Genomic DNA, 72,089 nt, shown 5'->3' on the forward strand with positions numbered 1-72,089 from the left:
CGCCGCCACCACCTACCTCAGCATTTTGCATGTTGCGACATATCAGTCCACCCTCTCCATAATCTTATCCTCCCGCTCCGCCAACACTAGATCCTCCCACCCTTCATGACTAGATCATCCCCCCATCCACCACCATATCTGCCCCATCCACTAGAATGTATGTAGCCTCACCTCCATCTCTCATTCGCTCACCCCTTCCATTGGTGCCGCCACACCAATTTTTCGCCCTATTGTGGTTGTTGCCGCTGCATCAGCCACCACCGCTATTGTCACTTTTGGTGCCACCTCCATCGACCCTTCACCCTTCCATAATGTTTTCTTAGGCCTCCACTGCTTCCTTCACTACAGGTGTCACTTGGTCGCTTCCATAGCCTTCATTGCCACAACCTCTAACGTTGTTAGGACTCCTCTTCCACATTTTTCGCCGCTTCTACCACTTTTGGTGATGTCTTGTCGCTGCCATAGTGTCTGCCCCATTATTGTTACTGCCACGGCCTCCAATGCTATCATTTAGCCACTTCAACAAACTTTGCCATTGGTGAAAATAAGGGTTGAATTGTGGCTTCTAAAACTTTTTGTAAATGAAGATTAGTTCTTTAAAATATTTTTTCTAAATCACCTTTGTTAAGGTAGTGGATATAAAAGTCTAAATAAGAAGAAGTAAATGAAGAGAAGAAGAGCAGAGAAATTTTTTATTTCGGTTCACCCCAACAAGATTTTCACTATAGTATTTCCAGTGGATTCTCCTTTCACAAATACTCTCAAGTCTCAAGGACTTCTCCATCTCAAGTTTTCAAAATGGCTCATCCTTCTCAAGTATTCTATAGGACTTCCCCTCACAAGTATTTTAAAAGACTTTTCCCTTTTACTTATATTCTAAAGAACTTCTCCTTATCAACCTTTTACAAAGGAAGATTTTTCTCTACTTGATTCTCCTTAAGAAATGATGGTAGAATTTAAGTAAAAGCTTCTCTAGTATGTGAGATAGATTTGACACTTAGGTACAATACTCAGAGGCTCTCAACGGAATCTTTGAATGGATAACCGTTTGGGCTTTTTATACGATCTAGCTTTTGAAATTTGGAATTCTCAAATGGTTTTCTTGGATTCAGAGTTGTTTAAGAGATCCTAATTTTTGAGTTCTGCAGTTTTTGAGTTGTAACCTTTGTTAGAACAGCAACACGAATACAGATCAGAGTAGAGAGAAACACACAAAAGCTTTGTTCACGCAGTTCGGCCAAATTGCCTACCTCTGCGACTATAGAGCAGCTATAGTTCCGTTTATTGATTCGAACCTGAATACAATCACTCAGCAATTGCAATTTCTCTCAATTGCACTAGTGCCTCTTGTGTCTCTTAAGTTTTTAGGGTTACATTGTTATCCTATTTATAGTGGATTCTATTGATCTCTATTTTACAATAAAATCCTAATAAATCCTATAATAATCCCTTAAAACCTTTTACAATCCCCATTAAATCAAATCCTAATAAACTAAATATTTTAGCCCAAAATATAATGAGCCAAATCTCAACAATCTCCAACTTGGCGAATTCCGGACTCCCCCTATGAAGATCTGCTGCTTTAGTTTCCTGATTCTGATTTCCGGGATTGTGAGCCTCCTCTGCTTAACATTGGAGAACATGCAACAAGTTCAAGCAATGCTTAAACTTGTCACTGGTGACTGGCTTGGTCAACATGTCTGCTGCATTCTCTGATGTGTGAACCTTCTGAAGTAATATCTGTATGGACGCCAACAACTCCCTGATCTTGTGGAACCTCACATCAATATGCTTGGTTCTAGCATGATACACCTGATTGTTCGCCAAATAGATAGCACTCTGACTATCACAATGCAACTGAACTCCACCTTGCTCAACACCCAACTCTTTCACTAACCCTGTAAGCCACAATGCTTCCTTGGCAGCTTCAGCTACTGCCATGTATTCTGCCTCAGTTGTAGACATAGCTACTATGGATTGAACTGATGACTTCCAACATATAGGTCCCCCTGCAAGAGTAAAGACATATCCTATTGTAGACCTTCTATCATCTAGATCACCTGCATAATCAGAGTCCACATATCCCACAACTGATGGAACAACACCTTGTTCCCTGCTGAACATGATACTGCGATCCGTTGTACCCTTCAAGTACCTTAGGATCCACTTGACTGCTTCCCAATGCTGCTTCCCTGGCTTGGACATGAACTTGCACACTTGACTAACTGCTTGTGCCAAATCCGGTCTAGTGCAAACCATAGCATACATCAAACAACCAACTGCACTGGCATAAAGAATCTTAGACATACCTTCAATCTCTGAGTCTGTCTTCGGACATTGTTCCAAAGAAAGCTTAAAATGATTCGCCAATGGAGTACTCACAGGATTTGCCTTGCTCATGTCAAATCTGTCAAAACACCTTCAACATAGCTCTTCTGAGACAACCATAATTTCTTAGTGCCTCTGTCCCTGTGAATTTCCATCCCAAGAATCTTCTTTGCAGCACCCAGATCCTTCATGTCAAACTCCTTACCCAACTTGGTCTTCAACTCATTTACATTATGTAAATGGTTGGCAGCAATCAACATATCATCAACATAAAGTAACAGGAAAATAAAAGAGTCATCATCAAGGCTCCTCACATAAACACAACAATCATAGTCACACCTTCTATAGCCAATCCGGAGCATGTATGAATCAAAGCGCTTGTACCACTGCCTTGGAGACTGCTTCAAGCCATACAAAGACCTCTTCAATTTGCAAACAAGTCTGCCATCTCCAGTTTCACTGAATCCCTCTGGCTGCTCCATGTAGATTTGCTCCTCTAGATTACCATGGAGGAAAGCTGTTTTCACATCCATTTGCTCTAATTGCATATCCCTGCTGGCTACCAAAGCTAATACTGCCCTGATAGAAGTGTGTCTAACCACCGGACTGAAAATCTCATCATAATCAATCCCCTTCTGCTGTGAATACCCCTTTGCAACTAGGCGAGCCTTGAACTTTTCCGCATCTTTTTCCGTTACTGCTGGCTTTTTCTTGTACACCCACTTGCAACCAATAGCTCTCTTTCCATGTGGCAACTGAACAAGATCCCATGTCTCATTCTTTTTCAAGGACTCCATCTCCTCCACCATTACACCCATCCACTTATCTTTCTCCTGGCTAGCCATAGCCTCATGATAAGTAGAGGGGTCTCCTGAGCTAGTAAGAAGGGCATATGCTTCTAAGTCTTCAAACCCATATCTCATTGGAGGTGTAATACGACGGGGCTCCCTATCACGCACAAGTGTATAGTCTTGTACTCCACCTGAATCTGAGCCTGGTTCACTCTGCTGTTGGGCTACAATCTGCCTAGGACTCACTGGTGTCTCCTCAATGTCCACCTGAATCTTGCCTGACTGGAATTTTCTACCTCAGTATCTGGCACAACTGTCACATCTGACTGTTTCAACATTGACTGCTCATCAAATACAACATCTCTGCTGACAACCACCTTCTTCTTGACTGGATCCCACAACTTGTACCCCTTCACACCTTTATTATAGCCAATAAAGGTGCCTTGTTTTGACTTTGGGTCAAGTTTAGACCGATCCTCACTGGAAATATGCACATATGCTGGACACCAAAAAATCCTCAAATTACTGAGATCAATGGGGTTACTTGTCCACACCTCTTCTGCAACTTTTCCATCCAAAGAAGCTCGTGGTGACCTGTTGACTAGATAGCACGCCATATTGATTGCTGCTGCCCAGAAACCTTTTGAAAGACCAGCATTCAACCGAAGGCACCTTGCCTTCTCTGTCAGAGTCCTGTTCATCCTTTCTGCAACATCATTCTGCTATGGTGTCTTCCTCACAAAAAAGTGTCTCTGAATTTCATTCTCCTCACAGAAACGCATGAAGTTCTTGTCCGTGTATTCAGTTCCATTATCAGACCACGAATACTTTATTTTTCTCCCTGTCTGATTCTCAACCTCTGCCTTCCACAATTTGAACTTGGCAAAGACTTCAGATTTATATTTCAGAAAATAAACCCAAACCTTACGAGAAAAATCATCAGTAAATGTAACAAAGTACCTTAAACCTCCAACGGAGGACTCTTTTGTAGGCCCCCAGACATCAGAATGGACATAGTCTAAGATTCCCTTGGTCTTGTGCTGCCCGGTCTTGAAACGAACTCTACACTGTTTCCCAAGAACACAATACTTGCACAATCCAATTGTGCAACTGCGAACACCCTTCAACAGATTCCTCTTATGTAGTTCCATCATCCCACGTTCACTGAGATGACCCAAGCGCATGTGCCACAGTTTGGTTGCATCATCATCAGTTTCAACAGATGCCACATCACCCATAACTGTGCCCCCCAACAACTTATAAATGTTGCCTGCAGTCCTCTTTGCTCTCATCACTGTCATTGCACCCTTGCTAACCCTTAAGATGTCTCTATTTTCCTCAGACTTGAATGAATACCCATTATCATGAAGAGTTCCTAGAGAAATCAAAATCTTCGCCACCTCTGGAACATAACGCACCTGACTCAACGCGCGCACGCCACCATCATCCAAAGCAATTTTAACTTGTCTCATTCCCTTGATGATACAAGGTTTATCATCACCTAAATAGACATAACCAAAATCACCTGATTTAAATGAGTTGAACCACTCCCGGTGCGGCGTCATATGATAGGAGCATCCAGAATCAAGAACCCATGCATCAGTGCACTTTACAGACGAAACACAAAGCAGATCCTCCTCACTGCAAGAACCATCAGACTGAACTACATTTGCTGAACTGTTGCTGTTGCCTGACTTGCCTGACCTGTTTGGACAATCCCTCTTCCAATGCCCAATTTGCTTGCAACTATAACATTCTGTTGTTTTTCTGTCCTTGGACTTGGATTTCTTCTTCTTTCCAGAATCCACTGCTTTACCCTTGCCTCTTCCGCGATCTTGACCTCCCTTCACAAACAGACCTTCACCTGAACTTCCTCCACCTTCTTCGACACTCTGGCGACGTTGTGCATGTTGCAAAAGTGTAGAAGAAATAGAATCCAACGTGATTGAGTCCTTCCCGTAGGTGAGAGTGGTCACCAAGTGATCATAAGAGCCTGGTAAAGAGCACAGCAAAATAATAGCCTTATCCTCATCGTCTACCTTCACACCAAGCCGTGTCAGATCGGCGAGGATGTTGTTGAAAGCGTAGACATGAGCCTGCAAATCGCCTCCTTCCTGCATCTTCAGGCTGTAGAGACGTTGCTTCACAAACAACTTGTTCATGAGTGTCTTGGACATGTACAGACTTTCCAATTTATCCCAGACATCCTTCGGAGTTGTGAGATTCAGGATATGATTCATCACGTCATCAGAAACACAAAGTCTTATCAAACCTGCAGCCTTCTCCTTCATCTCGTTCCAATCAACAGTTGCGATGTCCGCCGGTTTCTCATCGCGCAACGCCTTCTGTAAACTTTGCTGAGCCAACAGATCCTTAACCCCCCTCTGCCATAGTCCGAAATTGCTGGTTCCATCGAACCGCGTCACTTCAAACTTCGCACCTCCAGGGTTAGTCGTCATCTGATACCAATTGTTAGAACAGCAACACGAATACAGATCAGAGTAGAGAGAAACACACAAAAGCTTTGTTCACGCAGTTCGGCCAAATTGCCTACCTCTGCGACTATAGAGCAGCTATAGTTCCGTTTATTGATTCGAACCTGAATACAATCACTCAGCAATTGCAATTTCTCTCAATTGCACTAGTGCCTCTTGTGTCTCTTATGTTTTTAGGGTTACATTGTTATCCTATTTATAGTGGATTCTATTAATCTCTATTTTACAATAAAATCCTAATAAATCCTATAACAATCCCTTAAAACCTTTTACAATTCCCATTAAATCAAATCCTAATAAACTAAAGATCTTAGCCCAAAATATAATGAGTCAAATCTCAACAACCTTCTTGTTGTTCTTCGCATCTACAAATTTCAAAGTGTTTCCTTATATAGTCTTCTAGTATGTGAAGTTTGTTAATGAGTGAGAGACTATTCAAGCTTTGCTTCCAAGGAATCCAATGGCTATCAGCTTTACATTTAATGCTCTTCAAGCTTGCCATGCGAGATGATCGTTGTTCCATAGAGGCCTTGGGCACTATATGCTTCTCTATAGAAGATAAAGGTCTTGTGAAGACTAGAGAGGTGGTTGACAATGGCTTCTGATTTCTAGTAGACGATGCAAATTGATTAGGCATAATACAATGCCTTTTACTCTATGATACCTGAGTTTCTAATACATAATACTTTTAGTATATGGTTTGCCCTAAGCTTTTATAACTCTCACTTTGTATTCATCAAAACTAAAATAAGGATTGTAAGGTACTAAGCATTTAATCTGAACAATTGTCACCTTCCCATTTGGCGTCAATAACATGCTCCAAATGATTTTCCTGGAGTTGATAGCTTCGGGTTAGCCTATTGTTAGACATTTTTCTTATAATATTGTGTTAAGATATATAAGTATTTTTTTGAAAGTCCAAATATATTAATAATAATAATAAAGAAGGAAGAGGCTTAAGCTCGGGAATAAGATGGTGAGGATAACAAAAACAAAAACCTCAACCAATCCACTAGAATATACAAACACTTAACCACCCTATAAAGTATAACCAACAAGACCATTCCCTGAACAAAAGAAAAAAGAGAAAAAGTCAAAGGAAGTAAAGTCGAAGACTATAAGTTGAGGGTAAGAGCTAAGGATATAAGGGTGGGGTGGGATGAAGGGTGAAGAGTTCAGGGTTCGAACCCTGAGAAGGATTAATTTACTAACATTACTAACAACTAACATTTATCTATAAAAAAAAAGTTGAGCAACATAGGTTGGGCCGTTGCTATAGATTGAGCTGAATGCTATGATATTTTAAAGATGATGATTATTAATGTATGTTATTGATTGTTATATGATTTATAAATGGTAAGAAACATGAAATAACACAGTGCCTTGTACTGTGAAACAAATGAAATCGAAAAATTTACCGAAGTAATCTAATAGTAATAGAAATAGATCCTCACAAAGGGTTTCAATTATTATCATTGAATGCAAACATTGACGGTGGTTGTCAAGGTTTGTATTTCTTGCTAATTTTAAGTACTCTATTCCTATTTCCACACATTTCAATTAATGTGTATGTAGTCTCAATTTCGTCTGCTTCACCCAAACACCACCGTTATTTCATATTTTGTTTTTACAATTTTTTCCCGAAGCTAATGTGGTAGTTCAAGATTTGGTCCATAAGACTGTCGCTAAAGAGAACGTCGTTAGTGTTGGTCAATGTCTCTAGCTAGTTGCGGTGGAGTTGGTCAAGCCTACGCTAAGATTTAGTGTCAGCCTTCTAGCTAACTCGACAAGTTTGCTTTGACCTATTTAACATTTCTCCTGGATGCAGACACTAAACCAATACTAAATTAGCCATAGTGTGGTTTTTGGCCTATTAGGATCGGTTTTTGACAAATACTATTTCATGTTTATTTTATGCAGTGAATAATTTTTTTATGTGTTATTTTCACACGTAAACACTTATGCATTAAAATCAACTTATAAGAACCTTTAAATTTGTGAACCAGTTTTTTTTTTCTTTTTCATGGTTAACAATTCATGATCTTTTCACATGATGTAAAAAAATACTTCTTTCATTTCAATAATTAATAGTTTCAGACTTAAATATAAAAAAAATTATGGTGGCTAACGTATGACTTTTAATCATTCAACCGCTACTAAAATGGTGGTTATATATACATATATATCCACACACATTTAAATATATAACAAAAACAATTTAGAGGGCCGGGTGAGTTGAAGAAACGTTAAATCACATGAAGAACAAGTGTTTCTCTACAATATTCAATTCAATATCAGCCCTACATGAAGTACAGACAATATCCCTAATCAATATATAAAACCATTTTATATATGACTCTACACATCCAGTCTCCAGATAAAACTTGAGGTGGAGTTCGACTTGAATCTACGTCAAGTGCTAGCTTTTGGACGAATAATGTTACAAACAACATCAATCTTCATTACTGGCTCATAGAGTCATAGTTATCCATCTCACACCACTCATTTAATTCAACACTCAAATCAAAGTAAACGATGGAAATAGAATGTGAAAGCTTTATAAGGTATCCACCACTTTTGGGAGCTCCACGCACGTACATTAATCTACACAATTAACAACATCAAACTTGTGAACCAAGTTGTTGTTATGGTGTGACATGTATCCTCTCACAATAATAGATTGAGAGAGGCATATTCATGGATATCTTTTTTATAATTAACCACGTTAGATTAATGAATCACATTAGTAAATGACTCATATCTTTCACCCAAAACTTTAAAGAAGAGTGCTAGTATTTCCCAACCTTAAAACATTGCGAGTTAATTATGAATTCTTTTTTACTCTGTTTTTTACATCCAATGTCGGACTTATTTATTTCTCACTCACACAGAATTCTCAACACAAACATACTACTTTGTCGATAGGGTCTAGTCATTATCTGCGTGTTTGAATATTAATTTATGGTATATGTATATTGAACTCAATCAATTAAAAGAGTTTTGACTCCTTTTATATCTTGAGATGCATGTAAACTTCCATTTCATTAATGCAAACGAATAATTGGACAAAACTTATATTATTCTATTACCGCTGCAATATATAGGGGGGGTTTTATATGTATGTTTTTAGGATGTCGATAAAAAATGGATGTTGAACTAACATTTTCAATTCGTGTTATATATAACAGAAGCGAATCCAAAACAAGTGAAAAGTATATAAGAAATATGATGTTGACACCATGGAATCATAATAAATTGGTAAATAATTAAATATGATGAGAATAATAATGTTTAAGTTTTATATTTATAATAAATTATATATAAAGCAGAAAGATCTACAAATAATGCAATTCTAAGAGGAAAGGAAGAATCATAAATTTATGAATTATTGAAAAGTTTACACTCCATTAGATAATCCTTCCAAGCACATAAATTCTCACCACCCAATGCCATCAAGGTTTGCAATCTGATCTTTAGTTTGTGGTGCAAAAAATTTCATCATTGGTTTCAGTCCTTGTATAAAAGACTTGTGTTTGAATTGTATAACTGAAAATGATCTGCAACTTCTCTTAACAATTATACTGAGCCAGACATCAATAAGGAGAACGAGTACTCCCATGACATGAACTACTAGTCACGATGAAATAATTAAATAATATTACAACATGGAATAAGAGCCAAACAAAAGAAAAATGAGAAAGGAAAAAATTTGACTAGCTAGGAGTATCTTTTGCAATTCACTTCACTTAGCTCAAAGTTTATCTAATTAAAATTATATGTTTATTTATCAAAATGTTAGTGTGTGTTTGGTTTTCAATTTCGTTAAAAAAAAAAACACATTTATCTAATCTTGACTTCCTTTAACTTTTTTCATTGCAATACGATAAAACGTTGTTAGCCTCCTCTACAATGAGTATCCAAATAATGTTATTATTTTGTATGGTTCTATATTTGGATTAAACTCATTCGGCTTTTAGAATTAAATTCAAAATCAGATTTCATACAATTTTTTTAGGTAAGCCAAAAATAATATAAATTGAGAGTACAATGGGTACTCCAACCAAATACAATGAGAGAGACTAGCAAAAAGCTAGCCAATAACAAGACTTTGTCCAACAACTAGCAATAAGCAGAAAAACAATTTGTCCCTACATTGAATCCTTCTAATGATATAACAGGCTACATCAATACAATGAGATAAAGAGAAAGCTACTACTCAAATTAAAGCAGCCACCGACAGGTCAAGGGAAAAGCCAGAGGAGAGCTGTCCAACATGTTCAGGGCACTTGGGAAAGAAATGAGGGTGGGCGCTGGCAAAGACAGCAAGTTGATCACAAAGAGTTCAGTAGGAGAAGCGGTTGAGCTTGCCATTCATAAAGAGTATAATGAAAGGAATATTTTCTTATCTAAATCATACATCAACACTTTTAGAACCAAAACGCGAGCTCCTCAAATTACGAAGGAGTGTCCCCTCTTAGCGGCCATAATACCATGTCTCTTTTGGTCCAAGTGACTAATTAGTATAAGATCTCTTTTGGGCCAAGTCCTAGGGTTATAAATATGAATCTCTACCAAAAAAGATAAACTCTTTTGGTTCCAACCAGAACTGAACCATATTCACTTTTTTCTAAGCTGGCCATAATGCACCTTATATTTTCATGATTTCTTTAATATACACAAGTAAATATAGTTGCAGAACCTACTTTTTACCCTTTGTAGCATATTAGCGGATTATATTGATAATTTTTGAAATTCAAAAAAATAAATGTATTAGTGAATTAGTTAAAGAAGGATTTAAGTCAATTACATCTGGGTTCATCCTCAACCTTTTGTGCTATGGACCTCTTCTCAACAAACAGGTTACAGTGGCCAACTCCGACCAACCGTCACAGGCGTTGCCGTAGGATTTCGGTCTATCTTCCTTTCTCTTCCTTCGCTCATCTATTCCATTCTCAAATTATTCTCACCAACAACCACGAAAAATCGAGATCTGTAAAACCCCCATCCAACAACACCACCCAAACACACCAAACCCATCAATCATCATTCATCGCAATCGCGCAGTGTTTGTCTCCAAACCCACCACGACATTCTCCTCATCGCCGCGTTGCTTCATGCAAAAATTTAAACAAGGGAACGACTGCGTAGATTAGATCTTGGTGGATGAAGGGGAGTAGGAAAGATGATGTGTTTAATTCGTGGATCAGTGGGAAATCAGGTCTTGATGAAGAAAGATGAATAGGTGTGAAGGAAACTCATGGTTTTTGGGAAGAAGATATGGATTGGGAGAGGAGAACAATGGAGCCTTAGGTGGAGGATGATGAACAAATTTCGCAGGGCATGTCGCAAGGACAACAATCAACAACAACCACATCGAATGGAGAGAACACAGAATCAAGGAGGAAAGGATCTGAGAATTCATGGAGTTCGCAAGGATATGGTTGGGTGGCCTGTTCTGGAATGAACACTCAAGAAGGGTGAAATTCTAGTTCCCTTTTCTACGCGATGCTTAAGCAATTGCTTTGACAGTCGATTAACGGTAAATAATACAAGCGTAAAATAAACAAGCACCACACAAAAGTTGTTAACCTAGTTCGGTGAAACTTCACCTACGTCTGGAGGGTTTTCACCCAAAGAAAGGAAATTTACTTTCTCAAGATATAGGAACTACAAGCACTCATGAACACCATAGCTCATAGTTCTCTTCCTAATCTACCCAATGTATTTCTACTTAGTATATCGACCTAAGTATTAGAGCCCCTCTCATTTTCTCTCAACCACTGCCACAGTGATTGGTAAGAACAACAACAATCAGAGTTTTAACACTCAAGAACACATAACACAACATTGCATTATAGAATCAATGAGCAAGGTTTGTTCACAACAAACACAAGGACTAACCCAAATAACAACCCTAAAACACTTGATCTGTTTCTCTCAAAAGCTTTAGTAGTCTTCACGTTTTAGGTTTTCATAGATATATGCTTCAACAGTCACACTGGGGGGTTTTCAGAGGCTGAAGCAAGTAGTCCATTAGCAGCAAATCAAAACGCAATCTTCCAGAATAATGATTGCGTTTACAAGTTAATCAACCATTAATACAATAGAGACATATCCTCAATCAGATATTGTCTCAACAATTAAACCAGCCCACAATAAATAACCAAGATATAGCTACTTAAACTGTAAGTAACCACGAACAAATCTTCACCAGATTTTCAGGGCACACATAAGCACTCTAAGTAATGGACTAATGTCCGGTGCTACACAAAGGCAGATGTCACAACATCTGCTTCGACATCAGGATGTTTTGGACAAAATGCAAGACAACCAAAAGTAACAACAAAGGGTATAGGTCATAAACCCTAACAGAGTAAAGGTGAGGTAATAACCTAATCCTTTAGATAAAATGCAAAAAGATCTTTTACAATGATGTCAAAGTTCTCTTTTATAGGGAGTATTCATTGAACTCTAAATCCTATGCTAATTGGGCTAGTTGGGCCCTAGCACTCTCGGCCCAACCCATATACATAAAGTGATCGCTCGCGGCGATTATCACTATATGAAGTCCTAATCTCTCTAAGTCTTCGCCTTCGCCACTAGCATGCCATGTTGCTTACGGACTTGATTGTCCTTGGGCAAGCCCCTTTAGGGGATGGGGTCTCGCCTCGTCCAGGACCAAGGTTCCTGGAGGCCGCCACTGTCAGATTTCCCTTTTCCTTTACCTAATTTCAAATTGCTCTGTTTTACTATTCAAGGTTTTTATCTTTGTTATATTTGACTCGTGGGGTTGACATTTTTTGTGTGAATTTATCATTTGAGCTACTCCTGAGTATTTATGTTTCCATTATAGTTTGGTTTTGAAACAATAATGATATATACACACCTCATTTTTTAAACACTTCATTTCTACCTCTTTTTATTTCTTTCTCTCTTCTCTTATCATCTATCACATCCCATACTTTCTCTCTCTTACTTTTTCTTTTCTTCATATCTCTCTCCTCATTCCACCACTCTCCACCTCAAAAAGAGGTATGAAGGGAACATTATTCATTTTGAAACTCTGCTGACACCACTTTTGAAACTTAGCCTCGCTTATGTTGTTTGCTGGATTCAATTGATGGATACGAAGATTGGATGATGCATTTGGTTGGGGCTTTGATGGTGTAGTGGTGGTGCGAGGAGAATATGCAGTAGGGAAGAAAATGAGTCATAATAGAAATTAAATATTGGGATTAAGAAATAAGTTTGTTTGAAAAAAAAATTGGGAAATCTACAAGAACATGTCAAAAGTTTTTTTTTTTTTGAAATGAAGAACATGTCAAAAGTAGCTCGTGTAACTTTGCACAAGTTTTTTCTTGTGTATATTAAAGGGATCCATATTTTGAAGTGCTCTTTTAATAATGGTCATTATAGCACCATAATAACACTAAGGAACCAAAACTTGGCATGTAAGGTTTAGGATCAGTAAATCAATCAACCATAAATTAGTATGGTATGCAACTTGGTTTTTTCATGGTGTTGTTATCTTAAAACACCTTGCTTCATAAATTATCATGTTTATCAAAATGATTCAATCTTCTTCAACCATGAATTTCCACCCATCATTTACTATAAGATTCAATCCATGAGCATAATACATGCCATAAGTAATTAGAAGTAGTGAATTAATCACATCATTGATACTCTACGACAATTTATTAATTATCCTGTGCTTGACTTGCTTGATGCGTCATGAAAGAAAATCAAAGCATTAGCATTCAAAGCAACTTATCAGTTATCATTAAAAGAAACTCAACTTTCATTGAATACAGTTTAGCATTTATTTTCTCACAGATAGGGTTATGAACAACTTGACATCATAACCTCATTTAATCATATCTAGCAATCTTTACAAACTTCAACACTCAGTTCCTCGATCTTGATACATGAATATCATGAAGATTAACCAATTTGTCACTCTATACTTCAGAGTTTTCATAAAATGAAGCTAATGGTGAATCATATAATACTATTGCAAGCAATTTGATATTACAACTTATAACCTACCTATACAAGTATCATTCACTTTCTAAAGGATTTCAAACGATAATCAAGTAAGCTAAACCATCATTTCACATTAAAACCTGTACCAATCAAGATACATTAGTAATACACATCCACAAGCAATTTATCATTGAGGCATTTAGTATGACATTTCATTAAATCAAGATTCAGCAAATAAGATGCAAATCTTATTTTCATGTAGCTTAGTCTTCACTTGACATACTCAACCTTGTGCTAGGCATGTGGAGAATAATGCTAAAATGAAAATAATGAAATAAAATACTTTTAAATGATCTCAAGACAAATAACGTTTTGGAAACAAAAATGATAACACAAGATAAAGAAAATTCTATCCGCTTTCGCCTCATTTATTAAAATCGCCATCCATAACACAGATTTTGGTTTAGACTTTCATAATTCACAAGTTTCAGCATTTCGGTCCAAGGGGGAAGTGTGTGTGTGTGTGAGAGAGAGAGAGAGAGATTGAGAAAGAAGGAAGAAGAAAAAAGCCACAAAAGGAACCTCAAACTAACTTACTTCTGAAGATGTTGCAAAGTCTTCAGAATAACAAGTTACGAAAATCTTCACACGAGCAATACTTACAGTTACAACAGCCATTTCCAAAAGTATATACATCTACTGCCGACGTGAGTAATATCTGCTAGAGCATAAGCATGGAAAAGTACTCCTCAAATTCTTGATCAATTGTTGGTGGCCTCGTGCTTGATTGAACCTCTGTAACAAAAACAAGAGTATATGTCAACCTAGGAATTATGAATCAGTCTCAAATCCAAGTATTCCAGAAACAAATTTCGCATGAATGCTAACATGATTCTATCATGGATAGTAACTGTCGAGATTGATTAATACCTTGGTTTACATTCCATCTTCCAGATGAAAGGACATATGTGGTAGGATTCTCCCCTTTAGAATAAAGAATATCTTCAAATCCCTTATCTCCGGACTCCTCAATGTTTTCATTAGCATATCCTGAGTACACGTGATCTGTGCCACTTCCTATTCCCAGAAAGTGCTCCTCAAGACTCTTCAAAGCATTTAAATCAGCAAAATGATAAGATGGATTATATTCTTTGTCAACAAATGTTTCATCTTCCTCGTAGCATACCTTCTCAGATGCTGATACATCCAAAGAGGAATGACTATCCTTAACATTATTGGAATCTACAGATATGGATGTACTGGAATCTTCAATAAAACTATTGCTGTCTTTGGCAGATTCAGGTTCTGAACAAACGTCAAGTAACTCCGTATCCATTCTACCCTTTACAACGTACATGTGCATGCCCTCTAATACTGGATTTTCATCAGATATTAAATCATGTTCAGAAGAGGAATTCCCTATCCAGCATTTATGCCTTGGTCTAAGCAAATCCAATGGATCACTCTGTGGTTTTCTCTTCTTGTTCCATTCAATGATATCTGTCTTGTGCAATCCATCAACACAGAATCTGAAAGTTTACTTGACAAATGTCATTTGTCAATACAGACGATAATAAAATATTTAAGAGGCAAAAAAGGAAAAAATTAAACGTTCACAAACAACAAAAAAGCAAGACCTCCTTAAATCTTAGACATAAAGAAGCATTATTATTCAACTCACATTTTGCTGAGTTTGATCTGTGTAGGATAATATCCTCTCCTAAAATATTCCTCATGCTAAAATTAATAACTAAGTATGCAGTGCACATTAGGTTTAAGAACCCATTTACTTTGTGATTTTTTTTGGTACACCGGAAAGATAAATTACACCCTCGAGGATTGATCCTTGGACCTCCCCACCCCAACTCATATGTCCCCTAGCTCTTACCACTTGAGCTATCAATCGGGGACATTTACTTAGTGATTTGAAAAAGAATACAGTAATTACAAGTACAACTTGAAAATTACAATTTTCAATAGAAACATATCAAAACAAATCTCCATATATTGGAGATGTATTGATCCCTGATGATATGTCAGATTATACTCACTCCTATACATATGACACTCAAGCTGTGTAGGTGAAGTATAGTATAGGTCAGAATGCTTAGTGTCACCAGACTAATTTGTTTAACAAGAAAAAAGCTCACAGAAATGCAAGCACAATGGTACAGAACTGAGAATATTTCATATGCAAGGCATGAATGTTATCATTTAACAAACAAATCAAATTGAGAAATGCTAGCAACACACTCTTTTGAACAAACTCACACACACTTCATGTGAATGGTTTATTTTTTCAAAAGCAACACAATTTTTAATTAGAGAGAGAAAATAATTGACTATTTTGAAAATGGATCAATCACAAGGAGTGTGTTAGAGAGCGTGTTCAAAATATTGTGTTTGTAGCACTCTTCAATCAAATTTATACAAGGAACTTATATGCAATTGGCCATATTATTATTCCACATAACTTCCATTTACAGGGTTCTAATCGTGCAAACGAGGAGCTCCTTAAACAAACCAACAATCCTTTTATAACGATGTCCATGAAATGGGTTTTAAATTCAAAGACAATCTAGACAACAAAAAATTGCAAGAAATCACAATTGAGAGTGGAGGTAATTAGTGCATCCAATTTCATGTTTTCCATAAAGACAAACACGCAAACTATCTCTAGTTCAGAACTTGACATGTAGCTGTTCCAATTTGGGGAATAAAACATTCTCAACATAAACAAACAATCACACAGAGACAAGTGCCGTTATTTCCCCAAATCACTAACAAAAATTTATTTCATTTCATTGTTTGTACACTACAGGTTACTTTAGTTGAAGTATCCACACATAATAGAAACAAAACAATAAACACCATCCAGTTAGAACCACCAGATTCAAAAAGCAATAAATAAATTCATATGTTATGCCACAAGGTCCAAATAACTATAAATATCACTACTTCATGCTTCACTGGAACACATAATTAAAGAACTCAACCAAGACAAATCTGAAATCCCTATTCATAAGTAAAAATAATATCTTTTTAAGATTTCATCACTGAATAAGCCTCTAGTTGCTAAAAACACAGCAATAGTAAATCACAGGTAGCTTGAAAAGCATAGAACGGTGTTAACAATCAGTGATAAGAAAAGGGTAGCAACAAGAACAAGAAAAAAAAAATTGAGGAAGACCCAGAAATTCAGACCTGTTGATTTGAGATGGGTTCTCGAAATTTGCCTCCATCTTGATCTAGAACATCACAGAGCCTTCACAGCTCAGAAAGTGGGATATATGAGAGAGAGAGAGAGAGAGAGAGAGAGAGAGATGTGATGCCCATGCCAGGTATGTACGAGACTACAGCACCCACACTTTTCATTTTTGTCCTTTTCTCTCTTTTATCCATGAATGATTCTAATCCATGCTTTTCTTTTAGTTTTTTATTAACTAGAATTGATTGATGCTTAATAATCAAGGCTCCTTTAGATTTCTCATCCCACTACTAGATTTCACATTCCCATTTTTAGATTTTAAAGTTCCGAATTATTTCGGAATTTTATATTCCGAAATCAATTCGTGATTTACATATCCGGTAGTGCAAAATACAATGTAACACCCCACTTTTGAGTGGGAAAATACTTTGAATTTTTAAGTTCCAAAATATTTCAGTAATTAAGTTTCTAAAAGTGTTTTAAGTGGGGTGTCATTTTTAGAGTGGGGTGTCAAATCAAATCTCCAAATTTCAAAAGATGCATGTACATGTACTTGTTAAAATGATGAATGTTATAAGGTTTGAAATATTTTATGTAGTTAATTCTTTTGAAAATAGATTAAAAACTAATTTGATTGATATTATTATGACTCGATTTTTTTTAGTATTGAGTTATTCATATATGTGTCGTGTAGTTCAGGAAATTCAACCGCCATGGCACCAAGAAAGGTGGTGCATATCTTCATAGTGAATGAATATCTCATGTATTGAAGAATATTTAAAATAATCTTGAACTATTTTTGTTCAGCTTCTTTAAATAGTGCCCTCTTTTAGATACTTTTTTTTTTCTCAGGCTATAGTGTCCTCTATTGTGGTTCAATGAAATTACTCATGCTAGTTTTTCTTCTAGTTTTAAAAATTATTGCACCTTCACTAGAATTTGTCAGACTATAGAATCTTGTTCTTAAATCTGTCACAATTTGTAGACACTCTACTTGCTGACAGCTTTCCATAACATGTGGGACTTTTCTAATAGGTTTTGATAAATTCACACCTACTTTCTATTTCATCCTCTTTACCCATTTTCTTTTTCTATTTCTCTTTTATTCACATCTCTCTATGAGTGTAAATAAAGTGTCAACCAAACTATTCCCCCATAACATAAGAGCATTGTCTTACACCAGATTGTATTGTAAGACTTAGATACACATAGCACATGTTTGTCCACCCCAAGCAATTCTCTCTTTTAATCAATAATGTTATGTTGACACTCAACTTTTTCTAGCATCTCATTTCCACTTGCATTTTCTTCTTATCTCTCTCCTGCAAGGATTAAAACCAGTTCATTCCCTCATGTGGTGCGAACTAACCGACATAAATTACAAAGACAAATTGCATAGCTATCCATACACCTGAATTGTATAATGCAAAATTGTTATTATTTCATCCAGTTCAAAATACAGAAGAGTTCTAGAATACAAAAATACAACTTTTCACAAAGGTTAAGCAATCCCTTGATGAGCTGGTGCTGGTTCCAGAACTTCCCTTTGTACATTAGGTATATCAGCAGAAATCTACAGCTGTGACCTCACATTATTGGAACCTAACAAGACTGGAAGAAGGGAAAAGCAACAAAAGAAGCCTACTCTGTGTCTAACAAATGGAAGAAAAATTCTATTATCAATATCCACATGAGCACACATTACATAATTCCTTCAAGTATATGCAGCAGCAGCAGCAGCAGCAGCAATCAGGTTTTCAGCAGCTATCCTCAGTGATTGTGGGAGAATGCTATTAAAAAACCTATACTTATATCGGACTTGTGGTAGCATGTAACAGGTCATTTTGTATTGTCATCACTCAGTCATTCGTCTCGAAAAGTGTTAATATGAATGAATACATTACCACCGTGAAAGCAAAGTCAAAACATCATTTTGATGTTGATGCACTTTGTGTGAGTTCATAGATGGTGCGGAACCTAAGTCCAGAACCTATATGGTCTGTTGTAGGCCACAGCCAGCTAAGGATATTTGGTCCCAAAACCTGCACCAAAGTAAAACAGAAGCTCAAATCCATACATTTTGTACACATAGCTTCTAAATTTGATTCAATATAAATGAAAAAAGAAAAAGAGGGAGAGTCGGTGAGAGTGCCATGCATATTCTAATAACTGATAAATTCCCCCATAAAGACATGCATCAATATTTGTTCACAAATAAACACAGTTGTAATATGTACCAGTACTACCCCTTTACCTTGATCAGAGTATTACTAAGTTTAAATATCTTCCATATTATCAGTTGCAGTTAAGTGGTATAAACTTTAAAACAATTGTTAGAAATACAAACCAAATCATGAATATTCACCAAAAAGCTTAAGATTTTGGGAAAGTTGGTCATTGATGTGGTACGAGAGCCTCCACAACCAAGTCTTCAGGGGTCTGATCATTGCAACCCCTAGTTTTTATTAAAAAGTTGAACTGAAGCACATGATAAAAATGGATACGAGCACACAGAAGGCTCACCATTACACTAATCCATTAATACAAGTATCAGATTATGAATAACGACTTATGGACCATTTTGGTCATGTAGGCTTTGATGACATATCAAATAACAATCTAAAGTTGTCAGCAGAGATTAATAAACATAAATTCTTGATGAATAAATAGACCAATGTAAAGAGAAGCAATAGATTCTATATTTCAAAAACCATTATTAGTTTTTTTTTTTTTGATAGGCAAAACCATTATTAGTTAACGGCTATGAGAAAGAAAAACTTTGAAACGAATTCCAGCTGTAGATGCTAAACTTTTAAACAAATTGATAGAAATAAATTGTCTAAGCTTCCTTAACAGTTAAAATCATATAAGGCAATATTTAATGGATACCTTCCTTAGTAACTGTAAAGAAATACAAGGTGATTTCATTACATAGTATTGTATCATGTGTTTCTTTATGCCAACAGAAATAACATACTATACAGAATAATCACAACATATAGTTGCAATTCGGACCTAACTTAACAATGTGAAAGAACAACAACTGTCAATTATCACATCAATCAGATGTACTTCAGTTGAATCAAAGTATAATCAACCCTGCCCCACAATGGCTGGAGTAATCAACGAAAAAAGTAATACCTAAATTTAATCAGCAAGACCATCACATATGATTAAGATGAAGCAAGTGGAGAATTAAAATTGACCAAATGAACAAAGTGCAGAGAAAGAAAAAAGCAGTGTGGGAGAAAAAACAAGAGAAGACACCAAGAAAAAAGGAAGCAGTAATATAGTTTTAGTTCTTACAGATTGCAAATTCTCATATGGACCAAGGTCATATGGATGATTATATAGACTCCCGCCCTTCTCTGCAAGCCACAAAGCTCTCACTCCTTCATGATACTGTCAACACAATTGCTTAATTGAGAAGGTCGAAATCAATCTGGTAAGATAAAATAGCAATTTTAACTGAAAACATCTGATAACCTCTATTGTAGTCTTATTGTGAAGGATGAGATAGATATGCCATCCGAAAAGCACACATAATGCTATAGATAAGGGGACCAGTAAGAGCCCCGAAACAACCTGCAAAATAGTTAATTTTATGAGAAAACAAATTGTTAAGTTTACTTGAACAAAATACATATGTTTTAACTGAACTTACATATACAGTTCTGAAAGAGCCATCGTTTTTCTCATCCGTAATATGATCAGAAGCTAGACTACCAACAAGTAAGACCTACAAAGTTTGACAGTGCCAATAAGGAAAAACATAAAGATTGACAGTGCCAGCAGAACCATCAAATCTAGCACCCCATTATAAGGATGACAAGCAGAAACATTATCCATAAAAATTACCCACAATAAGTAGAGTATTTTCCTGTTAAGGGAGTTTGAATTCAGGTATAGTTTTAATCACCCACAATTTTTGTGGGTATGGGTGTGGGGTAGAGAGGTATTATAGTATTCAACCCTATCTATACCCACATAACATATTTATTATGCTTTAGGCTTAATTGCACTTTTGCTCCCTGATCTTTCACCTTTGTGCGATTTACCTCCCTCATCTTTAAAATGAGCGAATTCCCTCCCTCTTCTATTAATATGTGTGATTTAGGCCCTTCCGTTAGTTAGCCGTCCAATTGCTAACGGTGGTTGCTATTTTCACCCCCCCTTTTACTAACCACACCCCCTTATCAGAAATAAAAATAAAAAAATAAAAAATAAATTAAATAAATTAAATAAAATTAATAGAAAATAAAAAAAACTATAAATTAAAAAATACTGAAAAAATATTTTTATAAAAATCAAAGAAAAAATAATAAAATAAATGAAATAAGTTAAATACAATTAATAGAAAATGAAAAAATATTTTTATAAAATCAAAGAAAAAACTGAATTTTTTTTTATAAAAATCAAAGAAAAAAATGTTTTTATAAAGTCAAAGAAAATAACATATTTTTTTTAATTGAAGATAGAAATTTAAAAATAAAATAAAAGAAGAATTTGTTTCTATTTGCACCACCTACACTAAATTAAAAATAATTATTCTTTTATTTTATTTTTAAATTTCTATCTTCAATTAAAAAAAATATTTTATTTTCTTTGAATTTATAAAAACATTTTTTCTTTGATTTTTATAAAAATATTTTTTTCAGCTTTTTTTTTTATTTTATAAAAATGTTTTTTCATTTTCTATTATTTGTATTTAACTTATTTCATTTATTTTATTATTTTTTCTTTGATTTTTATAAAAATATTTTTTTTCAGTTTTTTTTTATTTTCTATTAATTGTATTTAATTTATTTCATTTATTTTTTTATTTTTTAGCTTAATTGCACTTTTGCCCCCTGATCTTTCACCTTTGTGCAATTTACCTCCTTTTTTTATTTTTATTTTTATTTCTGATATGGGGGTGTGGTCAGTAAAAGGGAGGGTGAAAATAGCAACCGCCGTTAGTAATTGGACGGCTAACTAACGGAAGGGCCTAAATCGCACATATTAATAGAAGAGGGAGGGAATTCGCTCATTTTAAAGATGAGGGAGGTAAATCGCACAAAGGTGAAAGATCAGGGAGCAAAAGTGCAATTAAGCCTATGCTTTATAATTGGGATTTAAAATAATTTAAAATAATTTTGTAATTAAGTTAAATGGTCATATTTGTAGTAATGTTTCTTAGAAGTCAGATGATCTTTTAATATTTTTTTCAATTAAGTTATATATTTAACTTTTAATCAATATTCTATTTCTCTTTCATTTACCACCATTAATGTTAGTATTACTAAGAGTTCAAAAAAAGAAATGTTAGTATTACTATAGCATTTATGTTATACTAATTTGTCATAAAAAACACAATATATGAGACCTAATTAAGTTAACTAAATAGCAAATAATGGATTGGGTATAGGTTGTAGATACCCAACAGGTAAGGGTATTAAAATTGCTAGCACGTGGGTATCAGTCCAGGTATAAGTATTTTTTTCTAAATGAAGGTGCAGAGACAGGTAGACCACACCCAATTTCATCCCTAACCGGTTATGAAAAATACAGAAAGGAAGAAGAAATTAAATCAGACCACAGATTTCATTTATGCAAATACACCCTGATAGGAAACTCATAATCATAATAAAAATCAACTAATGGAGATAAAGAAGTATCCAAACATACCAGGGAGTAGACGCAGGCAATTACAGCATACATGACGAAAATGAAGAAGACCTTATAGTTTCCATGACCAACGCAATTATTTATCCAAATACAATGGTGATCCTTACAACCAAAGACAATACCTTTTGTCATTTATCCAGAAAACTCAAGATAAACCTTGAATGATAATTAGAAATGTGCATACCATTCGTAGAACACATCTTTTACAAACCCGGCAATGATGTGCTCGGGGAGGCTTATAATGAGAACACTTTTGGCAATATCGCAAGTCTCCACCCTGCTCACAGTTCGAAAGAAATGTCACACAAAGCAAATTTTCATGTTGTTCAACATTATAATGCAACTTTCATTGGAAAATATCAGAAATAAATGAGTCCTTTTTCTGCCAAGTGATTTATAATACAACACATTTATCATGAAAACAACCTAACATCTAGGGACTCAAAAATTCCTGCTCACAGTTCCAAAGAAATCTCTTTATAATATTACACAATCATTTCCAGACCATGCAGTGATACAGATCCACCTTAGAGACCAAAAGAACCTAACATCTAGGAATTCACAAATTCCATACAGTATAATTTCATACAATACCTAAGAGTGCATTCATCATAAAAAGGCAAAACGACAGGACAACGCTAGGCTGACAACTGACCAAAGCATCTGCCGCATAAAAACCACTGAAATTAATAGTGATGAATGTAGATTGAAAAAAGGATACAAAACAGTTTTTAATCAGCATAGAATAGTAGCAAAACCTTCAACTTCATATCTACAGAAGAACTTCCAAAAAATATATATATATCTACAGAAGAACCTTGTTCTTATTTGAGAAGTGAAGAAAAAGAAGAGGGGTCCTAAAAGGGCCACTAAGAAACTTATGCATAAGCAGGATGTAAAAGATAGAAGAAAAAAAAAACCAAGAGATTAGATCCCTATTCCCTAAGCAACTCAGGCTGGAGATAAATGGAATCAGAAGATTCAAACTCTAACATTGGTATGTAAAATATATCTTAGATGTAAATGACAGAAAATAAAGATAACAAAAATCACTTCACAACCGAAGGTAAGCTAGCAGAATCCCTTCTTTTTCTTCTCTCAGCCTCTCACCCTTTTGGTTTTGCCAACAGAGAAACAACAAAGAAGAGAAAGCGAAAAATAAGCTAATCTCCAATCAACCAAACTCATAAACACATGCTCAAAACTGAGTTTGCATGAGTTTTTATGCGAGTTTGATTAATTCCACCCAAGTTTATCAAGCCCCAAGTTCTGAGATGTGTTACTGTTAACATGATTGATTATCTTCGGAGCTAAAATAGTAAACTGGTATTAATTAGAGAGTTTGACGGCTATATAAAAGCTTTATGATTAATGGATAAAGACAACCATGTATACTATAGTCTACTTTAAAATCAAAGACAGCATATTTTCTAATGATAACACTATTGTCCTAAAACCACTTGGTTCTCAATTTATATGAAATGAAATAAAAACTTAGCCTATAAAATGAAAAGCAGTTTGAAGGAGAATAACTAACATTTTAATCCCTGTCCAAATCAAACATGGCCCAGTTTGGATTGGCTTCTTATGAAGCTTCTCAACTGAGATAGGTGTTGGATTCCTACCTTACGGTAAAAAGCCCTAAGTTTATAGGTGCTTGTGAAGTAGTTAGTTGAGAGAGCTTCTGAAAAAGCTGAGATACAACAGTCTATTTGAAATTGTGCAGAAAGCTATTCTTTGGAAGTATCATAGTTATTGCAAAATCATTTAACTTCTCTTTTCCTTTAAGTGTTTATCTAGACGTTTATCCAACCTAACTACATGTTGAAATTATTTTCATTCCATCATAATAGATATATAGCTGATTAGGAATATCATTCATTCAGGGCAATAAAGGTCCATACTTATTATCACAATTACATATCACGAATCTCTCGTAGACTACAAACACAACAATAAGGTTAAAATCCATAAAACCTCATGCTTTTGAACCGTATCAACCAAAAACATAATCTTGATCAGAATCAGATAACACATTGCCTTATCAGTGACCTCCATCAAGACCCTCACACAAACATGAAGGCAGTGACGGTTTTACAATGTCACCAAACTATCCAGCCAAAGGCGAAGCACTGCACTAAAAATTCAAAATGCAACCCCTTGAATGTCCAAGAACCTTAGTCTAGCCATAAGTCTAAACTTCATAGTGAAGCTAAAACAGCTACAGCTGCAAAATGTCACTTACTCACCTAGCTGCTGCAGATCATGAAATGACCATTACAATAACCCCATAATGAAATTCAGCTAAATTTTTACCATAACATACTTCAAATTCCCAAAATTCAGCAAAGAAATCAGCAAAAATCAGCATGGAACATAGAATAAAAATAAAAAACAAAAGACACCCAAATTTAAAAAATGTAAAATTTAATTTTGCTATAAGAATACAAAAACCAAAACTGCAAAATGGAGAAAACAGTGTTCAAATGCGTTACCTTACGCTTGATCTCGTGGATGGGGACCTCACCGTCTTCAACGTCAGGAACATAGGTGGAGGGAACCCGACCCGGATCGGCAGAAATGGCGGAGCGGTAGGAGGATACACAGACGGAGGCGACGGCGGTGAAAACGACAGCGTTGACGATCCCCGGGGAAGAGAAGAGGCCGAGCCAGCGGTCAATGAAGACGAAGACGGTGGAGAGGTAAATGTAGGCGATGGCCAAAACGACGACGCACACTGGGAACGAGAGCACGAAGCCACGGTGGTGGTGGTGGTGGTGGTGGTGCTTCGCTTTCTCGGCCATGGTGGCGCCGGCGTTTCACGAAACGACGGCGTCTAAACAAAGGTTGTTGGTGGATGCTGACCTGTTTTCCGAGAATAAATCTAGACGGTGCCGTTGTCTTTAATTTTACTCTTTTAAGAAAGTTCCTTTTTTTCTTTTTGAATTTTGATATATTTTATTTTCTAATTTTGTTATTTAGAGAAAAAAGTGAAAACAGAAAGGTCAGCAAGACTGTTAATAATAATTTTGATTCGATATACTTTTTTTATTGGTTAAAATTTAGATAATATTTATTAAATTATGAACGTCTCATTTCTTTTTTTTAATAAGTTTTACTTCTTATTTAATACAGTCAACACCTGTACTAAAAATACAGTCAACATGAATTTTAACTGATTGGAAATGATTTGTTGCAGAAAGAGTATAAGAGAAAATATTGCTGATCTGCTCCTCTTAAAATTAAAATATATGTACAAAGAAATTGTGAGGAAAGGTGGTTTTATCTTACTTTATGGTGATCTTTTTTTTATGGTTTTATGTTGATTTTTTTTTATACATCGGAAAACTACCAGTAAAATAAAACTAAGGAACTGACAAAGAGCCTTTCAACAGAGGGTACTCCACATCAGATCTGGCTATCTTGAATGGACTATTATTATTATATAAATATTTTTTAATCGACAACTATTATATAAATATTTTTAGGTGAAGATATGTACGAAATATAATCTTTGCAATTATAATTAATAAAAAAATATTAGGATTATTTTAATAAAGCTTATTTGTTGAGCAAATTTGTTACGAGTAGGATTTGAATCCTGGACTTGAGAAATTTTGTTCCATAAAGCTTTAGTAATTTTGTTTTTATTTTTATTTTATGAATGTACATTAGTTGCATCAATGTACATATCTATGGTAGTGGCGGATACTTGTGGATTATGTGCTAACTAGTATTTTTTACCCGTGCGATGCACGGGGATGTTCATTTTTGTTGTTTGTGTGATATCTATATTATTTTTTAAAGATAATTTTTGTATTAAAAAAAAATTTATTTTTTATATAAGAATTATGTGACCCGGGATATTCATTTTTGTTTATTGTATGTATTTTTTTTCTAAAACTTTATTATTTTTATGCTTATTGAAAGAAAATTTAGGAATTAAAAAAAATATATAAAAATATAAATTTGTAAGTTTTTTTTTATGAATGTGTTTGTTTTCTTATTTTGCAGAAGCACAATATTTTATTTGTTTGTGGTTTTTGTCTTTTTTTAATGAGCTTAGATTAAAAATGTTCTCACCACTATGTTGCATGAGAAGTCTTTATTATCTACTCTAAGGTTTTTTTTCAAACAAATTCTGCCCCATTAAGGACAACAAAGTAGTAAAAATACTTTTAAGACTGTTTGCAATACCCTAATGCAAAGATTCTATTACTCCATCAATGTATTCTTGATTGTCTTAGAGTAATCTCATCATATAACACACGTCCTTGAAGATGGCATATGTTACTTCATATATTTTTCTTATGTTTGGAAATGAACGATGCTCTTTGTGAAATTTAACAATAACCTAAGATAATATTCACTTTTTTATGCTATGTAATTTCTCAAAATTTGTGTTATTTTTGTTAGGTCTATTACAAAAATTTATAAATTAAAAGAGTAAAATTTATTATAGATATCATAAATCATAAATTTGGAAGTTTTTTTTTACCGTGAAAAACCCTATTTGTAAACAACAAATTAGGAATATTTAATAATACATGGAAAACGTCCAATATAAAGTGGGATTTAATCAAAGAGAAAATAATTAAGAAATCAAAGAGCAAGTTATATTATGCATTCTAAGGTAGTACATCAATATTAAACCTCTGGGCATATGTACCTGCAAAATGACTAATAGTTTGTGCCTTATCTATTGCAAATACATCAACATAGACTATGTGAAATGTACGTGTTACTAATATATATTTAGTTGTAGGAAAAATGGTTAGGGGAAATTTTATTTTTTGGAGTGATATCATATTTAGTATTAAAACAACCACCTTTAACTTTTACAGATTAATATTAATATTATTTATTAACTAATTATAATTCTCTAGATTAAAACCAATTTATTGTCCTATGGAATCCCCTAACTGATATGAACCAAATAGCGATAGCTAAATAATAATAAACCCATTTACAAAAATTTATAGGTAAATAATTACAATTTTAATAGAATTAAAAATCATTTAATATAATATTTAGAAAGTTGCGGGGGGAAAAGATATAGTGGGAAGGTTATTTTTTGCATTGATATTATATTTAATATTATTTTCATCACCTTTAAATTTTATGAATTAATATTAATATTATTTATTATTTAATTAATAATCTATAAATCCAAACTTATTATGTGTCTTATGTAATTCTATAATTGATATTAACCTCATTATTTGGTGTGTAACCAATATTAACTATGATCTTAAAAATAAAATTTGGTGAAGGTGAAAGGGCTAATAAATATATTTTTTTGTCATGCATATCAAATTTAATGTTTTTTTTAAACCTAATTTAATGTTAAAACTCCTAACTGTAGTTGTTTATTCAATATGGTTCAACACTTTTTGTCTTTTTGTGAGGTGTTCTTTTTTTTTCTTTATCTTGTTAACTGATCATAAATAAACTCTTTTCTTTCCAAAAAAAAATTAATCATGTCTCTACTTAAATTGAGACGGTTGTGTAAGATTTTGTTTCTATCATAAATTTGCTAATTATTAGAAGGAAGAAGAAAAGACATGAACGAAGCAAGAGAAAACATATATAATTTTTCCTCTCTACTAAACTTCTATTATAAAACTTTCTCAAATTCAACATCATAACATTCATATAGTATAACAGCCCACTAATCAATACCTAACATCAATTCCTAATAACTATGCACTAAAGCGTATTTAAATTTTGGTGTAAACCCCATAATTTCCAAAACAATTAATGTCTTGCTTATTTAAATAATTTATTATTAATTAGTAATAATAACTTTTCACTATTATTAAGTGTAATAATAATTATTTTAACACTCACTGCCAAGTTCTAATTTCTTTATCAAAGTCATAAAATCAGTATTTCAAATACTGACATAAATTGAATTAACAGATTTTTTAATTTCAACATGAGTCTGGGATACACACTTGGGATCTAAGATAATCAAAAGTCCCCTTCTAAGCTTCCAGGATACACATTTGGGATACATTGGTATTATATGTACAACAGTATATTGCAGACCTGATTCTGATTTTGTGCTATATTCCCAGTCAAAGAACCCTATGTTTATTCACTGTTATTTTTGGCTATATTCCCAGACCTGTACATTGGTAGTATATGTACCGCAGTACGATTTGAACTTACAAAGCTTCCAAAAGCCTTAATCTTCCAAATGCCTATGTTTTTATCAGCTGAGCTACTGCACAATCCAAATAGAATCACTCGAAGCTTGGCCATGACTCCTAAAAGAAGCTGGCCACAACAACAACTTCTAAATGATCTTTCTTTAACTGAGTTGGATTTGTCAAAGAGCTCAGAGCCTTTGAGGACATTCTTATTTCCATGGGATGGTAAAGATTTATCATCTTCGCAGAGATCATGCCACACAAATCCATTCTTGTAGCTTCTGAATAAGAAAAACAAATATCAAGAGTAACCACACATTTAATAGAATAATAACCCAAAGAATGAACAGTACTGCCAGAGTCAGTTTTCACCCTTCCCTAAGTCAGTTTTCATCCTTCCCTAAGTCAGTTTTCATGACAGTATTGCCTTAAAATTAACATCCAACAAATGCACCTGCAAGTAGTATAATTGTCAAATACTACTCGGGAGGAGTTAATCCAACCTCACCCAAAATTAAAAAAAAAAAGCCAAATCGAGACAAATCAAATCATCAAGCCAAAAACTCCAAATAAGAGAAACAACCATGAAGTTCAATCAACAATGAGACTCAGTTCAAAGATTTTAGAGGTTACACTATTAACTTCCAAACATTAACTGAGAACTTGACCATTTAACCATCATATGGCTGTGAAATCTGAAGAGTGTATGCAGAGGAAAGATTAAAAGAAAAACAGAAAGGAGAAAGTTGTTGATTTGCTCTGATATTTTCTGCAACAGGCAAATAATTAAGAAGTTGAGCTAAATGAGATTATCTATCATTGTAAGCTCCTCAAGTGAGGCTGCTCATAGTCATGAACAATACAGCATCAATGAAATAAGCAAAGCAACTTCAGTTTGGATAATAAAATTAGTCAATATGGATTTGGAGCTGTCTAACATGAGATCAGAATTACTTGTACTTGTCTTCAAATGGGTCTAGTATGCAATCAAATGGGTCTAGATTATGCCATAAATACATAAATGATCACTTCTAAATATTGTCACCTTTCCTCTTCACAAATACTATTTACTAAAGGAGTTCTGAAAGAGAAAATTGTTGTAAATGGTAACCTCAGAATAAAATAAAAAGATTAAGTGAAAAATGGTCAATATGAGCCAAAGAAATATTTCTGCTATGTCAACAGCTGGTCAAAGTGGGGATGTTGTGACCATCAGTTGACTAATTGAATTAAATAGAAACTACTGTAAATCCACAAAATATGTGAAAGAGCCACCAAGTGGAAATAAAACTCACCAAATGAAGTAAGTACTCATCAGTTTTTTCCAGCCTTGTACTTGCATGTAGTGGGAGCATGACAACACATATATCTATTTAAATCAGTTTCTTCAATCACAAACCCAAAGTATGTGCAGTTAGGAAGTAATCATAATCAAAATATTAGGATTTACTCAAAACCTGCAAAGTTAATAATTTTGCATTGTAGTAGTAGAACAAAGACAAATACATAAGAAGAAAAAGAGATAAAGCTTACTTGACTAATGTGAAAACCAACATAATTCTCACTCATTTTAGCATTTATTTGTCCCAGTATTCTCTCTCTGCTCACATAATTCTTATTCATATAATCAGTAAATAGGAAAACCAACATCCTTATAATCATTGTACTTGTGAATAGTCTTGGGAATGCATAGGCTGAAAAACAAAACTCTAAAGAAGGCAAAAAAAAAAACATAACATGGAATGGGAGTGAAAGAGGAAATAAATAGAAAAGGTGAAAAAAAGTAAAAAGAAGTATGATTCATACCTTGGCGGGAGACAACAACACTGCAACTTATAAGTAAGAATTCTCATATCCACTCCCATTTATCTTCTTCGTTGCTCCTACTTTGTTCGTTCCTGAGAACATGTCTTTAGTTTGGATAAGATGATCCACTTGAATCACACTGTTGAAAAATATGGCTGGTTGTGACATCAATTTAAGACTCCAAGATAAGATTCACCACCTTAATTTCCTACTCATTTTACCAAGCATGCAGAATCAGAGAATCCAAAACCTTACAACTGTCAGGTTAGCATTTAGATTTGAGACTTGATCCTTGGAATTGCAAAAATAAAAATAAACAAAACATATTCAATTAAAACCAAGAAGCTACTATCACTATCATGTACTTATTTTAATCTTTCATTCATTAGCTTCATCACTATGTTAGAATTCTAAGGCATCGTGCATATGCTTAATATGAATGTCAAAACCAAAATAAAAATCCAACATGTGTGATTCCTATTTTTCTTCCCTCTAACTTGAAAATAAATAACCATTCTTGGCAGTGATACGACTCATAAATTCATGGTAGCACTTTCCTCCATTCCACTCTCTACTAAGGCCTTATTGTATGCTGTATAGTAACATTTCCTGAAAGCATATTAATGAATATAGGAATCATAACAGAAAGCAAGTCAAGAGCATGTGCAAGCATAATGAGGAAAAAATGATAAAGTATAGCAGTTTCATTTACTCTAATCGCATCACTGTTGAAAAATATGATGGTATCAATTGAAGAAACCAAGATAAGATTCAACACCTTAATTGACTACTTGTTCTTCCAAGCATGTAGAATTAGAGAGAATCCAAAACATTGCAACTGGGATAATCCAGGAGAAGCATTTACAGAATACCAAGCAGCAAACGGATGCGATTACAGACAGACTATCTGCAAAGAAGAAAAGGTAGTGAGAAAAGAACAAACTTTGATAAGGGTTCTTACCGGAGCAGAAGATAATGATTGATAAGAACTGAAGAAGAGATACGGTGAAATCAGAATGGCGAACTGAAAAGATGAAAGGAAGAAAAAAGAGAACGATTCTTACAATGGAGATTGGCAACTCCATAAAAAAACAGAAATGCATAAACATCAATTCAATTCTAACCCCAAAAATGCGAGCATAGGCGTCAGTTCAAATGAATCAAGTCCCTCAAATTCGGCCTCTTCATAGCAGAACTGCAAATAAATTAAAAATGAAAGAGAAGATGAGACCCGAAATCACATAATAAGGTTGATTGAGATGAACAAATGAAATATAGAAAGAAGAACAATCAAAGAGTTGCTGATTAAGAAACCTAACACCATGATGAACCCAGCCAAGGCGCACCGCAGCGGCGAAGTCACAAATCCAAGGCGGAAGCAGCGGTCATCATCGGCGGCAGACCCAAATCTAGTGAAGAGCAGCGACAGAGGAACAAAATGAGGCAGGAGGCAGAGAATAAATGGAAGGCGAAAACAGAACTGAAACCGTGCAAAAGAGAATTAGAACGGTGGGAGAAAATGAAAAGAGCGAGCGGATACGTTTCAGAAGCCAAAAAGATAGGAAGATTGTAAAAGGAACTAACGGCTGTGATTGAATCAAGGATAACTAATTAGTATTTTTACCAAAATAACCATATTAAAATTTTAAGTATAGTACAATAAAATATTGAAGTACCAAACTGCCCTTAAGGCTGCTGAAACTTTGCTTTTATATATAGTATAGATAGATAGATAGATAAGGTTTTCTTCTAGAAAACCTATGACACATGGCACCCTCTAAGTCATCCATTTTCCCTCCAAGAAAAAAAATCCTATCTACATTTTTGTCACAACATACTATCATGAGTCATAACTCACCTTAATTATTGTGGTCTAATTTAATTACAATTTTAATTTTCTGTTTTCTTTTATAATCATATTTTTTAAACCATTGCAAAAAAGATTCCAAACACTCATTAAATTAAATAATCCGGAAAAAATTGTGAATAATAAATGGATTTTTTTATTATGTAAAAAGAGATATTAACAAAAAAAATGATTGAAACCCAGATTTTTTTTATACAAAATTACTACAACAATGCTTTTGAAATAATAATTACATAATGTTTTAAAATTATAAATAAATAATGCAAAATTATAAATTAAATTTAAAACTATACATTTAACAATTTTATGAAATTAAGGATTTGAACATATTAATTTTATTTTATTTTATGTGTATTTGTTTTTACAAATATTACCGAAAAATATATATTAAAATAATAATTAAATAATTAAAAAAACACATATATTAGTGAAGAAATATATTGACATTAAAATTTCGTTTTTTATTTTATTTAAAAATACAACTATATTAAAAAAGTCATTCAAATTTCAAATATTTTTCTATTTTAAACAACCATTATTAAGTTTCTCCATAATCATTATTAAGCTTCACCAATCACTACCTAAATTTGATTTTTTTCCTATTTTAAACAAACATTAATGCTTAATTTGATTGATACTCTTCAAATTTTTTTTAACGTGGAATCCTCTTGATTAAACTCATGCGTTATAATATATTCAAAATCATAATTCTTGCCCTAATATACTCCTCTGTTCATTATACGAAATACTATGCATGAGAAATAATAATCAATACATTTATTATACGGTGATTTCAAAGAAAAAAGTAATCAACACATTTATTATACGTTATTTTTTTTTTCCATTCCATTCCAAAAAAAAAGTAAAACCCCACGGTAGAGTGTTTTTCATTGCAAAACCTTAATTTTTTCTTACACCACATCAGTGCCTTCACAGATAACACACAATGAATTCAAACATCGATCATATCTCTAAAATTAGAGTTGCGACCAATAAAGCTTGGAAGATTGTTACCAGAGTGCTAAGATTATGGAAAGTCCTGAACACAAAGGAACCTAGCCAACCTGTCATTAATCACTAATACTATTTAATTTAAAATGTCAAAATAAAAATTTAGAAATTAGTTTCCCGGTTCCAATAATATTGAATTTTTTTAATTCAAAAAAAATTAATTCAAAAAATTCCTCAAACTATTTCATAAAAACATATGAAACTCGAGATTAATGATTAATGATAAAAATATCTAATCTTTGATTTTTTTTTTCAAATTAAAAAAATTATGACATAACTTAAGTAATTTGTATTTTAAATATTTAGGGTATTGAAACATTTAAATTTTAAATTCGAAATTAAAATTGGGGTTCCCTCCAATAATTTCAAAAATTATGAAATGATTTAAAATCAATTTAAACACTCTAAAAGGAAGGATATAAATTAAGTAATTCTTAATTTTAATTTCACAAATATTAATTAATTTTATAAATAAATAAAAATCTTTTTTTTGTTACAGTGAGCGGCCTAGCCCCTAAATAAATAAAATTCTAAAATTATGCAATTATGATAATCAGACAACAATTACGATCATATTGTATTATACCTATATATTTAATATATTTAGTGAATTTCAAATTTGAAATGAATGCTTGAAATATAAGTAAATCTTTATAATTATCAATATATAAGGTATGTTTCTCTCATATGCCAAGAACGTTTCCCCTTAAGGTGTGTCTCTCTTTTTCTTCTTCTTTTTTACTTTTCCCTTTAATCATTCATTTCTCCATTTCTTTCACTCATTATCAGATCAAGGTTTCCTCTCATTTATTAGATGTTTTACCCTAAGACTACAATCTCCTTCAAATCTTCGAGGTTTTTCTTTTTCTCGCGATGAATATGAATCTTCACCATGCAAAGATGAAATGTTGACTCTTTTATTTTATTTTTTAAAATTTTCTTTAATATTGGTTTTCCAGTGTTGTGTAGACTTGCATCTCGCGTTTCTTATTTTCTGTTATCATCATGAAGGTAACTCTATAGTTAAATTTTTCAGTTGTGTGTAATGTAGTCTCTTTTGTATTTAAGTTGCCTTTTGTCTCTGTCTTATTTGATATCCCAAATTTATTTTGTTGGTCAATTGAAAATATAAATAAGAAAACAAAAAAGAGACATCTTTCATGCTAAAATTTGATTTGATGGTTTTATATTTCTTCAATCTCTTAATCATATAGTAAGATGAGATGATATTTTTTAAGATGCAAATTCAGGTGTTCCAAATTGGGTTGATGTATAGGTGATGCGTATTGTTCCTGGAGACATTGAAAAGCAATCATCAAGATTGTGGAAAGCTACAGTATACAAAAGTGTAGAATGTTGTAGAAAAAAGAAGTGTAAAAGCCTAAAACATGATATGGAAAATTAGTTAAATTTTTCACACCATCGTTTCTTCATTAGTAGCTTTTAGTTATTGTATTTTTATTAAGTGGCTAGGCTACCTAAGACAAGAGTTTTACAAAAAATATATCAAACCTTGATCATTAGAACCATGTTAAAAATTGAAAGCAGAATTAATTTTTTTAACTATTTAAAAAAACATATTACTTTTAAGAAAGCTAATGAAAAAAATAAAATATATTTCTCAAAAATACTAAAATAAAAAACTAATAATTTTTATTCTCTTTTAAGAATAAATTATTAATAAGCTATTCACTTCTTATTTTGTATATATTTGATATTCTTAACCTTATAACTATTAATACCCTTAAAAACTAATAATAACAAAATATCACTTCTAACTTAAAAAAAAAAAGATATATATTTTTTTCAAAAAGAAAAGTATAAATAATGTTTTTTTAATTTGAATGGCATATTCCATGGTAAAAGGTGGTTAGGGAGTTGGTTGTGCTCATGACAGTGACAATATAATATAAGAGTGGTAGTGAAAGCAATGATGTGGCAGTGCTGAAGGGAAGTGATGGTGATAATGGTAGTAGTAGAGGGTGGAGGAGGTGGAGAGTGTGGTGGTGGACTTGGTTGTGGTGGTGGCGGTGGCAGTGTTGCAGGGTGCTGGCGATAGCAATGGAGGGTGGTGATTATGGGAGTGGAGTTGGCGGTGGTTCATGTGGTGGTGGAGGTGGTGGAGAAACAACGATGGCGATAACAATGACATCGATACCGGTTATAGTGGCAATGGTGGAGAGTGCTGGTGGTGGCAAGTAGGTTATATGTCACAATATTATCATTCATCTATATGGTGGATTAAATATTTCATCATTTTAATGCATACGAGTATATTGTTGGATAAGTCTATACAATACAATATTGCACCAAACAATGGATAAACTCATAATGTATTGTATAAGTTTAAACCATCATGCTTAATACGACATACTAAACGAGTCTTTATTAACAAGGTTTTATATGTAAATATCTTATGTAAAATAAGCATGCAAATGATTTTTCTCGATTCACATTAACATCTTATTTTAGAGGAAATATTGATATATAAAATTCACAAAAATTTAACTTTAAATATATATATTTCTAACAAGTTGTTTGAATAAATAAATACTTTCGATTTGGTTTGGATCGATTCGATTTTGAACATGGGAACTGAAAACTAACCTGATACATTTCGATTTACCATTATATATTGTTTCACCCCCTTTTTTAATTCATGAAGGAGAAAGACAAAAATCCTTCAATTTATTTGCTTGGATTGATAAAATGAATTTTCCCTCCGTCGTCCCTGGTAGGCGGTGGTTACCAAAAGTATGATCGAAGAGTCAAAGACAAAAAAAGGGTACGAGTTCAAACTTAAAAGTAATAGTCACGTGAGACTTTATTCAAAAATAAGACAAGCCTTTGAATCTAAATAATTTTCGTAAATTATCTATTATTTTGGTTTAATTAATCTGATGATTTTTTCCTATGATTTGATTTGAGTTTTATTATTAGTGGGGTTTTGTTTTGTTGTTACATATTGATTTCTCTTCGAAATTAACATTTTGAATCAACATATATATTATTATTATTATTATTGTTATTGTTATTATAAATAGAAACATTGATATGAAAAATAATCAATCAAATATTAATCATTAAACATGTATTAAAAAATTAAAAATACTGATTTAATGTATATAAAAAAATTTGAGTGAATTTAAGTCTTATAATTTAAAATTTTAATTTTTTTTCATATTTAAATAATTAAAAAATTATAAGTAAAAAATTATGGTAAATTAATACACAATTATCATTATTAAGAACATATAATTGAAACAATTGTTAAAATATATTTACTAAAAAGATACAAAACATAACATTACACGAAATTTAAATTGTAAATAACAAAAGTCACCCGTGAAGGGCACGGGTAATTCCGCTAGTATAAAATCAATCTACAGTCAAACCCTTCATGCTCCACATTCTCTCTTCTCTCCTTCCCCGTTAACGTCGTCGAGCTCTGCCACTCACCACTTTTCCACGTGGCTGGAGCTCCATTGTCCACCACCTCCTCCTTCTCCTCACCACACTACCACCCAAATCACCTCAAAGCTCCTTCCATCACTCTCTCACGTTTCTCCTTCCCTTTAACAACCAAATTGACTAATAGGATTATAGATTCTTCCAAATGCAAATTGATTTTACCATATTTATCTGCTTGCCTTTCAAAAAATAATCATATTTATCCGCTCACGAATTCGACCTTTTATTCCTTCCTGGATGTTGTAATGCCCCGATTTCTCGAGTGTCACACAGTAACTAAACACGTGAATTTTCATAAAGAATTTTCGTCGATTCAATTATTAATCTTCAATTAATGACAAATGTTCTATTATTGCGAAACTCTTGAAAACTTAACCAAATTAACTTGCCGGAATAAAAGCCAACGTGAAACTCAAAATTCATTAAACAGCGGAAAATGTATAAAATAATTATCCCCAGGAATTCTCATTGTAAATTACATCAACTGAAAGGAAAATATCCAACTGAAAAGTGAACTAAATAGTTCAACGCTCACCCGGTACTCTCAACCCAAAAAAACAAGTGAACAAAGTCCCTCAACACCATAGCCCCTAATCACTAGCCTCGTCATCTTCAACATCATCTTCCTCGACCTCTGCTTCTTCTTCAATGGCAGGTTCATCGTCCGGTATCGGCTCATCACAGAGTATCAGCCCCCAAGAATGGGTCGACGACGTTGTCTTCAGAACCATCTACCCCCCCCCCCCCACAAATAACACAAAAACAAGTAGCGCAAGGGTCAGGTCGCAAATAACATAATCATAATCCATATCATAAAGCACAGTTATCATTCGTTTGTGTAATTTAAGTTTTATGACAGTTAGTCTGTTAGACTAGCGCATCCTCACATCACACAACCCATCAAAACTCCTTGGCTAATCACATACATCCGCAGATGTACAATCACATGGATTCGCAATGATCCACAATCACAAGTCTCACGGTGACCGCAGTCAACCAAATCACGAGGATCTACACCGATCCACAAATCTCCCTCGCGTGCAAGCTACCGTTTGTCTCTAACGGCACCATCGTTCTCATGGTCCATAGTCTCACCTAGACCTATGTTCCATTAATTCTCATTTCACTTGCAAGCGATTAATTCACATATTCTCTTTGTTTTAGGCTCTATTTGCATCCTAGAGTCTTATTCATGCATTCGAAAAATCATAGATAAAATAGTCACAACTCATCGGGAATTACAGCTAGATGAGCGACCCTTTGAGCAATAATCATATGAATATCATAAACATAACCTCGTGTATAACCAATCTCAGCAAAATCAACAACTAAGGCGTCTTGGGACTCATGCGTCCAAAACGGAAGAAAAGAATTCACTGAACCCCCAAAAATAGGGTTCAGCCGAACCATTACTAGGCTCTTAGGATTTTCAAATTTCTTTCCTTTCTTTCCGTTTAGTCACATGATCCTAATACAGCCTCAAACAAATACTTAAATCACTCAAGCAATCCAAAAATAATCACAACACAACATTCATGTTATACATACAATCTTTGCATCACAACTTAGCAAACATGCAAGTATCTTTCACATGTCATCAAGATCTCAAATAGGTAGATAGACTAGAGTATAGAGAAGCATGGTATCATGTTACAAAAAAAAAATACTGCAAACATCACAAATCCAAAACCTCATGCAAAACCTCCTCACTCATAGAATCATGCATAACAATTCATGTCAAGACTCCCTAACAACCTACCCCTCCTAGACCAGCCCTTACCTTGGCTAAAATTGATGAAAAGAAGGATTTTTGATGAAGAAGAGACCCCAACAGCTGCTGTTCAGCCCTCTTCTTCTTCTCCACTCGATCTTTCCCTCTCGTTCCCTCGATCTCTCTCTCGCGATCGGCTCCTTCCTCACGCTTGCGGTGACCGGCGGTGCTAAGGTGCAGGGAGGTGGCGGCGGCTCTAGGTCAACCTCTAGGGCTGCTGCTGCCTTCTCTTCACGTCCCTTCTCTTTTCCTTTCCCTCTCTCTCTTGGCTGCTCTCTCTCTTCTTCTCCCTCTTCCTCTCTCTCGATACTCTCTCTCGGCCTCTCCCTTCTTTCTCTCTTCTTTCTTTTCCCTTCTTTTCTTCTGGAGTTCAAGAATGATGGAGGAGGTTTCTAATTCAGTTGTGAGAGAAAAGAAACAAAAGGGTTTCCCCAAATGAGGTCGTTAAGACCCTCTAAAAGTTCGCACAAGGTGACAGCCAAAATCTGTCAAAACTCAAACCTTGTTAAAACCTTCATTTTTATTCAATTTTTCACTTGAATAGTACAAAATGAGTTTAGGGCCTTACAATACCACCCCCCTTAAAACGGTTTCGTCCTCGAAACTTAAGGGTTTACAAACAAACCGAGATGTGACTCCCACATTTTATCCTCTAATTCCCAAGTCGCGTCGCTCGTAGCTTGATTCCACACGACCTTCACCAAGGACACCTCCTTGTTCCTCAAGCTTTTAGTACTCTTGTCGACGATCTTGATGGGCGGCATCACCATCGTTAGATCATCCTTTAGCTGAATGTCATCAGGTTTGAGAACATGAGAATCATCAGCCATGTACTTTCGCAACTGCGACACATGAAGTATGTCATGAATATTGGATAGGAATGGCGGCAACGCAATCCTATATGCCACTGGCCCAACACGCTTCCGTTGCGCCACTCTGATATTTTCCACAAATCTTTCAGTCGTCTCGACGCATAGGTTATCGTCCTTCGTCTCATCTTCCTGATCTTCACGTGACATTTCTAGTGGTCTGGTTCCACATCATTTTAACAAGGGAAACCGTCTCTCCTTGACGTTCCTGTCACAGTCCAACACCAACTATCATTCCGATCACCATTTTCCAATATCAAGTTGATCAGGCTCAATATCTAAAAGATGGCAACTAGAAAAAAATAACTGGTAAGGATGTTCGAGTCACTCTCCTTTCACTGTCTATAACCTAGACACCCGTCGTAGAACCTCACAGAACTCTTCCGTTAGAACACGACCTGGACTGCCTCATTGCAGTCTCACAAAACAACAAAAAGTTTTAAGTCAAACAGGTGTTATGCTCATGCCGGTACACGCTGGTCGGCGTCCCGTCCAGGTGATCCAGATGCAACATCCACAACTCAGACACGGGAAAACAAACTTTCCGGACACTGAGCTCAAAGGTTCCATCCACCAATTCACTTGTTCGGTAGTTCCATCCACCACCTAGTCCATTCGACGGTTCCATCCACCATCTGGTTTGTCCGATCTATGGTTCCATCCACCATATACGATCGTTGGTCCATCCACCAATCCCGTCTTTGCTGATGGTTCCATCCACCATCTCGGTCCGACCAATGGTTCCATCCATCATTCCTGCTTGACCGATGGTTCCATCCACCATCTCATCGACCTTAATGGTTCCATCCACCATCTCGATCGACGAACTCTGTTCACTGGCTCCATCCGCCATCCTTTCTTAGCCAACGGTTCCTTCCACCGTCATCGCTAAGTGAGGATTATCGAGAGTGTATCACAATCTCATAAACTACCACAAAACATAGGAAAGACAGTGACTCGGTCACCCGTTGACTCAAGAATGAGTCTTCAACACAACAAATCACACACATCATAGCTAAGAAAGATTGTAGGAAAGACTTGGGGTTGCAATGAAATCCCTTATTGAATAACATCAAGAAGTTACATCTTTGATTTTGGAATTAAAACAAAAGGTAGCGACCGCTACAACATGGATAAGTGGAATACAATTCCAAAAGAAATAAAGCCTCGAGTTCAAAATAAAGCGGTGACAAGGTCACTAACAAAACTAGCCCATTCCCGAGCTAGCTCCTCGGTGTTCTCAACTTCGTCAGCGTTCAACCGGACGCTTACCTCTTGCAGCATTCACGGTCGCTCCTGCTTCAACCATTGGTGCCTTGCAATCCCTTGCCACGTGTCCTGGCTTATTGCAGTTAAAGCACACTCTAAGGTCTTCCTTGTAGACATTAGCGTAGTGACCTACTTTTCCGCACTTAAAGCAAGTCACCTCCTTCCCTTGGGCTTGGTTACCCTGACCTTCATAGGTTGCACCATTTGGTGTGTTCTGGCCCGTAACTCGATTGTTGCCTTGCTGCTAATCGTAAGGCTTCTCCTGAGATTGTTTCCCTTTTCTATGTCCTACATGGTATTGATGGCTTGTCCTGATTGGCCCCCGCTGTCGGATCGACCCCTCTGTCTGTTCTCCATCGACTCTACTTCCCGGGCTTTCTCAACCACCTGTTGATAAACCACCATCCCCAGTGGCTTGACAACTTTCTCAATCTCATTCCTCAGATCCCTCATGAACTTATTGCAGAGGTACGCCTTATCCACCTGCACTTGGAAGAAACGGAAGTGCTTGGATAAAGCCTCCAGCTTGGCAGCATACTCACCGACAGTCATCGTCCCCTGTCTCAGCCTGAGGAACTGGTTCTCCATTTCCTCTCTAGCGGTCTCGGGAAAATACTTGTCCATGAAAGCCTGCTTGAAAGACTCCCAGGTGATAGCCTCATGATTTGCAGTCATCAACTGCTTAGCGCTTCTCCACCAATACTCTGTGTCGCCCTTCAGCATAAAGGCGACAAGATTCACTTTTTCAGCATCTGGGGTACGGAGGGTCTCAAAAATCTTTTCCATATCTTGGATCCACAGATCGGCCTTCTCCGGTTCAACCTCGCCTTCGAACCTAGGTGGTCCGTGACGATTGAAATCAGTTCTCATGCGGATCTGGTCCTACGCCAGTTCCCTCTCAGCCCTCTGTGCCCTTCTGGCATCTTCCTCAGCTCTCCTGGCATTTTCATCAGCTTCCCTTTGGGCTTGTGTCGCGGTCTGTGCAGCAGCAGCGGCAACCTGCTGGGCCACTACCTGAGCCAGCTATGCCATTGCTTGAGCAAGCTGTCCATTGGTTGGGTCCTGTCTCGGCGGCATGTTCCTGCTTGGAAATAGAACCACAACCCAATGTCAGTAACCAAATACTACTCCCTCCGTTCCTATATATAAGTCACAAATAACTAATTCTCTTAGATTAAGAAAAGTAGTTATTAGTAATAAATTTGTAAAAAAAATGATTTACTTTCCTAGATTACCCTTATTTATTTTCCTATGATTTTCTCTCTCCAAGTTAATACTTATAAAGTTTATCATCTCTTTCATATTAAATATGAGGGTGAACTTGGAAAAAATTATTTAATGCTTCCTAGATATTAGAAAGTGACTTATATTTTGTAACAAAATTTTTTCAAAAAATGTGACTTATAATAGGGAACGGAGGGAGTAATAGTTATCCTAAATATAAGTAAACAATCATTGACTCAAGTATCACGGCAATGATACTAGTCAGACAATCTCACAATCAAGCAAACATCTTAACACTCAATTCTACCCAAATCTCACCGCGAAGCTTTGAAAACACCTTTATCAAAATAAAACACAACGAGTTCGGAAACTCGTAAGCCCAAAACCCTTAGTGCTCTGGTTTCACAACCGGAGCTCTGATACCACAATGTAACGCCCCGATTTCTCGAGTGTCACACAGTAACTAAACACGTGGATTTTCGTAAAGAATTTTCGTCGATTCAATTATTAATCTTCAATTAATGACAAATGTTCTATTATTGCGAAACTCTTGAAAACTTAACCAAATTAACTTGCCGGAATAAAAGCCAACGTGAAACTCAAAATTCATTAAACAACGGAAAATGTATAAAATAATTATCCCAAGGAATTCTCATTGTAAATTACATTAACTGAAAGGAAAATATCCAACTGAAAAGTGAACTGAATAGTTCAACGCCCACCCGGTACTCTCAACCCAAAAAAACAAGTGAAAGAAAGTCCCTCAACACCATAGCCCCTAATCACTAGCCTCGTCATCTTCAACATCATCTTCCTCGACCTCTGCTTCTTCTTCAACGACAGGTTCATCGTCCGGTATCGGCTCATCACAGAGTATCAGCCCCCAAGAATGGGTCGACGACGTTGTCTTCAGAACCATCTACCCCCCCCCCCACAAATAACACAAAAACAAGTAGCGCAAGGGTCAGGTCGCAAATAACATAATCATAATCCATATCATAAAGCACAGTTATAATTCGTTTGTGTAATTTAAGTTTTATGACAGTTAGTCTGTTAGACTAGCGCATCCTCACATCACACAACCCACCAAAACTCCTTGGCTAATCACATACATCCGCAGATGTACAATCACATGGATTCGCAATGATCCACAATCACAAGTCTCACGGTGACCGCAGTCAACCAAATCACGAGGATCCACACCGATCCACAAATCTCCCTCGCGTGCAAGCTACCGTTTGTCTCTAACGGTACCATCGTTCTCATGGTCCATAGTCTCACCTAGACCTATGTTCCATTAATTCTCATTTCACTAGCAAGCGATTAATTCACATATTCTCTTTGTTTTAGGCTCTATTTGCATCCTAGAGTCTTATTCATGCATTCGAAAAATCATAGATAAAATAGTCACAACTCATCGGGAATTACAGCTAGATGAGCGACCCTTTGAGCAATAATCATATGAATATCATAAACATAACCTCATGTATAACCAATCTCAGCAAAATCAACAACTAAGGCGTCTTGGGACTCATGCGTCCAAAACGGAAGAAAAGAATTCACTGAACCCCCAAAAATAGGGTTCAGCCGAACCATTACTAGGCTCTTAGGATTTTCAAATTTCTTTCCTTTCTTTCCGTTTAGTCACATGATCCTAATACAGCCTCAAACAAATACTTAAATCACTCAAGCAATCCAAAAATAATCACAACACAACATTCATGTTATACATACAATCTTTGCATCACAACTTAGCAAACATGCAAGTATCTTTCACATGTCATCAAGATCTCAAATAGGTAGATAGACTAGAGTATAGAGAAATATGGTATCATGTTACAAAAAAAAATTACAGCAAACATCACAAATCCAAAACCTCATGCAAAACCTCCTTACTCATAGAATCCTGCATAGCAATTAATGTCAAGACTCCCTAACACCTACCCCTCCTAGACCAGCCCTTACCTTGGCTAAAATTGATGAAAAGAAGGATTTTTGATGTAGAAGAGACCCCTACAGCTGCTGTTCAGCCCTCTTCTTCCTCTCCACTTGATCTCTCCCTCTCGTTCCCTCGATCTCTCTCTCGCGATCGGCTCCTTCCTCACGCGTGCGGTGACCGGCGGTGCTAAGGTGCAGGGAGGTGGCGGCGGCTCTAGGTCAACCTCCAGGGCTGCTGCTGCCTTCTCTTCACATCCCCTCTCTTTTCTTTTCCATCTCTCTCGGCTGCTCTCTCTCTTCTTCTCCCTCTCTCTCTCGATACTCTCTCTCGGCCTCTCCCTTCTTTCTCTCTTCTTTCTTCTCTCTTCTTTTATTCTGGAGTTCAAGAATGGTGGAGGAGGTTTCTAATTCAGCTGTGAGAGAAAAGAAACAAAAGGGTTTTCCCAAATGAGGTCGTTAAGACCCTCTAAAAGTTCGCACAAGGTGACAGCCAGAATCTGTCAAAACTCAAACCTTGTTAAAACCTTCATTTTTATTCAATTTTTCACTTGAATAGTACAAAATGAGTTTAGGGCCTTACAGATGTTCTCACGCAAGTAATCGAAGGAGGTCATCATCTCGGCAATGCAGCGGAGGTTAAAGACACCATATAAGGGTATTAGATCGATCTCGCGGATTCTACTCCTTCTTGGGCGCACTCGCACAAGTAATCAAAGGAGATCATCCTCATGGCGATGCAGCGAAGGTGGAGAAAACATCTAAGGGTATCAGATCGATCTCGTGTGTAGATGTTGCTAGTGGAGTGGCAGTTACTCCGAACGGTGAAGAAACTTGCAGTCAGCAAAGAAGCTTGTTGACAAAGTGAAGAAGCTTGTTGTCATCAAAATCATCGTTGTTTACTTGGTGTTGTTTAGGTGTGGATGAAGAAGGATGGTGTTGATCCTCGTCTTCTTAGGTGTTAGGGTGGAGAAATAGGGAAGTAGAGTTGATGGGATTGGTGTGGGGGATGTGGATGTTGTGAAACTTGTCTCCCAAGTACGCCATGTGATCCGGAAGGCAGAGCTAGCTTTTCCTACTCGTCGAAGAGGGTGGTGGATAGCATGGAGCGCTGGATTTCATCTACAGGGGGATGTGGGAGTGGTAGGGTTTTTTATTCTCACAATGAGACGAAACCACGGTGGTGGTCGTGGCAGTGTAGGGGCAGTGGTGGTTCTGGGTTTATTGGGGAGGACAGAGAAAGGGTTATGGTGGTTTTATACTTTTACCCTTTTATTACCAAATCAATCCTATCCATTTATCTAAAGAATATTCTTAGATTCTAAAATTCAATGTTGTTTGATCATGGTCAACCGATGGACAAATTTTGAAAGCATCCTCCCTGGTCTCTGACCATATCTATATCGTTGAAAAAAAATGTACACATTATATACTTCATCCGTTCCTATTTAACTGTCTACTTTAAAGAAATTTGTTTGTTCATATTTAACTGTCCACTTAACATTTCAAGAGAGCATTTAATGATGTTTTACCAAATAACTAGAAATTAAGCCCGTGCGTTGCACGGGTTTATTTTTAAGTTATGTGTCTAATATTTGTAAAAATAATTTAGGTAATATGAAAAATTATAGAATAGTAGATAATTAAGAATATGATAAACATATGTAATGTACTTACATTAATGAAGCTCAATAAAGAATTTATTGTACACTAATTTTTTAGTATTTTTTTTTGTATAAACATTTGGTACCGGGTCACCATTTGGATATACCGACAGATTCGAGATTTAGTCAGAATTAAAGATTCTCATCCCTCCCCAGAGTGTATTGTGTAGGGATCGAACGCGAGAGCTCTTCAGGCACACTCAGCCTGCGTTGTCAACTAAGCTCCTCACGCGAGAGCTCTTCACGCACATGTTTTATATTTTATGTTTGTTTAATAAAAATTATTTTCAATTTATTTGGTGATTATATGTTTAAATAGTGATGATGCACTGTCAATATTTAGTCTGTGTTTGTGTAAAATCATCTATAAAGGTAAAAAGACATTTATAAAGTGGTATTTATCTCTTGCTTTCATGTTTTAGCCATGAAAATAGTGTTTTCAGCTGAAACTTTATGAGAAGTGTGCTAATGAAAGTTTAATGTCGAAACATATTCTTAGTGACACATATAAAAATTATACTCTTTATTGCATAATGAGTATTTAATTAGTTAATATGTAGTTTGTAAGAGCATATATTTTTTAACTTAATTATGAATTAAGATAATAATTTATCTTATTCCATAAATTTTTATAGTTTTATAGAAAGTAAAAAAATATAAAACCTCATGAGACAATTTGAAAAGACAAATAAAGAATGAACTTTATAATAGACCTTTAACTTTTACTACACTTGAGTAGTACATGATTCCCATAGTAGAGGATACATCTGATTAACACAAATAAATTATAAGGACTTAGTTAAAAAGATTAAGAAGTTTATTAAATACTTCATTGTATACTACATTTTTAGTCTATTGTACAACAATGATAAACCTCATAGGAGGTTATAAACTCATATTAAATATTAGTATAAAACATATTTTAAATCAAAATTATAACTATAATCGACCAAAAATTTTAAATTAAAATATTTTGACAAATAAATTTAACTAAGCTATTCTATTATCTTTGATAACTAACATGACATGCATAACATATTTAATATATATCCCCTAATTTAATTAACTTAATTTTTAATATATTTAATTTATTTATCATCATATATGTAGTTAAATTCAAAAATTACTCTATGATAATTTTAACTATCAATAATTATTTAATAAAAATATTTATTAATTTTAAATATATTTTATCTAAATTAATTAATTATAAATATTATTTATAATCAATTAATTTTAATTCTTAATATTTGTCAATTCAAGTTATTTTTAAAATTATAACTATTATTATTTAATATTTTTATTTTTGTGAATATTTAATGTAGGCAGTTGAATAGCTTTTGACAATATAATTTTTTTTCAGTTTTTAATCTTATTATTTAATATATTTATTACAAAGATAAATTTTTATTACTTAATGCATTATAATATATGCAATCTTTACTAATGTATTTAATGTAATGGTTCAAGTGTGCTTTACTTATATATATAGATGCCCTTATCAGACTAATAAATGAAGAGAGATAACATACAACTTAAAGGGTAAAACAGAAAAAACATATATAACTTTTCTAAAAATCAACAAAATTAACTACACTCTTAATCTATGTGCCACACCTAAAGTGGACAGATAAAAAGGAACAGAGGGAGTATTTAAAAAAAAACTTTGGGGCGTTTGTTACAAATTTTATAAAAATATTCCTAGGGTTGTTGTTTTCAAGAATCTCATTTCAGCAAAGTCATTCCCTGGTAAATTGAAAAATATGTTTGATTTGTATATATTATTCCCAAGAATGTTTTTAAATTTAATCAATTAAAAATATAAAAATAGAAAATATGTAGTGAAAGGAAGGGTTAGTGCGAAATAACTTTCATTCCCATGAGAATGTAAGATTCTCCCTCTTTGGGATGATAATGAAATTTATAATATCATGTGTAACTTTGCTAGTTTACAAATGGATTTAGACTAGGTAGCCGTGTGAGTTGGCATGAAACCAACATAACAATTCCTTCAAGCAATTACTAGAGGAAGATACTCTTTTCTTCAATGCAGGTTCCTAAGACACTTCAAAAAGTTTTTAGTGATTGCTCTTGAGAAATTGTGACTAAGGTAAAGCTATGGACTAAGTGAACGACTAAAATGGCTAAAAGGCTTAAAGCAATAAAAAAATAAAGGCTTGAAGTAAACGACTGAAAAGTAAAGGGTTGAAAGACTATAAAATAGTTAAAATGCTGAAAGGTTAACACAGGAAAGTAAAGACAAAAGGTAAATGCAGGAAATTTGTAGATTTGATTGATTGTTTGAGTTGTGTGTTTGAACAAATAACCCTTCCTCTATTTATAGAGGCAAATTCGGTTAACCTACGACAGTTAACAACCACTTGCAACTACCTATGTTTCCCAATCTTACACCATTTACAGATCGTGAGGTGCTAGCGCTTTGCTTCTCCTAGTCAGCATAAAAGCTTGTTTTGAGTCGACCTTCCTTGCATCGGCTGATTCATTGACAATAACTGCTTTTCCTAAATCAAAGGAATTGAAACAGTTGATGTTTTTGCATGTGATGATCTTCTAGAAGCTCACAAAACCTCTTTAATTATGCATTTGAACTCATATACCTTCCCTCAAATTTGGTCCATATACATTACTCCTTCATCTAGCTGCTTATCTTAGCATACCAACGTCTAACTCTAGTCTCTCGGCTAGCACTTCCAATGGCTGGCGAGTGTATTCGGCTTCCTAAGTAGCCATTACAGATTTTTAAGCGCCCCCAAGAATAAAAAAAAAATTAAAACTTGCACCAAACCTGAGAATGTTACATTTTCAACCTCAAATTCCCGCTAATGTTTATATGAAACTGTTTTCGTTTTAAACTTACATGAAACTCTCATCCTTCATCAATTTTCTTGTGTATTACCCTCTAAGGTACGTTAAATTTGACATGAAAGATTATAATTAGTATATAACACATAATAAACCAAATAAACAAATCTCGTTGACATGTTTATTATTATATGTATTTTAGATATATTGGTCCAAATAAGTTTTTAACTCCTGCAATATATTTCATTTTCGTATTTAATCCTTGTAATTTTTTATTTTCATTTGCACCTCTAAATTTAGATTTTTTCTTTTAGCCCTTAGCGTTACTTATTCCCATATTTGAAAAGTTTACTCTAAACTGAGAGTGAGTAATGATGATATATACATACCTCCTTATTTATACACTTCATTTCCACTTATTTTTATTTTTATCTCTTTCCTCTTATCATCTATCATATTTTATACTTTCTCTCTCTTACTTTTTCTTTTCTTCCTATCTCTCTCATCCTCCACCTCTTTCCACCTCAATTTAGAGGTGTGGACAAATAATTACTGCTAAACTGACTCACCTAGAGAGAGTTGTCTTGGGTTGTAAGTTTACATGGACCCTTGGTTGTTGAATTTTAATCTAATTTTTTATTAGAGAGATGACATTGACACTATAACACCCTTCTTGTGTATTGTAGGCATAACTTCATTTGATATTGCTTCATGGACCTTACAGAAGTTTGTTCTCCATTTTAGAGATTGACTTGGTGCCCACATGAATGACTGACCAATCATGCACTTCGATTTAAGCTTGGTCTACTAGAGTTTTATTTGTGAAATCTTCAAATGTATATTAGAGTTGCCACTAGCCCCATGATGGTAATATTTTTTGATTGCTGGAATTGCAGGGTTTTAGGTAGAAAATGAAGAAGAAAAAGAATTGAAGAGACTGTGAATAGTGCTGCATTACACATATTGAGAGAACATCTTGATTGATGCAAAATTCCTTGTAAGTATTTCATTGTCAAAGTAGTTTGACTTTGATGGTATGCAAAAATCTCAAAATTGAAGTAGCAAAACTGCAAAACCAAAAGAAGAAACAGCAATTGAATTTTCCATTTAGTTTCTGAGAAATTGTATCTCTTTTCAATCTGCATAAATAATACACATCATTCTAATTCATTATAATACAATGAAAAGCTTGACTTAGATGTAATGGGAACACATTAATGGGAACCGTTCACATTGTTGACCTTATAATCTATAATCTATAATTTGATACAAGGGTTGATATAGAAAAACCATCAATCACCATTCATGGTGGTGATACAAATAATCATATATAAATGAAAATAGAGGCTATCAACCAAGTTTATCAGCATAAATTTGTCATGAACGGTGCTAACTGTATTAGTTGATGGAGCTCATTTTACATCTACTTTTTGTCTCAGAGGCAAGTCAAGTTTGAGCAACTTGGTAAACTACAAAACAAATCAACATCCACTTAGTATCCATGAGCTACAAGATCAGATAAATGATGCTCATAAATCATGTCAAGCAACAAACTGTTTAGAATTGTTTTGCACAAGATGGCATGTTCAAATATACCTGAGATGTTTTGAGCTCTAGCTCATCCCACTCCAGGTAAGGTTTGCTTCCTTCCACTATCCCTGTTCCAGCATATATCAGTGCACCTAGATCCTATAACAAAAACTTGCAAATGTTATAATTAGTGGAAAAAACACTTGACTAAGCTTCTATTTTTTATTTTTTTTATCTTTGACAAATGTCGCCACCCGTTCGGGAAACGGTTGCATGTCCATCCCAACAAATGTCTTTCCCAGGATTTGAACTTATCCTCTCATCCTTACAACGTCTAGCTTGCTTACTACTAGACCAGCACCTTGTTGGTTGACTAAGCTTCTATGTGGCTACTTTTAAACATTCAAATGTGTGTGTAGCTATGAGATTTCTGAAATTCATGGGAATTTTTCAGAGTCTATTTTTCCCAATTTTACAAGACGGACAAAAGGAAAAACTGTCTTCAACTATACAAACTGCTCCTCAAACTTAGGGAGAAATCTGCTTAGAACATGACATGCAAATGATACTTAGGGTGCGTTTGGGTAAAGAGAACAATTTAACACTTAAGGAAATAAGTGTTTATCACATAAGCACTTATTCATAAGCTAATTTGAGAAACTTATTGAATAAGCTGAAAAATAGGTTATGGATAAGCACAAGCTCTTATTCATAAGCTAATCTGAATAGCTTATGAAAATAAGCTCAAAACAGCTTATATGTAGGTCATAAGCTATTTACATAAGCTCTCTCAAACACTTTCATAAGTGTTTATGCCATAAGAAAGGCTCAAATAAGCTCTTCCAAACAGGGCTTATTACTCTAAACCAAATCAAGTGCTCTTACTCTAGCTTAACAATAAATTTATCAGTTTTTTCTTCCCTAATTTAGTAGAATGCTAGAAATTAGAACCATTTTGGATTATCATTAAAATTTTCTTAAGATTCCAACCAACCCAAACTAAATATGTCATTCAAGAAAAAAAACAAACTTGAATTATGTAGCTAACCTTTTCCACCAATGCTGACCTGATGCCAACAGCAAACTCACTCTCTCCTCCACCAAACCAACCAACAGGTCCAGCGTACATCCCTCGATCAAATACTTCTGAAAATTGTGTTTGAAAGTAACCAAATTTTATCCAAGTGAATTGAAGTCATAACTTTGTTAACCAAATTTGAAACATCATGAGAATAATTTAGTTATTTTCACTACCCAGTGTGTTCTAAAATGATTCTTTTACATATTAATATTCCAAAATTGGATAAATAAAAGCAACACTTGAAGAGCTTTGCAACGAAGTAGATGCTGATATTGTAACACTCCCAATCATAACTAGTATCACAATCATGAATTTTGCTAAATCAGTGATATATCGCATATTGTATGACTAACTCTTCTCTGTTATCATCATCACACTGTGCCACAATAACATTCCAATCCCCTAGATTTGCAGTTATTGCATGGAGTTCAGGCCTTAGTACAAACTATGTTCCCATTTCAATTTCTACAAATAGAGTAAAAGAATATTGCATGCTATATGACTATCATTCCATTTATATTGCTTAAGCTAAAAGTTCTTTGAAAAACAGAAAGATTTGACTGCTTTAGAAACAATAGTGTACTGAAAGTAGAAGTACCTGTTTCTGCAATTAAAAGTTGTGCCTCTTCTGTTGGAAACCCACAAACTGCTGGACTTGGGTGCAGTGATGACAAAATTTCAAACTAAAATTAACCGTAAAGAATTCAAAGTTAGAGCCACTTAATGCATGCCTGACGAAACTCAAGTATTTGCACTCTATATTATAGTTACCTCATCTTCTTCACTTCTTAACTTGCCGACTAGTTGAGCAAATAAATGTTGGATCCTGGGTAGTTTCCTTATCATTTTCTTCGGCTTGATTGCAACGTTCTCGCATACTGCCTGCCAAAACACATCCCTGTGATAGATGGTTTATCCTCAACTTAACCAAGGAAGTTCTTAAATGGCTCCAAGGAGATGCAATAGTTATATGCAAATTGAAACAGCAAACTGAGTGTGGCATTATACAGTCCAGCCTTTTAATCTATTTTTCCTTATTGTCGTATCAAGGACAACTTACCTTCAAGGTTTTAGTTAGAGAAACAGATAAAATCCTTTTGACTCTCAGATTTTTTACACCAGCAACATGAGGCTAAAGATATCAACACCAGATTTTTAAAGTTCACATCATACAAGCAATGATCATTTTATTAAAATATTTTTTTTTTCCTTCATCTCTTGCTCTCTAGACCTATGACTATGAATATCAATGGATTCAAGGACAAATTCATTTAGAAACAAAATCAAGCATATATTCCAGAGTAACTTCTGTGACAGATAAGCAATCAATATGACAGAACTAAGCTTACCTCTAATTTTCTTCTTATGGTATCTCTCACTATCGTAAACTCAATGTCATCCTTTGGACTGTGAAAAAACTCAAAACAACAAGAGTTTAGAAGCTAGAAACAAATGTAAACAAAGAAATCACAAGCGTAAAAGAAAGCAAATATATAACAAAGGTTAACATCAAAGATCCAAGGAGCAAGGTAAACCTGGTAAGTAAATCAAGTTCAATTTGACGGTCTAGTGCTAGAGATACTCCTCTAGCACGGGTTCCAGCCAAAGCCTCGCTAGTAATGTGGAGCCGTTTTCTGTGAAATAGTTGCTCTGGCTATTCATCAAGTTCATAAAATTAAAATGGAAACACAGGAGAAAAATTTATCATTGCTGATTCAATTCAGAAAAACAGTTCTCAAAGAGGTTATCCACGTAATGACTTTTAAAGTATACATTAAGCTATTGAGATGAGTTTAATAATAATAAAAAAGTAACTGAAGTTATTATGTGAAATTTATATATTTTGTAGAACGTTTAGCAAAACATCATGACATCGTAAACAATGATATGAGGGAAAGACTATATAAACCTTCCTAGTTTATAGTCAGACATCATACTTACTGTGTTTCCGATAAATGCTGGTGCATTAGGCGGCTGAAGGAAAAATTGATAAGCATTCCCACCTTCAACCTGTAATAGTTTCAATAGGGACATAAGTATTATGCTACTACATATTATGAAGATAATCTATTCAATTTGTAAGTGACAAGAGAAAAGAGAAGCACAACACCTTTAAGCAAGCTAACCACATTAGAGGATCAATATCAGCAGTAGGCACAACTCTGGTGCTACGAGCTAGCACAACCTACATTTCCATTATGGCAAAAGAAACGGACTTTCAAATGGATTCTTGCAGCACAAGTTTTGATGCAAAAGCAGAGAAAAGAAAGGGAAAGGAAAAAAATTGGACAAAAGTAACAAGCAAGCATGAGATAAAGGTTACCTTGGTTAGCAAGGAATCTTCTTGCTCTATCATCTGCAAAGCTCTGTTAACAGCAAGATCCCAATCTACTTTGCTGGGAATGTTATGGCTGCTTAATATTAATGTTGGAGGAGCTTGTTTTGGAGACTTAACAATGGAAGAAGAAACCTGAAGCAAAGGAGGGCTTTTACAAAATCTCTAGCTTTATAATTTAAAAGGCATAGTTTCTTTGCACTCACTTTGCAAACTGTGGCTCGGAGTTCATTGATTGCAGTTTCCCATGACCAAGAAAGAGCATTGTCCCAGGCAATAGTTATTGTAAGCATTGAACCTCCTTCAAGCTCATTAAACTCAACCTGTCAATTTTTTGGCTAGGTATCTCTGGCTTCTGATGCTATAAATACTAACACATGCATGCAATGGCAAATTAGTTTTTGGAAAGAAAAACAATGTATGCACCTGCGGAATCATGAAGTAGAAAGAGCCAAAAGCCAGCCACTCTGATGACATCTTAGCTTTCGCATTGAAACGGATAGCCCCATATGCACGGATTAAAGGGGATCTCTCAGAAAGAAACCTAGAAAGTAGTTTATAAAAATATATAAATCAAAGCACGAAGAAAATTATAAACAGATTCTGAGGTTCTATATATCTTGGAGGGGTTATTTCTGCTTGGTAGTAGCTGCTTGGAGTGATTTAGAAATGACTTCATATTTTAATTAGTTTGGATACCAGTTGAGGGAAACATGAATAACTTTAATTCCAATCCATAAGAAAAGTTCTGTTAACTTTTTATCTCGCTTACATCCATTTGCATTAACATCCGTTTGCATTGGTGCCAACAGATAACCAAACATTGCCTTAACTTGTTGGCATAAAGAAATTTCTAAAAACAAACTTAAAAGATCAAAGTTTCAAGGACTCACTTACCTCCTTATAGATATCCAATCCCAATAGGAAAATGGATGTGGCTGGGAAAAGAAAACAGCTGAACCCACACCAGCAACACTGACCAAGTTTCCACGGCGGGGATTATGTTCCCTGCCGGAAAAGAAGCAGCGAGGGAGGAGAAGGTGGCTCTGAGAATGGAGCCAATCAATGGCTTCAACCTGCTCCTCAATGGGAACCTGCACTCTCACTATGCCAGAAGAGGTACAAAATGGAGGGTCTGCTTTCAACTCTGAAATTGCCATCTTGAGGCTGCACATAGCCATTGCAAGTGATGCAACTGGTGCCAAGGTCCGGGTTTCTATGGTGCCAACAGGGTTTCTTGCATTGTATTCTCCTTCTCCGCAACCGTTCATTGAAAGGTAGCATCCCTGACACACGGGTCTCTGAACGGAACAACAAAAAACACAAAAACATAAGATTGTCACACAGAATAGAATGAGACATAACATAAGATAGATATGTGCATGTTTGGAAATCCTTCTGTGCCTACCGAGCTACCACTCACGGTATCCCAGCCTTATCATGAGCAAACACTTCAAGCTCATTTAACACGAGTAGCATACGCAAATATAAGAGACATGTAAGCCCTGATTAAATATCCGTATATGACCCCCACAATCACTAACTAATCATTATGCAATTTAAGAATCTAATAAATCATTCTAAACATACCACCCAAACAACTAAAAGCCCAAGAAGAACCCTTGATCCTATAAAGTGACTAAGATAACAGGTTTAAGGCATCTTCAATCTAATAATACAAGGGCATAGGATGTGTGCTTGTCAATGAGTTCACCCCCAAAGTTTGGAGAGAACACCTTCTAACATTAATTCTGAAGCCAAAATCAATTCTGGTCACAAACATCTACGAATGCTTCTGAGTTACATAATTGATTCTAATGAAAAAGAAAATAATCCAATCATCCTATTCTATTTTTGGTCAGCATTGATTTAACTAAAATGGTGGAATTTAAAATATAAAAATAAAAACAGAACAGACTTTTTTGTTTTTTCAACTTTTGTAACACCTTACATGCAATATGTTACACCAGCATTTATGTGTTGCTGTAACACCTTACATATAATTTTGAGGACAAATGAAGGAAGATAAGTGACAGTAGTAGTAGTACTAGTATCATTACATGGTGGTGGATGAAATACAAGGGATGTTGCTGCTGATGTTGGTGTTGATGTTGCCTCTTGATGTTGCTGTGTTTTGTGCTGGAGAAGTGTGTGAGCCACTTGTGAGTAGTGGCGGTTGCCATGAGTTTATGTGAGGAGGAGCATAAGGATGAGGGAAAGAGAATGAGTGTAGGAATGGAATGGAACTTGGAAGAAGTGAAGAAAATGGTGGCTTGTGTGTTCTTGCAGAGTGTATGGGGGAACTTTATGATATGGTTTTGTGGGGTCGGATGAGTTTGCTTAGATTTCATTTGGATTATCGTTTGCATAGATTTTCTTTTTCCTTTTTTGTTATATTTCTAGAAAACTAAGAAAAGTTTTTTTTTTCTCCATCGGAAAATACTAAGTTTCTGAATGGCTTTTTAGTTGAAAAATCAATTAAAAGGATTATTTTTTGAAATTCAAATTAAAAGGGTTCGGAGGTAATCCTGGAGGTTTTTAAATAGTGCAAGGGAATTGTTATTGCCACAATCCCACCTCTATTATGTCATCTTTAAATTTAAGAAATTTGAAAAGATCCATAAAAAAGTTTCGCTTGCACTTTGAAAGTGCGATAGATATGCATTGTGAGGCCACCGACCAATGTCAACTTGTGAAACTCTCAATTCCCAAATCTCACAATTTATAATAAACACACATGTTAAACATTATTTTGACCGTTAATTCTTATGCTTCATCAGATGCTATGTATAGTGGTTCATATGTCTCTCTTTTTTCACACAATTCTACTATGTTTTTTTTTTTACTTCTTCCTTGGATACAATGTATGGGGCTGGGTTCTCCGGATTTCATCTCCAACATTAGCACGTTTGTCATATTGGATGTTAGATATTCCGATTCATATATGCAAACGTGCTAACGTAGGTGTTGAGTATCTTTTCTTAGATATGACAAACGTGTCAAGGTCCGCTCTAAACAAGGTGGTGCAACAGGTTGGGTCCTTAGGCATCAACAACGAGCTCAGATCAACAATCTCAGGAGCTGGAAGACTAATGTCAGCTCTGGAAAAGTGATCCAAAGGATAATGTTTGAGGAATGAGTTAATTGCCATAAAATATGTGTGGCTTAATCTGACAGCATCTTCTCTGGATCAACAATCTCTAGAGATGACAGATTTGACAAACGTGCTAATTTAGATGGTATGTAAAATTGCATGTAATTATGCTCGTTTGGGCTTGTAATTGTTGTTTCTTGATTAATAAAGTGTGTTTTGCATGTTTCTGGTTTATTAAGAATTTGTTGTAATTTAACGTTTTTGTAACTTAACACACTTTAAAGTGCGTAGATAACCCACTTTAAAATGCGTCAGCATAGCACTTTAAAGTGCGTTATCTACACACTTTAAAGTGCGACGAGCCTGAGAATTGCGAACATGAAAAACTACCATGAAACCATAGATAAAACTTACGTCCAAACCAAACATAGGAACTAAGACATGAATTGAGCATTATTATTATATGAAACACAGTTAAAACATCTATTAACCAAAGTTCAAACACGGACAATTACAAACGTAAAACATTCATACACCATACAAATTGTCCACGAAACAAACATAGTTACTGAAGTTGAATCAAAGGTAGCACAAGAAGGGGGGTTTGAATTCAGCCATCAAAAAACTTGGATTTTCAAACGATTGAAAGATTTATCATCTTTGTTGGGATCGTATGGTGCAGCAGAAATGTGAGAGCAGAGAAGGAGTCAATGAACACCACCCGTTTTATCCTGGTTCACCCCCTGAACGATAGGGCTACATCCAGTCCTTGGCTATACTAAGATTTCACTAAGCACAAGTATCAAGGACTTCTCCGTACAAGTGTTCTTTGTCCCCTGCCTCTTTAGGAAAAATAAGTATTCTTTTGTCGTTGCCTCTTCAAGTATTATCGAGTATTCTTTGGTCGCTGCCTCTCTAAGCAAAACAAGTATTAGTAGAACTTCTCCTTACAATTATGATTAGGATTCTTCCTTACTAAGCATTATCAGGAATCCTCCTTTACAAAGTATATATGACTTCTCCTTTAACAATCTTTCTCAAGATCATTTCATCTACAAATGTGTCTCTTCTAAAAAGAGTGATGGTAGATACAATTTGGTTCATGGATCATAAAGTATTTTTGGATTGACTTTAAGACATATACTTTATGTTCTATTCCATGAAAGAGTAAGTTAGAGATTTGACTCTTAAGAATAACTTCTCTTCATGTTGAAGCAGACGATGTTGATGATCGTTTCTTAGTGATGAGCTCTAAGGCTACGTTTCTTCTTGAGCTCTGAGGGCTAATTCTGTTGAGCGCAAAGGCTCCCTTGATTGTGAGCTCAGAAGCTTATTCTGCAAGTCTTCAGATCTTCACATTATACTCCTGAATCTACGTGTCCGTCACAGAGCTTCTAACCGTTGGATCAAACGGTACATTGTGTACTTGAGTCAGATGCATGGCTGGCATAGTATTGTTTGATTGAGACTTTTTTCCGAAAAGATGTATTCTGTCAGCTTGAAGGTAACATATGCCTGAGCTTCTATCCGTTGGTGTATAGATATGGAAATGTGATAGTGACATCATTGTACTTCTTGCTTTGCTTTGTTCTTTGTCAGAACATGTGATCTTGACTTTACAAAACTTATCCAAGAAGCTATTCTGAGCTCTTTTCTAATTTTTCTTCAACGGTCATTCTTCAGACTTTGCAGTCATTTGATAAACTTTATTCCACTTAGAAGATCTACCTTGATTGCTTCTTTGCTTCTGTCGTCATTTCTTTCCTTCAGACGATTTTTCTTCATCGTTCTTCCATTCTTCATACGATGTCTCTTGCTTTAGTCATTCTTCATGTTGGTCACTAGGAGTTTAGAAATAAGCTTTGAGAAATTACTTGAAGCTTCATTTTAGGATATATATTGTCTTGATAATGTGTTGCCTGAATGAGTAGATGATAGGAAAAAAAATAAGCTTAATTATATTCCTTCATTTCTTGTATGAGAGAGAGAAAGACGAAACTTGATCTTGTTGTCGTTGTGCTTGTTTACTTGATCAATGTGCTTCATAGTGTAGCACTAGATTTCCTGCACTTAATTTTCTCCTTTAGCTTGTCAGAGATGTATTTAAATTACGTTGGCACTCATTCTCTGAAAATTGCTTCGTTCGTTCAGTCATTGAGATAGACGATGACTGTAGACGTTGAGTCTAGTCTTCTTAGACGATCTTATGGCTTAGACTGTTCTTGCATAATTTGTCATGAAGCTTTGAATCTTCTTCTGTAGACGGTATTGATGCTTTGACTTTGATTGCGTAGACTGTCTTGTGTCTTGATTATTCTTCTCTTCTCTAGCTCAGATGATGTGACATATTTGACTTTCTTTACTTATATCGTCTGCCCTTGTTGCATTGTTCTTCCTCCTCTTAGGTTGAGTCTCTTCTTGCATGGTCTTATGCTTTGAATACCAGATGATGATGGATGTGAATCATAAGTGTTGTTTTCCTGAAATATAATTCATGTAAGGCTTTAAGCATAAAACTTATACTCTTGAAATTTTATCATTCAAAATATGATAAACGATACATCTAGCTTTTGAACTTAACAGTTACAACATCATCATAAAACAAACATAGTTACAAACATTTGCTAATGTCTACCATCCTAGAGCTAGATGAGTCCTCCCTTCTCTTTTTTCTCTTCCTACCACACCGCCACCGTTACTGCCACCCTCATCCTCAACATGCATAGCCCGCTGTATGATGGTGTGCATGTTCTGGTTTGCATCCCATATCCTCATTCCTTCCTAATATCCTGACTCTTTAGGTTTTATTGTTATTAAACTCCATGTCCTAACTGCTCAATAACACCTGGAAAAATATAGAGCAATTCAATATAAGTGTTTAACGTATTTGCATCACAAGAAACAAAGACACACCCCTAAAGTGGTTGCATCATCATCCCTGGTCTCCGAAGGAACCACTATGGAGTGGGAGACTACTTTATACCACACCATGTAATCGCCAGATACCTGGGATGGTATTCGAAGAGTGCCCCGTTAACCGTATGCCTAGAAAACTCTACAAACATCTGATCAACATCCTCACATGTGGGTTTATCACAGGGTGGTAGATTAGGAACAGTCTACACAAACTAAAACTGCCTCAAAAATCGCTCCGACCAGCGAGGGTGTACCATGTTAGAGTGGTGGATGAACCCACTGTACAAGCTGGCTGGATGAAACAACATGTGTTGTTTGTGGCCGGTGTAGGGTGCCTGGATGACGGAGCCCGCATGTCGCAACTGAAGTCGCGACGGGACGACACAAAAGAATAAAATAAATAGATAAATAATATATGTACGAGATAAGAGTATGAATATAGTCGCCACCAAATATTAAGGGTAATTGGAACCGTAAAAAACAAATAGACAACTGGTATGCGACAGAGTTCTCGATTCAGGAGTCGTTTACGTATGGGGAAGGTATTAGCACCCCACGACGTCCGTAAAAACGGTTACCTCTGATTAATTGTTCAAAATTAAATAAATTTAAAAATATTCATATACCCCATGGAAAGAAAGATTTGTCTATATATTTTTTAATTTAATATTCACACATGACAAGAAAATATTTACATGTAACCTTAAGGTTTTTTTATCTTTTATTTTGGAGTGTCTGTCAGAAATTAAAATCCAGGCCTACATGTTCTCTGTGAAGAGACATCAATGCTACGCAGTTCTAATTGTTAAGAGAAGTTTTCTTTTGAAAGATCAATTTGAGTTTTAAATGATTTTGTTTAATTTTAAAACATTCATGCTACCAAATGGGTAGTCAATGAATTTAGAAAACATAGTTTATTTTATTTTTATGATGTAAAAGATAGAAATGCTATTCTGTTACCTTAATCTCATTGAGAAAACATAGTTCATTTTATTTTTGAAATTCATGCTATCAAATGGTTAATCAATGATTTTTATGAGGTAAATGATAGAAGTGCTATTCTATTATTTCAAAAAAAAAAATATTATCTCCTTTATATTACTAAAAAAACTATCATTTATTTAAGGTTTTCTCTTAAAAGATGTTTTGAATTTTATATCATGGTGGTTATGTTGAACTGTGGCAGGAAAATTATGGTTGGGTTAAATCTAGTTTTGGTTTGTGTTTTTTGTTTTGAATGAACTTTGGCTGCGGGGGTTTAAATTGTTCTGAATTGGTTTTGTGGATTTCGTACGGAGTTATCACTTGGGTGTCTTGGGAGTGTGGTATTCTTTTTCCTTCATTAGAATTTTTTCTCAATGGGTTTTTCCTAGTAAGGTTTTAACGAGGCTTCACTTCCAAGCGATGTTTGTTGCCCATGTTTCTTTGGCTTTGAGTATGGTTTTGTTTTCTTTAGCATGAGAGGGATGTTCTCATGATTTATTCCTTCTATTAATAAATATTTTTGTTGTAAAAAAAACTATTTTTATGATAAATGAAATTATTTTTTAATTTTGTGGACGCCGCTAATGGTACAGTTGGCACCTTATGGAATGATGTTTGGAAGGTTAAGGCTCCTAAAAATATTCGCATATTCCTCTAGTAGGTTTTACATGATGCGTTGCCCACTCGGTCGTTGCTGTTACGGCGTGCCATGACGGTGTCCTCGTTGTGCCTTCGATGTGGTAATGGAGATGAAACCATCATGCACTGCATTCGTGACTGTGCGGACGCAAGGAACATTTGGCGTGCAATTGGTTTTGTCCTCCCTCGGGCGTTCTTTACTGTACTGAATTTTGGGGAGGTGCTTCGAATTTTTGATTGTTTCGGGTTGCATATAGTTTTGGCTACGACTTGGATGATTTGGAAGGAGCGTTGCCGCTTTGTCTTTGGTGCACAGCAGCTGGTTGTCCACAAGGTTGTTCGTGAGGCGCGGGAACTCTGGTTGCTCATAGCTGACAAGTATCACAGAGATGTTGTGTTGTCGGCGGTGCGTTGGCTGCCACCTAGGGAGAACTTTGTCGCGCTTAACACCGACGGGAGCTCGCTTGGGAATCCGGGAGCTGCTGGGATTGGTGGCTTGGTGCGTTATGAGGCTGGAAATTGGCTCTTGGGTTATGCGGGTCGCATTGGAGATGTAGATAGCTTGTGCGCCGAGTTGATTTCTATTCTCCGGGAGCTGTTAGTTTGTTGGGATCTTGGGTACCGATGTGTGGATTTGTTTTCAGATTCGTTGCTTGCATTGGGGCTGATCTTGGAGCAGCACCCTCCCTTCCATCGTTATGCAGCAATAATTGGGCAGATTAAGACCTTGCTTCAGAGGCCTTGGCTAGTTCGATGTCAGCATACTCTGCGCGAAGGAAATTCGGTGGCGGACTTCTTAGCAAAGTATGGAGCTTCATCTCATGATGCGTTTTTGGTTTGGGATTCGCCTCTGCAGGAGTTGTTGCCTATGTTGCGGGCAGACTAGATGGGAGTGTCGTTTATGAGAGTTTAGTTTCTTGTAAGCTTTGTTTATAAAAAAAACACATTTACAAGATGAAAACTATCTAAACAAATATTTATAACATCTATCTAATTTAAAACTAAAATAGACATCAAAATAGATAAAATCATAACAAATCAAATCTGGTCAAGCTAATAAGATAACAAATCAAAATCCTATAAAAAATAACAAGGAAACACAGTACACAACACACACACTTAACTCACACACATGTAACATGACAGGAAAGAGGGGAACCGCAAAGAAGAAGAAAAAAACAGCAAATGAGAGATACGGAGAGAAAAATTATGGAATAGCAAGTAGAGAGAAAGGCCAAATTAAATTTCTTCAATCATTTCATTCATTTTATGATGTCATAAAATAGTTGAAACCGAGGTCACGGCGTGACGACGCAAAAAAATTAAATAAATCGATAAATGATTTATGTTTGAGATGAGAATATGAATTAATATAGTCACCACTAATTATTAAGGGAAATTGGTGTTAAGTTCAAACGCTGAATACATCCTCTTTCATTTGAATAATAACAATTTTCAAGAGCATAAGTGAATTGTTAAGTATTTTATGTAAACTACATTTCAAGAATTAACCTCTACACTTCACAACCCCATCGTATGATGATAATTATACCATACCAGAAGATGCCAGCAAAGCATAGCATGAAGACGTTCAAGGCAGACTAAACAAGCAAAGAAAATCAAATCAGCCATATCGTCTGAACAAAAGAAGAGAATACTAATCAAGATAGAAGACAATCCAAATAAGACAAGAAAGGTCAAAGCTACAAAAACGACTCAAGCAAATAAAAAGTCAAATCTGCAAAGTTGTCTGATGAAGAAAAGAGAAGAACGTTTGAAGAAAGAAGGAGAGTCAAAGCTTCAAAACCAGAACTGTGCAAGATATATTCAAGCTGACGGATCGTCTGAGAAGATTGTGACTAAAGAAGATCTACATCGTCTATCTCAAAGGATGAAGTAATGTCAAGAGAAAGAGCAACACATTCAAATTGAAAGCTCTCTGACATTGTTGAAAGAGAAAGTCAAGTGAAATTGATCACGTGATATCTCAAGAAAGCACTGTTGACAAGGAAATAAGTACAAAGTTGTCACCATTAGAGTTTCCTCTTTCTCTCACTAAAATATTGGATTGCAGCTGCTGATGCTACCAACCAACTGACAAGATACATTTTGTAGCAATTGAGTTCAGCAAAAGACACAATGCATTTAATGCACCAAACAAGAAGACTGTTTGATCCAACGACTAGTACTCAAGAGGCTCTACACGCTCAACCGACTCTCAACATATCCAAGAAGCTCTTACAGTACAAAAGGAGAACATGAAGATTTTATGAAGACAAGTAACTGAGCTACAACTTTCATTCAAATCGAAAATCTTCTTCAAGCAAGAAAGAAGCAACATCAAAAGAAAAGCTTAAGAGTCAAACCCCTAGCTAGGGCTGTCCACCGGTCGGATTCGGGCAGGTTCGGACCCAAAACTCGGTTATGGACGGGTGAAATCAGCCCCAAGCCAAGGACCGCCACCGTCCGATCAGTAACACCGGGTTACTCGGGTTCGGTCCTTGCGGGTTTCGGGTGCATCAGATCGGTTAAGCGGTTACCGATCAGAGAAAAAAATCGAGAAAAAAAAGTTCATACAACAGAGAAAATAGAAGAGATGGGAGACATTATGAACTTTTTGATTCTGATTTCAACTCAATACAACAAAAATAACTACAACAACCTCATCAATACAACAAAAGAACAAGTTGTAGAGAAATTTTATCAAAAAAATTACAAGAGGAGCCCGAAGGTTGTTGATCTCATTACAGCGGTGTGACCGAAGAGGATGACAAGTAGAAAATCCACCGAAGGTCGCCGATCTCGTTGACGATGATGCATGTGGTGGAGGATGAACCACGAATGTTCTTCACTTCTCTGATCTACAACGTTGATGATGAAAACGATGAAGCCAACGGAAGGGAAGAGATGGGGGTTGTGGTCATGGTGGGACTGGGAGGATGGTTTCTATTGTGGGTGGCGGCTAAGGTTTGTAGAGAAAGAAAGAGACGACTGATAAAGGAGCTGGAGAAGAGGAGAAGAGAAAGACTTACAACTGTAGGTTTATGGAATTAGGGTTAATGTGTTAATTTAACTATTTATATGACATGGGATTTTTTTTGTTTTTTTTTCCTGAACGGTGGCTTTGGGTTGGGCTTGTGTCTAGGTTTTTTTTATTAGAGTGAGTTCGGTCGGTTCGGTCGGCTCAGAGATCAAACCAAACTCGACCGAACCAAACCACCAGAGACCGGATTTTTCAATCCGCCAACCCGCGAACAGAACTGGCCCAGCCGAGAAGCTCTTTTTTTTGCAACGGGTCAGGCGGGTTCGGCCGGCCAAAAAAAACCTGGACAACCCTACCCTAGCCATCGTCTGCTTCAAAAAGAGACATCCTTAAGAGTCAAATCTTCATATCCTACTCTCTCTAGATCAAGAACACAAAGTATACCTTAGAGTCAAATTCTCAAACACTTTGTAGTTCCCGTGCTTTTTAATTTCTACTATCCCTCTTGTGAGAAGAGAACCTTGTAGAGCCAACTGATCTTGAAAATGATCTTAGGAGAAGTCCTTAAAAATACTTGTTGAAGGAGGAGTCATGTCTAATACTCGTTATGAGAAGTCTTATAGAATACTTGTTGGGAGGAGTCCTATTGAATACTTGTTGGGAGAAGTCCCGTCTAATACTTGTTGTAGGATAAGTCATTGATACTTGTTAGTGGGAATCTTGGTGAAGCCAAAGACTGGACGTAGCCACATCGTTTGTGGGTGAACTAAGATATATCACTGCGTTCTTATCGTCTACTCTTTCTTTTTTAAATCCGCTGCACTAAACGATTGCGAAAACTTTTTCATAAATTTATAATCATTTGAAAAAACTCTTATTTTAACTGAACACAATTCAAACCCCCTTTCTTGTGTTACTTTCCGATGTCAATTGGAACCCTAAAACAAATAGAAAATTGGTATGCAACAAGAGTTCTGAATTCAGGAGTCATTTACGTGTGGGGAAGGTATTGCACCCCACGACGTCCGTTAAAAAAACGATTATCTTTGATTGATTGTGCAAAATTAAATAACTTTAAAAATATTCATTTACCCCACGGAAAGAAATATTTTGTCTTTATATTTTTTTAATTTAATATTCACACATGACAAAAAAAAATTTACATGAAATCTTAAGGGTTTTTATTTTGAAGTGTCTGTCGGGAATTAAAATCCTGACTTATGTATTCTCTATAAGAAGACATCAAGGCTATGTAGTTCTAACCGGTAAGAGAAATTTTCTTTTGAAAAATCAATTTGAGTTTTAAATGATTTTGTTTAATTTTAAATTATTCATGCTACCAAATGGATATCAACGAATTTTTATGAGGTAAAATATAGAAATATTATTCTATTACCATCATTGAATTGAGAAAAACATAGCTTATTTTATTTTTGAAGTTCATGCTACCAAATGGGTAGTCAATGATTTTTATGAGGTAAACCATAGAAGTGCTATTCGATTACAAAGAATGTGTTTTTGTTTGGATGCTTTTAATACATTGCAACATTTGTGTGTTGCTTATGTATTTAATGCTAAACTATATATAGATATACAGATATAAATATCAATATAGAGTCCCGAGGGTTAGCTCAAGCGGTAAGAATTAGGAGACATAAGGGTTGGGGAGGGGAAGGTTCAGGGTTCGAATCCTAGAATGAAAATTTGAAGGGATTTTCTAACTTACTAACAACTAACCACTAACATTTACCCATAAAAAAAATATCAAGATAGATTGTTTGTTTACTTCTCAACATCATCTTCAAACTCATTATTCATTCACTAGAAACCTTTGTTTCTTCTCTTTTTCTTTTCAAACCCCATCATTCATTCACTAGAACCCAAAAATCAGATCTGAAACGGTAAAACCCTAACATGAAATGGTGAAGCAGATCTGGTGGTGGTTGTGGCAGAGGTTGAGGGGAGGAAGGGTGGCGGAGGAAGGAGGTGGCGATGGTGGTTGTGGTTGTATGCATGATTCTAGATCTTCCTTCTTGGGAGCTCTTGCAGTAGCGGTGGAAGCTAAGGTGTTTGCAGATGTCGTAGTTATGGCGAAGGTGGCGGTGGTTGTCACTATTGAACCCGTTATAGCAACAAAGCCGCACCGCCATAGCCACAAGAATAAGATCAGAAACATTGAAACCCTTTGGTGGTGTTGTGGCAAAGGTGAGTCGAGGAGGTTGAGGAGAGGAGGGTTGGTGGAGGAAAGGAGGTGGCGGTTGTGGTTGCGGTTGCATGATTCTAGACCTGCCCTTCTTGGAAGCACTAGTAGTAGCAGTGAAGGCTATGGTGGTCGTAGTTATGGCGGTGGATATCGCTACTGAAGTTGTTCTGTACTAGGAATATCTTAAGTAAGAAAGGTACAGTAAGGAAACCCTAGCAGAGCACAAATATGGACATGATGTAATAAAAAGGAAATATCCTCATTAATGATAGTAAAGTTGTCAGATACAAGGTAAAAATCTCTCTTTTATAGAGGGTGTGGTCAACATCTAGATTGTTCCTATATTTAGGCCTTTACAAACGAGGCCCAAATCCCTATGCAGATAAGACAAACCCAAAAGAATCTTCTAGCTGGCAGATGGGACCACCGGTAAAACGATAGACCTTCAGACCTTCCATCATCGCCTGTGACCTTTGCCAGACTAACGCGTCGCCATCTTTCATGAGTGTAATGGGCGGGAATCATATGAGGGATGTCCCGCCCAGTCCATAAGTGGTGGAAACTGAAGAGATTATGAGAACGACAAGGTCGTGCCTAACCAAGCCGTATAAGAAAAATGGAATCAAATATGAAACTTCCAGTAACAACAGTAATATAGGGAGTTGCTTAGGTTCTGGGTTGTGTTGGATAAAAAATCTACAAAATTTATAGGTTTGATTTCTCAATGGTGAGGTTCTGGGTTGTGTTGACGTTCCATGGATGAAGGTGAAAATGTTCTCTTTAGGAGATGTTGAGGTTCTGGGTTGTGTTGAGGTTCGATGGATGAAGGTGAAGATGGTCACAGCCAGAGAGAGAAAGGATGCATAAAATGAATTTAATCCACGGTTTTGTGTATATATATATTTAGGACTAAAACTGAAATAAGAAAACTAACAGAACCTATATTGATTTAACAAAACTTTGAAGTATTTTTGTGAATATAGAAATGATATAGGACCAAATATTATGTTAGAATAGTGCATGAGATTAAACTACAAATACTTTCCAGAACCAATCTAGATCGTACATTAAAAAACTAATAAATCAATGTTTAGGGAAAGAGGGGCAATGGTGCCCCTCTTATTTTGAGAGCACCGCGTAGCCTTCACCAAACTTTTTACACGTAAGTTGACAACATGAGCTATATTAATATTAATATATGGATAAAATTTAAAATCCCAACAACCATGGTCTTTTTTTAATAAGCATTTTTGCTTACACCAACAACTACCATGGTCTAACAAAAACATATGCGACGGAAAAAAAATAGGATAAAGTTTCATACACACCTCTCTTTTGAGGTGGAGAGGTGGAATGAGGAGAGAGATAGGAAGAAAAAAAAAGTAAGAGAGAGAAAGTATGAGATGTGATAGATGATAAGAAGAGAGAGATAGAAATAAAAAGAGGTGAAGATGAAGTGTTTAAAAAAAGAGGTGTGTATATATCATTACTCTTAAAAATATATACTTGAACATGAACATACAGGGATATCCAATAAATACTTAATTTTTCTTTCTATCTCTCCCCTTTTAAATACTTCTTGTGTTCCACAAAAATTGTTGTTTAAGATTGTAACACAAAAGGTAACTAGTAAAGTGGCCCGTGCATTGCACGGGCTTTTTGTTTAAAAATAATTAATTAAATAAAATATTTCTTTTTTTGAAAAATTAAAATATTTCTTGATATTATATTTATTGAGATTTCTATTTAAAAATAATGATAAAATTTTAATATTTAGTTTAGTATCTTTTTTACAATGTAAAAATATTTACGTATTTTAATATTTAATGATATATTAAAACAAACAAAAAATACTCACCCAAAAAATAGAATAAATTTAAAAAAATTATTAAAAAAAAAAAGAATGAATGCAATATATTACAAACAAAAAATACTCACCAGAACTCACAATTTTTTTTTATTAAAACAAAAAGAATGAATGCATTATATTTGAAAACAGTTTTAAAGAATGCAAACTGTAATAGTAGGAGAGAGAAGAAAACAGTTTTAAAGAATACAAACCGTAATACGAGGAGAGAGAAGAGAGAGGAATGTGAAGAAAATAAAAGACCAAGTCACGGATTGGAGAGTGAAACGCACGCATAGATAATTTGAAGAGAGAGAATGTGTGTAATTGAGATAAATGCTGAGGTGGATAAATGTGAGAGAGAGTGTGGTTTGTGAGTGCCTCACTTTCCATAGTGAGGTCTCAAAATTATTAGATAACAGGGTGGATGTGACAATTATTGATAGTATAATATTATTAAAATATTCTTATTTAATTTTACTTGTATCATGTGCCGCTACATCGATAGAGAATAATGTAGTTGATAAAGAAGAGTTATGGTTGGTTAATATGAAATGTGATAAGTGAGAATAAATTTATTAAACGAGGTTATAAGTGAAAAAATTTTACAAAAAATTCACTAATTTTCTAAAAAAACAAACATTTTAGAATTTGAAAAAATCTCAAAACAACAATCACTTGAGAACGGAAGGAGTACATCTGTGATATGTCACATTAATAATTTCTCACTTACACCAACAACACTGCACATATTTAATTTACTTTTATGTGCTCAATGATTTTGAAAGTCGGATTTTGAAAGTCGTTCAGCCGCCTATTATATTTTTATTATGCGTTGAATTAATCATAACTCCATCCTATTATAATAACACGAATTGATATAGATGAGATTAAAAAAATTACACATAAGTGGATTACATGTACTATAAAATTAAAAATACCAACAACCAATGCAATTTTCACATGGTCTCCTAGCAGGTTGATGCTGGCTCTATGTTTTAAGGAGCAAAACACTTTGTGCATCTATATATATAGGGGATGTATTTTATGAGAAATGTGATCTTATGTAAGAAAATGAGAATAAATCACGACCGTTAGATCTAATCATGAATGATCTAGATTAAAAAATTAAGTCATGTGACGTTTTTAAAAAGTCACGTGACTTTTTTAAATGATCACATTGCCATTAATTTGATTTAATCTGAACAATTCATGATTAGATCTAACGGTCGTGATTTATTCTCATTTTCTCACGTAAGATTATCTTTCTCATAAGATACATCATATATATATATATATATATATATATATATATATATATATATATATATAAACTCTCTATCTAAGCTCTATCCAAAACTCTGCTTAACAAGGTTCAGAATGAGCCTATTTAAAGAAAAGATTGGGCACTGTTTGAATAGTTCCGGTTGAATAGTTCCGGTAGACGGTACTATTTGACTGGCACTATTTGCTACAGTAAAAAGTCAATTTTACTATTTGCTACAGTACAAAAATTGAATTATTACAGAATAAAAATGATTACAAGACGACTTGAAAAAGAAAAGGTCAACTTCGGTCCGATATTCATACCAATGTGGTCAAACAAATCAAACTTCGTGTCAAGAATCTCCCTTGTCTTTATCTCCCTAATCCTCAAGCTTTCAAAATTATTGAAACTGATGCCTCTGATATTGGCTTTGGTGGTATTTTGAAACAAAAGGTTTTTGACAAGGAACAAATTATTGCTTTTACTTCAAAACATTGGAATCCTGCTCAACAGAATTATTCTACTGTCAAAAAAGAAGTTTTAGCAATCGTTTTATCTATTTCAAAATTTCAATCTGATTTGATTAATCAAAAATTCTTAGTCCGTGTAGACTGCAAATCTGCGAAAGAAATCTTACAAAAAGATGTCAAAAACTTAGCTTCAAAACATATCTTTGCCAGATGGCAAGCTATTTTAAGCGTTTTTGACTTCGATATTGAATATATAAAAGGATCTAACAATTCTCTCCCTGATTTCCTCACTCGTGAATATTTGCAGGGAAGATCATAAGATGTCCTCCAGAGGAGGATCCTCCTCCTCCCGAGGAAGAGGAAGAAACAAAGAAAAGAGCAAAGGTATTATAATCTCTGACTCTTTAATCTTATCTGGGCCCACTGCCCATCAATCTGGACCCACTGTCCAAAAATCTGAGCCCACTGCTCAAAACCAATCTTCACAACCAAAACAAACCAAAGCTGATTATGCTTTATCAATTCCAACTCTCCTTGCCTTCAAACAAGCAGGCCTGGATAATGTTCCTCAGGGACTCATCAATTTACCAAATAAATCTTGGGCCAGCATCGCTGATAAAGATGATGACCTAGATCTCCAATCCCTCCAATCTTTTATTGAAAGAACAAAAAGCTTAGCAACTCATGATGGAAAGAAACCAGTTGTTGTTGCCCAATCTAGCCCAGTTACCCAATCTAACCCAAAATCGGAATATTTGACCAAAACTATCTCCAAATTCCAAACCTTGATTGAACCAGAATGGTGGGACCATTCAGGAGGGAACCTCGCCAATAAAATTGGTACTAAACTTTTCCCTGGTTATCTTGATCCAATCCACCCAAACAAAACCCAGAGATTCTATGAGTTTATCTTGGTTGATACAAACAGTGTGGATATTAAGCATTTTAGGGATAAAAATGACAACTCCCTAATTACCCACTCCACACTCCAAATTCTCCGTGTCCTTCGTCCCACTGACTTTGGACCCAATCCAAACACCTACAGAAAATTTTCCCAGAATTTTGACCCTATAGGTTTTAATTATTGGGATTACATCAAAGCTTGGGAATTTACAATCCTTGGCCTGCAAAACCAAAATTTCAAGCATTCTTGGCTCATTTACTTCAAATGGACCAACAAATATTCCTTTCCAATTTGGTTCCATTCTTGGTGGAGCTTCTTTGGTCCAACTACTGAAATCTTTCCCCCTGAAGTTCTGGAGGGATACAATCTTTTCCTGAAACATTGGGACAAAGAGTTTAACAATTATCCTGATTGTTTAAACTTTTATACAATCTTTTCCCTTTCTTGGGTATTCTCTTGGAGGTACGGTCTTAAATATTCCGATTTTGGGTTAGATTGGGTAACTGGGCTAGATTGGGCAACAACAACTGGTTTCTTTCCATCATGAGTTGCTAAGCTTTTTGTTCTTTCAATAAAAGATTGGAGGGATTGGAGATCTAGGTCATCATCTTTATCAGCGATGCTGGCCCAAGATTTATTTGGTAAATTGATGAGTCCCTGAGGAACATTATCCAGGCCTGCTTGTTTGAAGGCAAGGAGAGTTGGAATTGATAAAGCATAATCAGCTTTGGTTTGTTTTGGTTGTGAAGATTGGTTTTGAGCAGTGGGCTCAGATTTTTGGACAGTGGGTCCAGATTGATGGGCAGTGGGCCCAGATAAGATTAAAGAGTCAGAGATTATAATACCTTTGCTCTTTTCTTTGTTTCTTCCTCTTCCTCGGGAGGAGGAGGATCCTCCTCTGGAGGACATCTTATGATCTTCCCTGCAAATATTCACGAGTGAGGAAATCAGGGAGAGAATTGTTAGATCCTTTTATATATTCAATATCGAAGTCAAAAACGCTTAAAATAGCTTGCCATCTGGCAAAGATATGTTTTGAAGCTAAGTTTTTGACATCTTTTTGTAAGATTTCTTTCGCAGATTTGCAGTCTACACGGACTAAGAATTTTTGATTAATCAAATCAGATTGAAATTTTGAAATAGATAAAACGATTGCTAAAACTTCTTTTTTGACAGTAGAATAATTCTGTTGAGCAGGATTCCAATGTTTTGAAGTAAAAGCAATAATTTGTTCCTTGTCAAAAACCTTTTGTTTCAAAATACCACCAAAGCCAATATCAGAGGCATCAGTTTCAATAATTTTGAAAGCTTGAGGATTAGGGAGATAAAGACAAGGGAGATTCTTGACACGAAGTTTGATTTGTTTGACCACATTGGTATGAATATCGGACCAAGGTGGAGGATCCTTCTTGAGTCTATCATGAAGGGGTTTGATTATGGTACTGAGTTGAGGACAGAAGTCCGCAACATAATTGAGACAACCCAGGAATCTTTGTA

At 35.2% G+C, this 72,089-nt stretch overlaps 3 protein-coding genes and 1 long non-coding RNA gene across 18 annotated transcripts; all 4 read right to left on the reverse strand.

Moving 5' to 3' along the window:
* Positions 1-13,998: 13,998 nt before the first annotated feature.
* Positions 13,999-16,979, reverse strand: LOC130749719 (protein FAR-RED ELONGATED HYPOCOTYL 1-like). Its single transcript, XM_057603098.1, has 3 exons — positions 16,805-16,979; positions 14,531-15,129; positions 13,999-14,395 (listed from the first exon to the last, which is right to left on the reverse strand). The coding sequence occupies exons 1-3, from the start codon at positions 16,840-16,842 to the stop codon at positions 14,322-14,324; spliced, it is 711 nt and encodes a 236-aa protein (XP_057459081.1). The 5' UTR covers positions 16,843-16,979; the 3' UTR covers positions 13,999-14,321.
* Positions 16,980-18,224: 1,245 nt separating this feature from the next.
* Positions 18,225-25,382, reverse strand: LOC130749720 (probable protein S-acyltransferase 16). The gene is made up of 7 exons (XM_057603099.1): positions 24,971-25,382; positions 22,660-22,752; positions 22,476-22,577; positions 20,473-20,547; positions 20,295-20,393; positions 20,115-20,210; positions 18,225-18,850 (listed from the first exon to the last, which is right to left on the reverse strand). The coding sequence occupies exons 1-7, from the start codon at positions 25,277-25,279 to the stop codon at positions 18,737-18,739; spliced, it is 888 nt and encodes a 295-aa protein (XP_057459082.1). The 5' UTR covers positions 25,280-25,382; the 3' UTR covers positions 18,225-18,736.
* Positions 25,383-28,381: 2,999 nt separating this feature from the next.
* LOC130749721 (uncharacterized) lies at positions 28,382-31,980 on the reverse strand. 13 transcript variants are annotated; one of them, XR_009023043.1, is made up of 6 exons: positions 31,751-31,979; positions 31,561-31,631; positions 31,215-31,343; positions 30,437-30,575; positions 29,926-30,230; positions 28,382-29,084 (listed from the first exon to the last, which is right to left on the reverse strand). It is a non-coding gene; the product is annotated as an uncharacterized LOC130749721 (long non-coding RNA). The 13 variants fall into 13 exon arrangements; XR_009023040.1 differs by having other exon boundaries at positions 29,926-30,339; XR_009023049.1 differs by having other exon boundaries at positions 29,926-29,999; positions 30,164-30,575.
* A 17,441-nt stretch (positions 31,981-49,421) lies between these two features.
* Positions 49,422-55,739, reverse strand: LOC130749722 (isochorismate synthase 2, chloroplastic-like). 3 transcript variants are annotated; one of them, XM_057603100.1, is made up of 14 exons: positions 55,347-55,700; positions 54,184-54,587; positions 53,713-53,830; positions 53,493-53,609; positions 53,275-53,421; positions 53,062-53,136; positions 52,893-52,961; positions 52,487-52,605; positions 52,301-52,358; positions 51,723-51,833; positions 51,550-51,634; positions 50,919-51,016; positions 49,937-50,029; positions 49,422-49,809 (listed from the first exon to the last, which is right to left on the reverse strand). In XM_057603100.1, exons 1-14 carry the CDS (start codon positions 55,653-55,655, stop codon positions 49,753-49,755), a joined length of 1,860 nt encoding a protein of 619 aa, XP_057459083.1. In that variant the 5' UTR covers positions 55,656-55,700; the 3' UTR covers positions 49,422-49,752. The 3 variants fall into 3 exon arrangements, 1 of the variants encoding a protein (XP_057459083.1); XR_009023050.1 differs by having other exon boundaries at positions 49,740-49,809; positions 49,937-49,998; positions 55,347-55,731; XR_009023051.1 differs by lacking the exons at positions 49,422-49,809; positions 49,937-50,029 and having other exon boundaries at positions 50,962-51,016; positions 51,723-51,849; positions 55,347-55,739.
* Positions 55,740-72,089: the final 16,350 nt, after the last annotated feature.

The sequence above is a fragment of the Lotus japonicus genome, chromosome 3, assembly GCF_012489685.1.
Source record: "Lotus japonicus ecotype B-129 chromosome 3, LjGifu_v1.2".
In the NCBI taxonomy this organism is placed as follows: Eukaryota; Viridiplantae; Streptophyta; class Magnoliopsida; order Fabales; family Fabaceae; genus Lotus; species Lotus japonicus.

Coding starts and splice junctions, on each gene's coding strand:
- LOC130749722 (XM_057603100.1), bottom strand. CDS start 55,655: ATGCAAACGATAATCCAAATGAAATCTAAGCAAACTCATCCGACCCCA. Junction 53,831..54,183: donor GATTGGATATCTATAAGGAG/GTAAGTGAGTCC, acceptor ACTACTTTCTAG/GTTTCTTTCTGAGAGATCCC. Junction 53,610..53,712: donor TCTACTTCATGATTCCGCAG/GTGCATACATTG, acceptor AAAAATTGACAG/GTTGAGTTTAATGAGCTTGA.
- LOC130749720 (XM_057603099.1), bottom strand. CDS start 25,279: ATGGCCGAGAAAGCGAAGCACCACCACCACCACCACCACCACCGTGGC. Junction 20,394..20,472: donor GCTCTTTCAGAACTGTATAT/GTAAGTTCAGTT, acceptor ACTATTTTGCAG/GTTGTTTCGGGGCTCTTACT. Junction 18,851..20,114: donor CATATGAGAATTTGCAATCT/GTAAGAACTAAA, acceptor ACTTTGGTGCAG/GTTTTGGGACCAAATATCCT.
- LOC130749719 (XM_057603098.1), bottom strand. CDS start 16,842: ATGGAGGCAAATTTCGAGAACCCATCTCAAATCAACAG. Junction 15,130..16,804: donor AACCCATCTCAAATCAACAG/GTCTGAATTTCT, acceptor GTAAACTTTCAG/ATTCTGTGTTGATGGATTGC. Junction 14,396..14,530: donor AAGATGGAATGTAAACCAAG/GTATTAATCAAT, acceptor TTTTTGTTACAG/AGGTTCAATCAAGCACGAGG.